The following is a 72,089-nucleotide window of genomic DNA, read 5'->3' on the forward strand; positions in this document are numbered from 1 at the left end:
TGGGGTAGGAGGCTCTTCATTGATGAACTCAGATTCATCCTCACTGCTGGATTCTCTGGCAGCCATGGTAATTCACAAAAGATCCAGGTGCAAAAAACAGGTCTTTCAGTCACAAAAGTGAAAGAAGAAGTGAAGGAAATGGGTGGGGATTTCATTCATTGTAAAAAAAACTGTTAGCAACCAATAAAAAGTGTTATTTTAGGGTCACATGACCCGACGCGTTTACGCTGCGCGCTCCGGAGCACTTCCGGGTGCGTTTACGCAGCGCGATCGTAGGCGCTTCCGGGGCGCAAACGTGGCGCGATCGTAGGCGCTTCTGCGTGCGTTTACGCGGCGTGAACGTAGGCGCTTCCGAGGGCACTTACGTTGCGCGCCGAAGTGACGTCATCAAACTTTTACAGAAATGCATAATCATTTTCCTTATAAAAAAAAACTAATTTTATTTGTATGGTACGAAATGTTTTGCATTATTATTAACTTTTCATTCATATTTTTTTTCACGAACGACAGTAGCGCTCTGGGTGCGCTTTCAGGTGAGCTCACCGAAAAGCTTACCGGAGAGCTTAGCTGAAAGCTTCCCGGAGCGCGCACCCAGAGCGCAAAAGAAAAAAATTATATAAAAAAATGAATACTTAAAAAAAAACAGCAAATTGTAAAAAAAAAAAAAGGTTAGAAACTCGATATACAAAGGAATTAGCATTTAAAAAAACCTATGAAATTCACTGAAAAAACCATAGGTTTCACACCAGTTATAGTTAGGAATTAGCATTTAAAAAACCTATCAAATTCACTGAAAAAACCATAGGTTTAACACCAGTTATAGTTAGCTGGAAATTTTACTGATATAAAACCATTGAAATTCCCACGTTATAGTTAGTTGGACTCACTATAACTTGCACGTGTAATGCACTGCTGATGACATCACATATTACATCACTCATGACATGGTCAGTGACATCACTCATGACATCACTGATGACAGAGAGACTGACCTACTTTCACTTGCTAATATATGTATTCACTAAGATACACTTAATAAGGCAGATATCCAATTATTTTTTTTTAAAAAAACATCCATTAAGACAATAATTTAAACAAATATTCTTCCATCAACCTTAACATACATATATAAAACATATTTATTTATCTGAAAGACACACATTCACTGGATGGTGTCATCAGTGCATTACACGTGCAAGTTATAGTGAGTCCAACTAACTATAACGTGGGAATTTCAATGGTTTTATATCAGTAAAATTTCCAGCTAACTATAACTGGTGTTAAACCTATGGTTTTTTCAGTGAATATATATATAAATAAAACTAATTTAAAGTACAAGAACACTTGAAAGCCGGAGTTTATTTAATGCATCATTAATCTACATATGCTACCTTTCTGTACGCATCTTTATACCTACCAAGTACTTATAGATCTATATTTTTATTACTTTTGGATCTATATATTTACTAATTTTTACTCCTTTATTACTTTTTCCTAATTCAGCATATCAAATGCACTGTCCTATTTTTCACCCTATACCACTCTCAATATATCCTCTATCTCAAGTTTGTGACTAATCTCAAACCCCTTTCTACTACTCTTTCCAATGCACTACCCTATTTCACACCCTATACCTCTATTATTTTATATCCATTACCTACACTCTCTCATTCATCCCAAACCCCATACCACTACTATGATACCCAAAATAACCATCTCAAGACTCTTCCCTACTCCACCCCTCATCTCATACCTCTTTTTACTATTCTGATCTGCCAAAACAAACCTTTCCAAACCATCCCTCTGACTCTTCCCCCCCAACTCCCTTTTACTCATTCAAAGCCTCCCTCTACAGCTCCAAAACAAACAAAAAAAACATCCCTACACTATCCTTTTCAATCCAAATAACAGACTAACATGTCCACCATTCAAAATAATTTCATATTTCACTCTAATAATTCACCACTAATCCTTATTTGCCGAAAAAGCAATTCAACACCTCATATAGGGTAGCATGCGCTACATAAATGCAAACCTTTTTACCTCCTCTAACCCTTTGCTATCCTTCTCAATCCAAATACTTGATGAACATATCCACCACTCAAATGACTTTCATATTTTCAGCATACTAATTTACCACTAATCCTGTATGGGTTCCAAAGTAGCGTGCTACTTGCTGAAAAAGCGCTTTGGTGCCCCGTCAGGGGTGGTAAGCGCTTTATAAATGCAATTACCTTTACGGTTGTACTGACTGGAGTGGGAATCATAAAATTTCCCCATCCGCTATCCAACACTTTCCTTACTGTTGCACTCATTGGGGTGGGAATAGTAAATTTTACCCCTCCGCAATCCAGCACTTTCCCTACTGTTGTACTGACTGGAGTGGGAATAGTACATTTTACCCCTCCGCTATCCAATGCTTTCCCTACTGTTACACTTATTAGGGTGGGAATAGTAAATTTTACCCCTCCGCAATCTAACACTTTCCCTACTGTTGTAGTGTTGTTTTGGGAATAGTAAATGTATCCCTTTGCACTCCAACAGTTTTGCTACTATCATGCTGGCTTGAATGTGTACAGTAAATATTACTTAACTGCAAACCAACACTTTTACTACTGTTGCATTTATTGGAGGGCGATTTATAAATTGTAACCAGTTTTATCATTTTAGCATTGTGTGATGTGGGAGTAGTTTTTTTATATATTAATTTGAAAAGTTTACTTGGTTTGGTATAAATTGTAGTGGGAACAATATTTATATTGGATCAAAAACAAAAGGAAGAGGGGGGAAGGGACACTACCCGGCCCGCGTGATAGAAAGAGCGCGTAACGTGTCAAGAATAACAATAGACAAGCTCTCCTGGAGACCAGAGAGAAAGAATCCAACCAAACCCTCACATGTGTTACCACCTTCACGCCCTTATCCAACAAAGTGAGAAAATCATCAGATGCAACTGGAGGACGTTCAACAGCGATACCCTGGAATTGGCACAACCGCTTTCAAAAGAACAGCTAATCTCCGGGACGCTCTGGTTCACACACACCCCGAGAGAAAGAAAAGACCAGAGGAGAGACAACACTTTAGAATTTACCCCCGGTATCGGGTCACTACCCCTGTGGTAACTGCCACGCTTGTTCAACCATGAAACAGACAAAAAACCTCAGTCTAGGGAGTTTCATATGGGAACAATGGAACCATACTAACTGTAATTAAAAAAACTGCATATATCTCATCACGTGTCCATGCAAACTCAGATATGTCGGCATGACATCACGCCTGGTCAAGACTCGCATTGGCGAGTACAAGAGTACCATCAGACGAGGGAGAATGGCAACCAAAGTCACTAACCATTCCCAGAATCCAATCATAAATGTGATGAGATGGTTTGGACCTTCCTAGAAGCAAGACCATGTTGGGACCAACGGGCACTGCTCCGCCAGGAACAACGATGGGTGTTCCGTCTCCAAACGTACATTCATGGCCTTAATGACGAGAAAAACGTCGGTGGAGCTTTGACCCTTATCCACCCTTAACTTTCCACCTCCTTTTTAGGCTTCCATGGCCTAATCACTGACACACAGGGCATGGGTGCCCCCTGGCACCCAACCGTGGTACTAGGGTACCAGATACCTACCAGCTGTCCTACCCCCTTGACACCCAGGGCAACATCTCAACCCTCTTGGCATGTACAATGCCGTAGCGTTGTGCCCCTCCGAGGCAATTTATTACATATACGTCAATGTACTCTTGCCCTGGGGTAACACTATTGCCTCCAACCCCTGCTGGGGTTGACTACGTGTTCTCGGGCAGTTTATTACATGTACTATAATGTGCAAGCCCTGGGTCAACACTATTGCCACCAACCCCGTGGGGTCCATTGCTTACGACCGCCCACCATAGGGCTACACTCACTTTTGCTCCTGAGAGCCGTCCGATCTTATATCTTAACAGTACACCCTTGTTTGATCCGGACACTTAGCCACACCCCCGTGATCACTGTAGCCTTCACGTCATGGCTCAAGAGTAAATAAGACACCGGTGCATGCGTAATAGTACATGCATTCACTCCTCACCGGCACATGCGCACTTGATAGGGCACTCTCCGCGCAGAGCCGGAAACAGGAAACTCCCTACTCGCTGCCCAGGAACTGGGGGTTTATAAACAGAGGCAGGCACTGCCGCCATTTCGAGGCAGCCACTGGAGTGGGTAGGTGCTGAGACTCGAGCACCCATCATAAACCGTGAGTAATCACCCCACTGTGGGCAGACGAACTGTGGCCTCCGCAATCTGTCAAATGACGCCCGCCACCCCGAGCAACCGGGGACGTCATGTTTGTAACTCTGCCTACGCATTATGTTTTTACCCTTAGTACCCCTGATGCGTGCACAACCAGCACAGCGTAGCCTAAAGACCCAGAACCTACATTGTGAGGGTAAGCATCGCCACTAACTGTGTCTGATAAGCTATCTGTGGGGTCTCGGGTTGCCAGTTTTCCCATCCTGGGACCTTGAAACGTACTAGTACTAACTTGGAGGGGGGCTTGGATTCCCTTGCGGCTCGGGCCATCTCGTCCCCCTGACACTGCACCACATGATTTGAGGTTTGCGGGACGGTTGGGGGTCCCGGGTTCCCGCATGGTTGTGGTTTCTCCTGCACCGCCATCATGCAAATGGTACGCATGTGCTCTTTTAAGGTTAGCCATCCACGTGGGGTTGGTCTCGGGACGCGGCATCCGCTACCGCTTCTCCTGTGTGGCACGCGGTTCCCGAAACCCCCCCCTTCAGTGTTTGGCTACCAACATTGGCCAAGTGTGATCATGTGTGATTTTCCACCAGTGTATACACCTCGTTTACCATACATATACAGCTTATGAGGCTTCATAAGTAACAATACCGACCATCTTTTAATTTGTCTACCTTTAATGCTACATGAATACTTGGCTGTGTTTACTTGGTCTGAATAGGTCAACCTCCTGGTCACCGCCACTGGAGGATCCCACGACCCACCAGATAATAATACCTGAGTGTTCTCCTCTCTTTTCTTCCCTTTTATCCCCACCTAGGCACCTCGTGGATAGACCGACTTACAGAGATCGCCAGCCTACCCTAGGGACTACTTACTAGGGTACACCATGAGCTTGAAAGGGTTATCACTGTGTAAACCTCTTCATTTTCCTTTCACTGACGTGCACTTTTCAAACTCCTTATTTCTGGGTCCTGAAGAAACGCGACTGATCAATAGGACTCATTTAGCGTGGAACATGTCAACCTTGTGATTAGTTACACTGGCACATTGAGACCCACATAACTCACTAACCTGTCCGTTTTTTAGCCTACCAAGGACACCACAAGAATAAATATTCCTACAGTGGATGCTCTTAGGTATTTTTAACTTTCCTTGCACGCACCATATTCACTACTCTTCACAGAATCCTTTCCCTTACCTGCCCCGCCCCCACACCTGCACGCACCATACGGCTTTTTCAATTTTAAAAGATCTCCACAAAAGAGACCCTTCGGGGGCCCGTCAGACATTGCAGCGCCGGTCTGACGAGGAGCACTAAAAGCCCGATGATGAAGCATGACATTTTTCTGGGTGTGTGAGGGCGAATAAGAGGCAAGACTTGGTCTTCCCCTTCTGAATTGGTTTCCTTGAAATTGGGGATATACTTCTGCCTCTTTTCCTCTTTTCTCACCTCTGCCTTTCTCTCACCTCTTCTCTACTCTACTCTCTCTCTCCCCTTCTATTTTGGGTGACATTCATGCGCAGTGTCCTCTTTGATTTAGCCATTAGTAGAGGAGCACGGACACTGGACCTTAACAAGCTCCTGGTCCCCCTTCTTCCTTTTGTTTTTGATCCAACAATATTTGTATTACATTTGATATTTCATAATGTATTTATTTATTTATTTTTTGATAATCAACTTTATTGGGTATTTAAAACAGCAGGAGAAATTCAATGGTTGCAGCTCATAAATCAGCACATACAGCGATTTAGAATCAATAGGTCGTATAGATCGGGTCCGACTTCTCCAGTTCATCCTTACATCCTATGACACATTGATATCAAAGCATAAAACAGGCAGTACATCACAAATCATGGTGGAATCATGTTGAACCATTTCCCCATACTTTATGGAACAGTTCTGTAGAGCCTCGGGCTTCAAACAGGGCCTCCTCTTGGGTACCGCACCAGTCAACCCCCCTCCTCCATCCCTTCACAGTAGGTGGAGCGGCACGAGACCAATATCTCACTATGTCTCTTTTGGCCACTGCTACCGCCGTCCCCAGCAGGCGCCTGTCCATCCTGGAGCCATCTAGACCATCAAAGACCCCCAGCAACATCCGCAGTGGTTCATGGGGAACTGCCCAGCCCAGACCCTGCGCTCCACCCCCCTCCAGAACCCCGCCACTTCCAGGCACAGCCACACCATGTGGTAAAAAACCACGGGGCCGAACCGCATCTCTGGCAGTCCGGGAAGGGTCGCAGGTGGGCGCAAAAGAGTCATTCTGGGGAGAGGTAGACCGCATGTAGGTAATAAATCTGCACCAGACATAGCTTTGCAGATGTGGTGAGGGTTCTGGGCGCCATAAGGGCATCTCCCCAGTCCGCCTCCTCCAGAGGGCCCACCCAGTCCTCCCAGCGAGCGCACAGTGTATCTAGGGACGCTGGGCTATTGTTTACCAGTGATCAGTAGATGTGGGACACTCCTGCCCTACCCAGGTTTCCCATCATTACCTGGGCTTCCAGTGGACTGAATTCCAAAGAGGGACCGGCAAGGGGAGATGTGCGTGGATGGCGTGGCGCAGCTGCAGATATCTAAAGCGTTGGGCATGTGAAAGAGCATGGCACTGCTGTAGGTCTGCAAAGGCCCGGATATGATCTCCAACCCAGACATCCCCCAAGACCGAGATGCCAATCAGATCCCATCGGCGGAATCCATTCAAGGCCGAAACCTCCCGGAGCCAGGTGCTGTGCCAGAGCGGTGTTTGCCTAGTGAGTTTACGGTTCCAACCCGTGTGGCGCAGAGCAGCCCGCCAAGCCAAGAAGACCGTTCTAGTAATTGGCGATATGGTCTACGGCACAGGGCTCAATGAAAGAATGCAGGCACCGGCCTGCAAGCAGCGTGCACTGTTCCCTGGAAAACTATATTCCACTTGGTAAATATCAAAAATTGATCAAATAATCTGCTTCACTGTATTAGCTTTTTACTTTTGTTTCAAAAAAACTATTTACGTAAGTCAAACAATTACATCATTGTTTATGCATATATAGTACATATTTGTAAACATACATATATTCTCACTAAATATATGTCCATATGAATTTATACATTTGTGTAGCTTGACATTATGACAAAAACATGTTTCCAATGATGCCAGAAATCACATATATACACGGAGTAAAATAGTCATGTGATTGTTAGTTTCATAGAATCCGGAGCCCAATGCATTTCGGGAATTGAATTTCCCTTCGTCAGGGGCGGTTTCCTGAACTCAATCTCCAATGACAAAATCCTCAAATGGCTGCGCAATATCAGCGTTGCTGCACAAAGCGTTGAATGCCTTGTTTTTGCTGTTCATCTGAATTCGCACGAAAACAATATGCAATTCTGCCAGTGGAATGTATAGACTGCGGTTCTCCTATTGTGCAAGTTCTACGCTTATTCACGCGTCCGTGCTACACTCATCATATATAGGAGCTGCCATATAGGAACTCTTGGATCCGTGAGAAGTCCATAGCCTCCAGTTCCACCCAGTATGCTGGGTCAGAATAGCCGCCCGCATACCAGTTGTGGATGATGATTAGCTTGGTGGCAAGGTAGTAGAGGTAGAGGTGGGTCACCCCCAATCCTCCATCATAGGGAGGGATGCGGGTGTGCGCCAGGGATATACGCGGGCGTCCACTCCCCCAGAGGAAGCGGGTCAGGAGTCCATCAAGTTCGCGGAACCAAGTGCGGGAAAGGAGGATAGAAGGGTTTTGTAAGATGTAGAGGAAGCGCGGGAGGACCATCATTTTAAAAAGGGCACTTCTCCCTAGGGGGTTGAGGGGAAGGGTTTGCCACTTTTTAAGATCAGCCTTCATTCGGACAACCAGGGGGGCGATATTCAGCGCCCACTCAAGCTCCAGCAGAAGGGTCATCCAGATTCCCAGGTATTTAGCAGAGTGATGTCTTAGAGGGATGGTCGACTGCCAGTCATAGCATTCCCTGGAGGGGTGCAGTGGAACCAATGTGGATTTGGCCGCATTGAGCCGGACTCCGTAGACTCTTTCGAAGGCCACGATAGTCTGTAAGCTCCTGGGGCCCAAAGTCGCTGGGTCCGCTAGGTATAGGACCACGTCGTCAGCATAGAGGGCTATTTTATCAACGTGACTCTCATTCCAGGCCCACCCTTGGACAAGGGAGTCCTGCCGAATAATCATCGCCAGGGGCTCCATCGCTAGCAATAAGAGGAGTGGTGAAAGGGGGCACCCCTGGTGCGTACCTCTACCGATCAGGAAGGCCTCAGAGAGCACCCCGGTAACCAGCACTCGGGCTTTCGGGTTGGCATATACCCTGATGAGGCAGCCGAACAGTGGTCCAAAGCCCATCGCCTCCAGCACATCCTGCAAATAATTCCAGTCCACCGCGTCAAAGGCCTTCTCAAAGTTGAGAAAGAGGAGGGCCAAATAAGGGGATAGGCGGGCACGGTGGGCCAGGGCCAAGTGGAGGCGCCGAATGCAATGGCGAGTGCCCCTGGCCGGCATGAATCCGCATTGGTCCGGGTGAACCAGATCCTGCAGGAGAGGCTTAAGCCTCTGGGCCAGTATGGTGGCATAGAGCTTGATCTCAGTGTTAATAAGCGAGATTGGGCGGTATTCCGCACGGCTCATGGAGGGCAGTTGGGTCTTGGGGATGACCACAATCATGGCCAGATTGGATTCGGGGGGGAAGGAGCCAGTTTCGGCCACGTGGCGGAAGAGAGCCAGTAGCCGGGGAGCCAGGATATCCCGGAAGGCAGCATAGTATTCTTGCAGGAACCCGTCGGGGCCAGGCGTCTTACCGGGGTGCAGGAGGGGGATGGCCTCCAGCACTTTGTCCAGGGTGAAGGGGTGGTCCAGGGCCTCCGTGGAGTCCCACGGCAGAGAGGGGAGTCGGGCACGCGTCTCGTCCAGCAGGGCGGTCAGGGAGTCTTCCGCCGGTCATGCCGCGTAAAGATTTGTGTAGAAGTGTGCAAAGGTTTCGGCTATGGCCGCGGAGGTCGCATGGAGGGTGCCATCGTGTGCCCGGACTTCTGGAATAATACAATGGACTTTGGGATACGAGACTAGGTTGTGAAGAAGTTTGCCATTTTTGCCTCCCCATCCATACACCCGCACCACCGATGATCTCCACAGCATCTGGGCCGAGTCCAGCGAAATCTGACAGATTTCTTCTCGAACCAATGCCAAATGCCGGGTGGGGTCCGCATGCCCAGTAAGTGTTTGCTCTGCCTCTAACCGCGCAGCTCGGGACTCCAGCTCCGCGAGTCGTGCCAGTTGATCTGCACGTTTGGCATGTACCAGCCCCCATGCCACCCTGCTAATCACAGCCTTGCCAGCCTCCCACAGGGTCCCCGGCGATGAGACCGACCCCTCGTTGGCAGAAAAATAGTGGCCCAGCTCCTGCTCCAGCGAGTCCACCAGTGTGGGGTCCTGTAGGAACCAGGAGTTGAGACACCACACTGCCCCTGGGCCCAACGTGGAAGAACCAAGTCGGAGTGGTCAAACAGTCCCCGAGGCAGACTAGCCACTCCAGAGACCAACTGACATTCAGTGGCCGGAAGCAGAAGAAGGGCAATACGGGAGTGGGTGTGGTGGGAGGCCGATGTGTGGGTATATTGCATCTTGCGGGGGTTCCAAACTCGCCATGTATCACAGAGCCCCAGAGTGGAGGCCCACCCTGACAAAGCAGCAGCTGAGGCAATCCGGGCCGCAGACGGAGTTCCGGTCGTGTCGCAATGAGGCTGCATAATGACATTAAAGTCACCTCCAACCACTGTGAGGCCCCGTGGGAGGGAGGAGAGGACCCGTGTGAGGCAGCAAAGTGTCAAAGGCAGGAGGGCGGGCGGGATGTAGAGAGTCAGGATGTTTAGAGGACATCCCTCCAGCGTGCCCGAGATCACCACGTAGCATCCTTGTGCGTCAGTCTCGGCACTGGTGAGGGTGAAAGGAAGGCCTCTTCTAAGCAGAATTGCTACCCCTCGCGACCCACGTGTAAACCCAGAGTGCCAAACCATCGCAAAACCATAGCGGACCTGGAAGTTGCATTGTGTGCCTAAGAGATGGGTCTCCTGGAGAAGAAGGACATCTGCCGCATGGCAGTGGGCTGCCCGGAGGATGGCCGTGCGTTTGATACGGTCCAAGAGACCATTAACATTCCAGGAAAGAATGTGAAGGGGTTTAGTCAGTGTGTATGCCATCGGGGGAGAGGAAGATGAGGGGGAACGGAGGATCGCCGGGGAGGACTCCCAGGGAGAGAGGACCAGCAGCGTCACGCGGAGTTAGCGGGAGCCGAACAGGGGAATTTATTTTATGCTGTTATAATATATATATTATAATGTTTTTTGTTAATTTCAAATTCTATTTTTATGTATTAATATTTTTCATGGGTTAAATCATTTTTGCTACATTTAAAGCATTTTAAGTTGATTCTTTTTTTATTTAATTATAACTGTTGTTTTTTGAAAATGTTATGTTAATATATATATATTTGTTTTAATATTATTTTTAAATTATAATATAAATTAAAGTTATTAGTTTAATAATTTTTTTGTAAGTTGATATATGTAAATATATTTTAATTATTATACACCTTTTTAAATTAAGTGTATTTGTTATATTTATTAAGATATATATTAAAACATATTTTTAAAATTAATGTTACTATTTAATATATTTAATATTTATTATTTTATTTTTTATGTAATTAAAAATCTATATTTTTTACAACATATTAATGACATTAATATGTATTTCTCAATATGTATGTACTTGCCATTATAAGTATAGAATGTTGATATTTTTTACATCTATATTTTGTTCAAAATATTTTTGTATGGGGATATTTGGAGTTTGAAAAGCCTGCTCCTGACTCCTGTTGGTACTTGGATTCTCGCTTGGGGGACGCCGCCACAAGCCACAGGGGATATTACTACTGCCACAAGCCCCCACAGGACTCACGAAAAAAAGCGTGCACTGCGACTACAACGGGGTAAATGCCTGCTTCTGACTCCTGTTGGTACCTGGATTCTCGCTTGGGGGAAGCCGCCACAAGCTGCTGGGGAGACTAGTACTCCCACAAGCACCTGCAGCACTCATACATAAAAGCACGCACCACACACAGGGATGCGCCTGGGCTAAGCCCGGGCCAAGGGCAGGCCTGCAAACGCCCGGAGGAGGCTGGGCTGGGTCACCCCCCTAATGGTCACCTCACAGGGGAATCCATTTTGATGATATTCATGGGAAGGAGTGTTTCCTATAGTGGGTAAGAGGAAGGCAACAAGTGAAGCTCAATAATGAACACACTTGATGCATTTTTGATAAAGGCTGGTAATGTCTTGTCGCAAGAAATATAGCTCACTGGGCACCAGCTGTCCTTGGAAGAAGGTAGAGGATGTACAGGCCCAACCTTATTACTATACAAGACTGGCCCTAAAATGTGTAATATAGCCCCCTTTGAGATTCAAGCCTGTGACGAAGTGCACCTGGCCACGGAACCTGTAGACAAACCAATTCCCATTGAAGAGCCCAACACTGGACCACCTGGTAAGCGGAAAGATGTGAGGCAAAAGTAAAAGCAAACCCAATCAACAACTTAAAATCAAAAAGACTTCCGATAATAAGTGAAGAAGAACCAAGCATGTACCACCCACCTCCCATTAATCCATGTTCTGTTGTGAATTGACGATGCAGGATGGAACAGACTCGCTAATATGGGGTCCCTTTTTTTGCAGCTGATAATTCTAAAGATAGGAGAGTGTATAGGCATGTTTGAGACAGTGGGTGTCCCAGGGGGAGGGATGGTAGTAAGATCGGGAAATCTTAAAAGTCCAATAGTTGGGGGAGCACAAGGAGAGGAAAGTATCCCCTTTGCGCCAGAGCTGCCTTCACTAACAGCACCCCTTGCTCCTATTTCTCACCTTGCGGGTCTTGAGCAAGTTTGTTGTGGGTCCATCAAGGGGCCAGCTGTAGGGGGGGGGGCACCATTACTAGAAAAAAATATCTTTTTATAAGGATGAGAGGGAGGGAATACATGAGGTGAGGGCCGTACTTTTGACTGAAGATGAGAGAATGATTAATGGGCAGCAGCACCACCAATCGTTAGAGCTCCCCCCTGCTGCCTTACCATTGGTGCTGGTCTTGGAAAATGTCCCAGCACTGAGGGAGGGCCAGAAAGAATCTACAGAGCAGCTGATGGATAAATCACTCTTTTGGCTGAGTAAGTATGGTGATATGGGGGCAGAAAGAAATGGTTGCCTAGCCCGCCATATTATAATGGCTGGAAGAGAGGGCTGGGTGGGTACCTCACATAAAAATTATAAAGGAGATTGTATCGTGATCAATTTTAACAATCGGCAAGAGGCGAGCCATTTGAAACACCAACTTTATGACGTAGCGCTCCCTGGCACTCAGATCTTGCCTCCTTCTCTGGACTTTTTTTACATCCCAGCTCCCTTGGGAAACTTGGGTCCTTACAGTTATGCATATGGAAGGCAAAGATGTCAACAAATGACCACAAACGCTCTGGGCACCTTGGGGAGCTCTTAGCGGGAAGTAGTAAACAGATTAGCTCATTTAGCAGGGCTTGATTCATGTGACTGACTTCCTCTGTGGACATACCCCAAGTTGGGTCGAAGCACCCCAAGGGAAAAACATGTGAGAAAGTATGTTCCCCAGGGGATACAAAAGGGGATGCTGGAAGCGGGATAAAACAAGCTTCTTGGAACGTTGCAGGCATTAAGGGGAAGGTGGGTAACACGCTGGCTAGCTGTTTGGCAAAAACACAATATCATTTGCTTACTGGAGACCTGGGCAACTGATCAAATCGCTATAGATGGGTACCGCTTCTTCCAGACAGAGGCAGTTCTTGTGCAATCAGGACATGCTGAGGGGTCTATTAATGCTTATATCCAATTTCCCTCCCAATAAGACTGAAGACATTTTTGAAGGTATCCCTGTATTTCCATCTTTTGTTAATAGGAGGCTTTGGAGCTAATATGCATTCAGTGGTGGCACAAATGGAAAATGAGTTTGACAAAATTGGGGGTGGATCCCTGGAGAACTTTAATATCATCTGGGTGGGTCACTTTAATGCACATTTGTTTAAATACTCCACATAGATGGTATGTGGTATTGTGGATGTGGAAGGGATCCCAGTAAACCATTTTACTCACCAAGAATATGGTCAGAGTCTGGAAGAATACTCACCATTAGAAATCTGGAGGTAAGAAACAGAATGGCTGAATCTTACGGGGAGTTCCTACAGACTTTTATACACCATGATCACAAGTCAACTATTTACTTCGTATTGACTATAGAAAATTGTGTGGGAAACTGACACAAGTGGAGTCAACATTTACAACCTTCAGTGACCACACCATTCTCTATTTTTCCATGGCAATGGGTCCCCCCAGGGATAGGCAATCAAAAGTCATAGAGATACCGGTTTTAGGAAGAAGCTACCAACTAAAATGGGATAGTGTAGATGAGGAAAAAACCAACTAACAAATAGTAATAGGGAACATGGACTATATACAACATTGTTTGGATGTAAACTTCCCCGATGAAGATCTCATTCTAGATTTTGTGAAATTACTAGAGGCAGTGAAAATGTACTGGCCTGCAATAGAACTACAAATAGGGCTCCAGTTAGGCGTTGGTTTGATCATTACTGCTCTCCACGTTAAAAGATCTGGATGAAGCCCTAAAGGAAGCACCCAGTGATCAAGGGAAGATAAAGTTATTGCACAAGGCATATAAAGAAACAAAGAGAAATGGCTCTAAAACAAGACGCCTGGGAACAACTAGAAAGGGCAACATTTACCAATAATAGGAGGGACTTCTGGAGGGTTTTCAATAATCCCTATTTTAATGATGCCGGGATCCAATTTTGGAATCTCATGTGGGAGAAGATGCTTGGGTGCCTCATTTTGAGATGATTTTTTGTCAAGGGAAAACTGTTTGATCAAGCAGCCTCCAGCCCTTTTGGTAAAATCAGACCCTCTTGTCTTTACTGTTGAAGAAATAATAAAGGGGTTGGAAAGGTGCAGCAAGTTCTGGTCCCGAATGGGGTCCAATAGACTTATTTTTGGAAGATCTCGTCTTATTGGCCCCCTTATTATGGAACATATTTAATGCTATAGCTAAGGCTGGCCCCTTGATTTCATGGGGCATAAGTGTTATTATTACGATTTTTCAAAAAGGAGCTAAAAATGACCAAGGCAACTATAGTCCCATGTCCTTGTTAGATAGCACCTCAAAATTAATTGGATGGTTACTATTACATAGGCTAAAAGAATGGGCCCTAGAGAGAAATGTATTGATTTTGTCCGAATATGGCTTCCAGAGGGGGAGGGGTACGAATGACCAATGCTTGAACATGAGTCTCATTATAGAGAAATATACCATGTCTAAAGGGGAATAAATCTACATGGTCTTCATGGATCTCACTGCAGCATTTGATTGCATGTCCCATTGCAAACTATGGGAGATACTAGAGACCATGGGGGTTGAGCCACCAATTCTCACTTTCATTCACCAGTTACATTCCCAGACCACCTCATCTGTTCAGTATGGCAAGGAAGGGGAATTCATCTGTTCATTTCGAATTTTAAGGGGGTGTTAGGCAAGTATGTGTCCTTGCCCCATTCCTGTTCTGATTATATACGAAAGGAGTTAAGGCAGCATTGGCAGGTACAATATTGGACGTTCCGAAATTTGGTTATCTTACCCTCCCACTGCTCACCTATGTTGATGATACTCTCCTAGTTGCCAGAACAGGTAGGGCCTTGCAATGTATTGTAACGGCCTGTGTCTCTTTTATGACTTACCTGGATTTGAGGGCCAACAAATCTAAATATTAATAGCAGACCCTACAGTTTGCGGGAAAGCTCCATTTGTTCATTAGGGGCCCACAGATTAGAGGTAGTTGACTCTTTCTCCTATCTGAGGGTCAAGTTCAACAATGGTCACACCTGGGCTAAAATGGTTAAAAATAGGGTGTTAGTGATGGAAAGTAGCATGACAGCTATCACTAAATTTGCCAAGAAATTGGGCCAAAACCTATAAAAGTCATAAAGAGTATATATAATGCCAAGATAATCTCAGCTACTATTTATGGAGCAGCGGTTTGGGGGATGTCTCAAATTAAGCAGGTACAGATCCTTGAGGATAAATTTCTGAAACGGCTGGTTTATCTCCCGTATCATGCCCCAATTTTAATTGTTACGTGTAATTGGATCTTCCCTATGTCGGCGACTTAGTAAGGTTTGCCCCAATAGCATTATGGCATTCAACTTGGAGGAGCGACAAGGTATTTTTAACACAATTCATTATAAAGGATTGCCTTAAATTAGACAATGTGTACAAAATAGAATGACAGCATCATGTAAGGTCAACTTTGAATTCTTTGGGCATGGAGGACTTGTTTAGAAACCCTAGCATATGCCTTCAATTATCTAAGAAGAATTTAAAGGAAAGATTTCTGTCAAAGGTGGTGCCTGAAAGAATGGAGATAAGTAAAAGCATGCCAACAGTAAGGATAAACCGTCACCTTCCGGCTTTAGAAGAGGGAGAATATTGTTACCTATAGGAAATGCAGAATTTACAGCATCGATATATCTTAGTAAGGTTTTGCATGAATTTGTTCCCTCTGATGGTGGGTTATCCTGCGGGAAAATTTCTGAACAATCAGAACTTCATATCATCCTATTTTGAGATTTATACGAAGTGGAAGGAGCAAGATACCTTTTACTAAGACATTAAAAATAAGGCTCCCTGTTTTCTGTCTTTAATGTGGATAAAAACGGAAATTGGGTGCTTTTTGAGTGATTCTAAATACACTTTGCCATGACTGCCAGGCCAATAACTGTGTGGATTGATAGGTAAGGTGGTGAAAAAAAAGGAATTTCAGTAAAGAGGCTTAAACAGCAGTAGATAGGCACAAGGCTGATACTGAAATGCGCATATTTTCATGTAAGGGCATTGATTTATCTTCAGCGCGTGTTCATATCACTGAAACTTGATAGGCATTCAAGCATGACTGCCTATTTATTGGTTAAATACATGTGGAAATATACCACTTTCAATTTCTTTTTTTCATAAAACCCATAATAAATATGGATAGATACAGGTAAAGTTGACAAAAAATAGATATGGATAAATACAGACGGAAATGTCCCAAAAATAAATACCATAAAACCGGGAGCCCTAATTATAATTTTAGACAATGTAGAGTGACTTTTAGATTTCTTAAGAAACTTAATACTCCAATCCATCTATTAGCTTTGTAATAGCTAGTTTCCTTTCCGCTTGTATAAGGAAAAAGAAAATTACTTTCCTAGTCGTTTTTAGTAAGATTATGATGAACTGGGATTTTTTGTATTTTAGGCTGCAAATTTTATGCTTTGTAATACTGATGTATTGTACTAATATGATCTTTCATTTTTAGGAACGAATAAAGTTTTGCGAACGAACGAGTGTCGATATTTGTCGGTGTACCTGTCAATTCTGGGGAAGAATAAGTCACTGCGCAATGGAGGCTTATTTGACATTTTATAGCTTGGAAATAGTTGCAGAAAATCAGATAAGTTTAATGTTCTACCCAGACCCCATGGACAGCCAATCAAAACACGTAAGGTCTGGCACCAAGCAATTGAACCCTTAGGAAATGCAGGTACTATAAATCTACAGTTGCAGTAATGTCTCACAAAGATTCAGGGTTTGACATTTGTGGGTAAAATACAGGCACCACAAACCAAAATGTGTGCTTCAGTTACTTCAGGTTTCTGAAATTATGATCCTGCACTGCACCCAATGTATCACTTATATTCATGCCAAACCCATTAATATCCAAAGAGGCTTGCTATCCCTATACTCAGAAGACCTATGCTGCCTAAACATTTGCAGGTATATATTCTTATGCTAAGTAGGGTAAAGGTAAATCTCTTTGTTTGGTTACAATGACAGAAAATATGTAAGCTATGTTCTGTGTAGTCTCCTGCCCAGGCATGCAGGGAGAGAGAGGTTACTCAGTGTCCGAAAATTAAGAAGTGCAAAGTTTAAAAATACATATATGTTGTATGTTTTCCAATAGCCATCTGAATGCTGACTCTCATTTTAAATTCATTCATACCTGGTACCCTAAGGTAGTGGGATAATGAAAATTATATGTTAACACTTTACTGAGAAGCAGGTTTCTATTTTAAGGAGCTGGAAGAGAAATGTCGGATTTTGTATGTCATAGAAAAAAGAAATATGAACATAGTAACAAAGTGCCACCTTCTTGACTGGCTCATTGACCACTAATAGATCTATTTGATTTTACAGAATTACAAATTATATAGCTTGTTTAGTTTTTTGGGTTAATATCTGTCATTATATGAACAAAACATCTTGAGCGGAGTTTGTGCCACAATATACTGGTATATTTTATTACATAGGTGAGTGTGACGACCACAGTCTCTTGAAAACCCCACAGAATATTGATGTGCAACACTTAGAAAATGGATGGCAAAATATCAGTACCTAGCTGTTAGAAACCGGATTATTAATTGGTGTGAGCAACTGACAACCTTGTCAGGGTGAACCCTCTAGGGGCCAGATGTAGGTGGCCAAATACCGGTCGGTAACGGCCGATTTCGGCCGTTATCGACCGGTATTTGGAGTTTTAGATGTAGGGGGCTTAAAAATTACCGATTCGGTAAATTTACTGATTCTGTAAATTACCGAATAAGTAAATTTACCAAATGGGTAATTAGAGATGTAGGTGGCACTAAAAACAGTGCCACAGGGCCTTAAGGATTCGTTATTTATCACCAACTATTAGTTGGTAAATAACGGATACCTGTGTACATGCAAATCTGTGCATGTACACCTGTGCCATGTGGCACACATACATGCCCTTAGGGCATGTATGTGTGTCACATGGCACACAAGCCTGAATCAGGGGTGTAACAGGGTTTCAAAGTGACACCCTGCCACCCTTGACTATTCGTTAATTTTACCTAATCTGTATTTACCGATTCGGTAATTGCCATTGATTCCTATGGGCCTTAAGGCCCATAGGAATCAATGGCAATTACCGAATCGGTAAATACAGATTCGGTAGTTACCGAATCTTAACGATTCGGTAGTTGTTACTGAATATTTACCTACATGGCATTTACCGATTTGTAAATACCGAATCGGTAAAATTCGGTATTTACGAATCGGTAAATGCCATTTACCAACATCTAGCCCTAGGTCACTAAATGAAACTGAGCTCACACCCAGGTAGTTATAGCAGGATTAACTTAGGGAAATGTGAAAGAAGTTATGCAGTACCAAAACTAAATTAAAGTCAGAATATCAAAAAATACTAATCGAATTAAAAAATAGAGTCAAATTTAATTTAAAGCATGCCAAAAACAACAAGGAGAACCAGAGATATGAATTGTTAACTTGCTAAGTCGAAATGGAACCAATGATGGCTGATAAGACATATTTTGTTTGTGTACACAGCAAAAAAAATATTGATGTGTTTGAACTAAGCAATCAATTTTTTGGGGAAAACAAATCTGGCACAGGAATGGCCAAACATCCGTTCAAACAATGGGGTAAGGAGAAGGAGACATAGAAGGCAATGGAATAATGAAAAAAGGGTATGACTGGAGAAATAAAGACATCACAGGAGCACCAAAGGGAAGGAGGGAGTGTAGGGTTAGAGGAAGCACAGAGCCACAACATAAGAAGCATGGCCTGGCATACTGAACATGTGGGAAGACATACAGAGAATTTATGCTATCCTGCGGTGACTGCTCAAACGGATAGACATTTGTAGAATTATAGACACATATGAAGTCCATTTGTAGACTGCTCACTGTCAGCCCTGCACCATGAGTCCATTCTTGCATGTGTAGACAAGAGATGGTAGGAATTAACTTGAGAGCCGTTCCCTTAGAAATACAAGCACAATGATGATAGTGCTGTCCCCTGGCGTGATTCATAGAACCTTACATTTATTCCAACACAAGGTTTACATGCTCAGACTGACACCAAAGAATATCTAGGAACACCTGATCCTAACATTAATTCCTCCAACAGCGCTGTGTAAGCCTGAGGAGCTCTGGCTTATATGGATATGCCAATGTTAGGCAGGGCCTGCAGACAGCAGATCCAAAGTAATGTGGCCTTCTGCTCACGCGCCGGCTTTCTTTTCGTCACATGCAAGAACCTAGTAGAACATTTCAGTATGTGCTGGATAATGTACACATTTTACATACTTTATGCAAGGACTGTAAGTTGTATTAAAACACTACATTGGTGAGCCTCCCATCACTAGGTTGCAGCATGTACTGCATTGGTGCAATTAGAGACACTACTGGAAGTTCTGTGAGTAAGTGGTAACTTGAAATACCAGGCAGCTCATGGAATCTAGGATAATTGTTTAAAACTTCTCGTCTAAAATACATTAACCCCTTAATGGCTGCCCCCTCCCCCGAAGTGCTTTTTTGTGTATTTGGGGGTGGTTCAAGCTTAGGGCTCCATAACTTGTTTCCACATAAGGTATCCCCACCAAATGTTTGTCCTTTTTTTCCAACTTCCTGGGGATTCTAAAAGTACTCAGTGATGGTGGAGTTCCCTGGAAGTGACTGAGTAAATAGGCAAAATATGTCTACAGTTTGAGGGCCAGATTCATAAATCTTTCATTCAGTGCAACGCAACAAGCCACCTTGCTGTGCAGCTTTGCTGAAAGGGAAAGGGCAGGAATACACTGTATTTACCATTATACAACACATTCCTGTCCTTTCTTAGCACTAGCGCACTATTGGCTGCCTAATGCCAACTTAGGCACCCTTGGTTCATGGTGCCAGGATGCCTGGTTTGTAGGCAGGACTGTTTTTGTGCAGGAAGGGACACCTTCCTTCACAAAAAGAATCCTGAGAGGCGTTTTCCTCTTTCTATGTGTGCTGCAGAATGCAGCACACATAGGAAGAGGAAAAAAACGAAGAGAACTAAAAGATATTTCTCCTCTGTATGCTTCACCTGGGAAGGAGTAGCATTTTCATGCATTCAAAGGTCTGCCACTAATGGTCAATTTGGGAATAGTCAAAATGCATGGGTGAATGCGTGAGAACACCCACGCTCCACCCATGGAATGGCTCTCTGCCACAGAGTAATGCACATCAGCAGCTCCCGTTGACCATGGTTTGTTCAGTTCCTGTTGCAGGCACTAGTCTCAGTCACCAAGTGGCACATTGTTTTTATTGGCACAAGGGGGTAGGGCTTTTGTGTATTCCTGCGGATTCCAAAGGTTTCCATCAAGAAATGGAAGGAAATTGTGTGATTTCTGGCATATTTTGAGGTTTGTTGGGAATTGTGGTTAAGAAAACATCATGGGATCCATGCATAACACACCACCCTGCAATCCCCTGCTTGTCTAGTTTTTAAAAAATTATTTGCTTCTTAGATTTCCATGGGTGGCGGTGGAGCATGGCCCCAAATCCGCTAGCCACCCCTACCACTGATCTCTCCACATAGCACTTTAGGGCCTTCTGTGTCGAGATCTCTTGGCCTACCCACACAAGTGAGGAACCATTGTTAACCAAAGACTCAGGGGAATGCTGTGTGATAGGAAATGTGTGGCTACCCACATACTCCAGAATATTTCCTTACAGACATGTAGGGAAAGTGTTTATTTTTAGTCAAAGTTTTCAGTTTTCAGGGCATTGTGGTCAAGAAATGGTTGTGGGATCCACATAAAGCACACCACCTGGACTCCCCTGGGTATCTAGTTCATAGAACTGTCTGAGTCTGGAAGGTTTTCCCAAGTGACAGCCTACCCAAGCTCAACAAGTGCAGCCATTCACCATTGCAGGTGGAATGATATTAAATGTTTGCTATACTCTACTGGCCCATATGTAAACACTTCACCCAAAGGAATCAAATGTCCTATTGTTTGCCATTGGAATGGGATATCTCAGTCTGCAGGCGAGCAGAAAGACTATTGAGGCTTTAGGGGTAAGATTTGGATGTATGTTAGGATAGACGAGATCCACCCAATTACTTTATTACAAAAATATATTCCTGCTATAAATTGGACTTTCTGCCCCCCAGGGGCAAATTGGGGTAAACCTCCTGTCTGCCCCAGGGGGAGGGTGGGGGGCAAAAAGACTGGTTTGTTCAGTTTTTGGGTGTAAGGATGTGGCCAATGCCAGAGTGAAACAGCTCCACCACACGTTGCCACAAAGGAAAATTCCCCGGTGTCAGGTGGACTTCTCAGTCACTACAGTGACAGTCTTTCTGCCCCCCAGGAGGGCAGATAGAGGTGATTACCTCCAATCTGCCCACCCCAGTGACAGAAAGCCCACTAGACACCAAGGAATTCTTTTTTTTAAATATAGGGGTGGGGACTGGTCACCATGCCCCCATCCCAACAAGAAGAGAGATGGTCTTTCTGCCCAGCCAGGGACGGATGGGTTAATTCCCCCCAATTCACCCTCCTGGGGGAGCAGAAAGCCCACTAGACACCAGGGTCGATTTGTAGAATAAATCCCTGGTGTCTAGTATATGGATCCCAGGTTGGGGGTCACTCTTCTATGGCAATCCATAAGCAGGGATTCACTGGGCAGAGATAATATTGGAATGGGGAGATTCTCCCCTTTCAACCAATATCTCCCCTCTCTCACTCCAATCAGTGCTCAGAGGTCCAAGATATACCCCTGAGCACCAATGCAGTTAAAGTAAAACGAGCCCTTCAGCTCCTTTTACTTTCACTTTAGTTTAATGACATCAGTGCACCACACTGATCGTCATTACAATAAAGTCAAAGAAGGCTCAGGCTGCTAGGGCAGCTGTTCCCGAGCAGCCCAAGGTAAAATGATTACAAAGGAATCACTCTGGTGCTGTTCACCAGAGGGGCCTTTGTTTACCTCCCCAGTTTTAGCGAATGCCCGACAGACACATTGGAGAGATAGTGCAGGTATTGGCCATGGCCGGGCACCTGAACTAATGGGGTTAAGGTTGAAAATGTACTGAAATAATTAGTCTGATATTAACTGTCTTTGTATTTTATGTTTTATTTTATTTAATTGTCAAACTAATTCTTAAAAGCTTAGCCCTTGTCATTACTTTAACATTGGCCTTGACTTGACATTTCTTCATTGCACAGATTCATTATTATACCCCCATTATACCTCCAATCTTAGTTAATTTGGGTGGAAGAGTTAATGTTCTGTAATGGTAAGTTGAAATAACAGTCAAAGGACCACTGTTAGAGTTTATCCGTCAGGGTCTTGTGACTCAAACATGGAAATGTACACTGTCTGCTGAACTGATGGTCCGCCCTCTCTATTTAAGGTGGGAGAATTGTCATGTTTTTGCCATCAGAGCCCTGCAGCCAACAGCATTAGAAGCCTTACACAGACAGCCCGGCGGACTTGTGGTCTTCAGTGAGCGCACCAAAGACAGTATGCCCAATGTCGAGTAGCAGTTCTGATCACTTTTTTTTACTGTTCTGGATTGCCAGGAAAAGCTTGTTGGTCCTTACACGGACCGGAGTGGAGAGCCATAGCGGTGTGGAGGACATAATTGACAGGGGCATATTACAGCCTAGAGTTCACATACGCTACACCTAGATTTGGAACTTAAAGGACATACTATAGCCCATCGACAGCAGACTGCTTGTGCCTCCACTTTGCGGATACAGACCCTTCAACAATATATTCTGATAGGATTAGTCCACAGCACATAACTACTGCTGTCTGTGCCCCAGGGCTAACAGCTTACAGGACGTAATCTTCTGCGCCGGAAGGGATTTTGCAGTTCTTGGCAAGCCGAGTTTTTGAATCTGACAGTTTGGTACTTATTTATCACGCTACTTTTGCCAAGAACTACATACTCAAGAGACCTCGACTATATGCTCTACCAATACATACCATTCCTCTGACAAATACACTGCGTCTGAAGGTTATTGACAGACTTTCTACGATACTACCAGCACATACAAGGACTTTCTGTTGTTACTGATTCACGGCACGGCGACAACACCACACTTGTCGAGTCTCCACGATTCTCAAAACAACCTTAAGGATCCATTTCTTCACTTCTTTAAGCCTTGAAAAAGTACAGATGTAACGAAACACGTATCGGCTGTTATGTTTCTCCAGCACCAGGCTGTTTTGTTTTTCCATAAACAAGAATTGGACCATCACTAGATGAAAAACATTTTATTGTTTAATATTACAACAAATATATGAGGACCATACTCTGAATTTATATCAAGCCCATGCATATATAAGTGCCAATTCAGAAACATTTTATATTCAAAATACTGTGTATTGAATAGATAACGCACAAACTATTAAATCCAAGACAATCCCAGTACAACTTAACCATTGTTGTTTCCGTTGATTTGAGCAACCTATAAAATATGTAGAATTTATGCTTTACACTGAATCAAAAATGCAGAGGTAAATATTAGGAGTGCCGGGGTACAATTGTTGTTTTACATTTTAGAATCTGTAGCAATTTGTTTTTCAAAGAAAACTTCAGATATCACCTGTCACACGGTGGTCCACTAGCTAAATCTCTAAATAAGGTCTAATGTATGAATGGAAAGCTTTTTTCCAAAATTTGGCCCTCAATACACCATTACCAGGAAAATCAGCGGTGTATTTCATAGTCAGGATAATACCAATATCAAGGGAATAGGTACTTTCTTGGAACAAAATTCCAGAGGTATGGTGGATTTTCACAATTTAGCTTCCAGAGAGCATACTCCTGGGGTCTTCTGTCACTGTTTTAAGTGAATATATAGGTAATTAGTTGTTCATTACCAACATATTTTCATTTTGTGTAGAATTACCGAGAATTAATAAAGTTTTTTTTTTTATTTCAAGTCGTTTTTATTGAAGTAGAAAACAAAAGGAAAGACAATACAATAACTCTTCCATCACAGAGATTACTTGATTCAGTTATTGATAGACATTTACGAAAAATGAAATGAAATATAAAGTAAATCAACTCTTGCTTGCATCATTGTAATACAGATACATATATAACACTCAGTGTGTGGAGAAATAATAAAGTTGATGGTAGGATAGAGCTCACACGTTTTACGATTTTAGGGAGGATATGTTTGACACAAAGCCATTTCTAGGAAACCCCTCCCTCGTCTTTGTGTGAGAGATTAGATAGGGAACAGAAAACAAGGCAGCAACACCATCGTGGATTTTGAAATTCACGCAAAGTTTTAGCGGTAGTTAGGAACAAAATTAGAAACAGATTGAACCTGACCCCGGACAACGTTTGGGATCCGCTGGACTATATCAAATGGCGACATCAGGGTTTAAATTTTTTAAAAAAATCTTTTTATCCTGGTGCTGCTCTACAAGGGCTTCATTTATATTTAATTGTAAACGTTCACCCTTTCAACGGGAATAACCCCAGGTGTAGGTGCTTTACCTCGTGAACCCCTCAAGATTTTCTAGTTTTCTCCACGCATATTTCGGCAGGTATTACCAGCCTAAATGTGTGCGATGAAGGAAAATCGGCTGTGCGTTTTTAAAGTGCATATTCCAACCCAAATGCAAATGGCCAAAATGTTTTCAAACTATCAGCTTAATTTAAATTTGAGCGGTCAGCTGGGGTAGTGGAAGCGTCTACCAACCCCTGCTGGCATGGCAAGCTTTCTCCCCAGAATTAGTGACTCCTGTCGACCAATTAGGTCCTTTGCATCCTGAATGCAACGACATCTGATGAAGAAGATGGGGCAGAAGGTAAATTATTGTGTCACAGGAAAAGATATAGCTACTTTGGCTGCAACATACGGAGCTGTATAAATATGACATTCAACAGTGGATTAAAAAAATGTTCAGTTGTACCCTATCAAAACACGTTTTAACGTTCTTTCCAAATTCATATTATATGTTGCCTGTGTTATATTAGCCTCTGTACATTAGGGAATATAAGCTACAGTACACATTTTCAGACTGACATAGAAATCTTTCAGAACGCTGCAATTTCCTTGTACTTTTTTGTACCACACAGATTCTAAAGATGTGCGGCTGGGGAAAACACCATTAATTGTAAGGGACCAATACACCATCTCACAGAAATATAATTGAATAGCAAAACACTTCACGGAAAGCATTCTACACAGCTTACTTTATTCCGAAGCAAATCCAATTATACCATGCTCTCAGTAAATAGCTTGTTCTTTGAATACATCTCGAGAAACCGCGAGTGCTTTGCCCATAAAATGGTTCAACACATTCAAAAGCCAGTGGTTTATGTTGTTCGAAATATAGTCTTAAACATAACCTTGTGTTTTTTTTTTCCTTTGCCAACAAGTCTTATCTGAGCCAACGGCTCTTTAGACTGTAAGGTGTGAATTGAAATCCGGGAACCAGAATTCCCTCAGACTGGCCTATTCAATGTGCCTGCTGGAATTAAATTCCCAATTGCCCTGCGAGTCTGGTAGTGAATGAACCGTAGATGAGATGAATCCTAAAACTCCAACTAAACCTCCAAGACTGGACTGAGAGATAGAAGCAGTCCTGGGAAGTGTTTTAATACCTGTGCAATATTGACCTAGCCCAGCCAAATCACTGTGTGTATTAATATGTAAAAAAAATAAAAGAGATGTAAAAAAAAAAAAAAAAAAAAAAAATTGTGCCAAGCCCCAATATTTTTCTCAGGAGGGTGACGCATCAACCAGTGTCAGCTTGATTATAACAACCTACTGCTAGTACTATATCTACCTGCAAGAGGTTCGTTATTGTTGCTGCGGGTGTTCGCGGGGATTTGCAAATGAAAATATAATTTGTGGCTGGTGCAAGCTGCGCCAACTTTTCTCGTCCTTATCCATCTAACTGTATTCTTCAAACCTGCACAGGAACCTCACTTCCCTCACGACATCCCACCTCATTCTCCTCTCGCCACTTGCACAGCTAATACTCTCCGTGCATGCAACAATTTCCTCTCTCCACCTGTCTTACTTGCTCTACTCATTTATGGAGCTCTGTTGCGCCTAGCCACGCCCAGCCTTGCCTTCCCAGAGGAGCAGCCAGGAGACGCAGGAGACGCAGCCTGTAGAATCGAGTAGGATCGTAGGAGCCGCGGATTAACGTGAAAGCACGAACACACAGAGCGGCACGGAGTAAAGGCACTGCAAGCCGTTCGGCAAGTTACCGGCCGCCTGGAGCCCCAATACTGCAAGGAAGCGTGCCGGTCAAAGGGGGAAATAATATCAGAGACGCAGCAGCTGTGCGTCCAAAATACCCCCGGAACCATTTTTCAGCCTTCCCTCACGCTGCAACCATCAGCCACGTGAAAAAAGCAGCGTGAGCACTACAAATTCAGAGTCAGGACTATTAAAAGATATACCAGAGGCACGCCGGTCAGTGGTTCAGCAGCGGCGGAGGGGGGGCCCTGCCCAGACCCCGGATGGTATAAATTGAACCTCTGATAGCAGGACTGCACCTAGTTAGTACCCAGGGCACCTGAGGTGCAAGGAGCCTAGGAGAAAAGGTGCAACAGCAGGAGAAATACCCCGGAGAGGAAAACAAGAGCGGCAAGGCAGGCTGGCAGACATAAGGCACAACAAAGGTAAGTGTAAGAATTGTGTATACCTAAGAGTCATACTTGAACAGAACTGCGAAATCATTTCTAGCAGCATCACAGTAAAAGACATTACAGCCACATAAGATGGCCCCGAAAAAAGGGCAAAAGTGCGCAAAGATGATAGCTTAGGGAAAAGTAAACTAATGGAGGACTCAATTTCACTGGAAGAGACCCAGGAAAGCCAGACCTCTGCTATGGACAACAGCAAGGGGCAACGTAAGAAAAGGAAAGTTAAAAGGGCAACCAAAAATGTACCGGAAGCCAAAAGGGACTGCACTAAAATAACCACTAAACGGAAAGATAATCTGGCAGCCTCCAGTTCCATAAAAGACTTTGTAGGGAAACACTACAAATCTATAGAGCCAATAAACTTGGAACAAGCAGAAGACGAGGAACTAAACGGCGTGAAGGACAGAGAAGAGACGGGGGCAGAAGATGTGAACCAAAGAAGGAAAGAAGTGGGAGAACTTCCCGATGAACAATCTATAGATATAGAGGAAGGAGGGGAGGACGCAATATTAATAAACCTTACCCTTCTGAGCCAAAACCTTCAAATAGCAGCGCCTCGGCTCTCTTCATCTCCAAGAATGTTCTCGCTGCAACCTACTGAAATAGAAATTCAAAAGGGAAATGAAACTCAGAGTCCGAGTTTGGTCTGGAGAGACGCAAGAGATCAACAATGGCAGGAAGTGAATCCCCAAAAAAACCACTCGGAGCAGGACATTGGAAGAACGGAAAATCAAGCAAATCCAGAAATAAGCAATCCACAGGACTCTATCCTTTCTGTAACCCCCACATCTTCCCTGTTGGAACTAATACTGATGCTACAGAAGACACTCCGAGAAATTCTAGAAGTATCATTATCAAATAATGGAGTGTTGAAAGCACAGAAACTGTTCCTAAAAAAGATTGGCGAAGAATTGGTGGGGATTAAGAGCCGACTGCCAAATATGACAGTCACTCCCCAGCCTATAGAAGAAAATATAGAGAGTGACCCCGCAGACGCAGCTGTGGCAAATTTAGTAGTCATACCCCAACCAATAGAACAAAGTATAGTAAATGAAGTGGCAGAGGCATCAAATAATGTATACATTTCTAGAAACCCAATGCTGATAAAAAGGCGAGGAATGTATGCAGTAGCTCCCACTAGAAAGAGGGATGGTAAGAAGCGGGCCCTGCCCCATTCGACAAAAAGACAAGGGAAGAGTCCAGAGGGGGAATCACAGCCAGGCTTAAATGCATTAGCCCCAATTTATGTACCGATTGAACCCCCGCAATCAGTATCCAAAATAACAACGACCCCGCTAGTATTTAGGAAAAATGGGAGAAGTAAGGGACTGAAGGATAAACCTCCAACAACTTATACTAAAAAACAGAAAGTAAGGATAGCTCCAGGACAACCCAAAAGTAGCCAAAGAGTAGTTAGCCCACACTCGCGAGAATTATTAGAAGTGGAAAGCCATGGGCCACCACCAGGGAGAATAAAGTGTAGACAGTTAAATTATGAAACGCCCAGGAAAATATTAGAGGAGGACAAGAACAAGTGGGTATACTTGGAAGAACTACAAGCTGTGAAAAAGGGAAATGCGGTTAGAAATACGAATCCCTTAAATAGGGCACAGATTCTGACCGCTTTCGCCAAATGCAGCAGCCTGAGGGAGATTAGTACAAGGGATCTAAGCCAAGTTGGCTTCGAAGAAAATAGAAACGGCAAAGAAATAACTAAAGTGTCACTGCACTCAGACCTGGTAAAAACGGCAATCTTAAAAGCCACCAGTGAGATAAACCAAATGGGTATAAGGGTAATACCAGAGAGGGAAGTGAAAGGCCCTCCGGGCAGTACCTTTCTAAAATACCACGCAGGTCTGGGGAGGAGACAAGTAAAGTTATGTAGAGAAAATCCAGAAAACCGGAGCCGTATGAATATAGTGATAAACAATGCAGGAAATGATGCCACATGGGACAACTGGTCTTTAAGTAGTAGTAATGTGGGAGATCTAAACGAGTATTATACGGAGGAAGGGGTAGAAGATGGAGGCCTAAGTGAGGTAGACTAGGATGGGGGGGTGCCGCAATGTCTAAGTCTCCTAACATGGACTATAAATGGCTTAGGCAATGAACTAAAGCGCGAATACATTAAAGAAGTAGTAAATAAAGTGGAAATTGCCTGCCTACAAGAGACTTGGACTTGCGACGAAACCCCAATCATCGAGGGTTATCTACAATTAAACTGCCCAGCCACGAGAAAAAGATTTGGTCGTCCGTCTGGGGGTCTAATGACACTAGTCTCAACAAATGTATTGAGAGAAGTAACTTCACTTAAAACGAAATGTAAATGGATCTTAGCTTGTAGACTAGAACTGTTGAACTTGGAAATGAATTACAAAATGTTGACTGTGATGAATGTATATATGCCGTGGGATAACACAGTAGAGTATGAGAGGGAGATGGGATATTTTAAGGAGGATATGGATCTATTTTTAGAAATATATGCTTCAGATACATTGATAATTATGGGAGACTTTAATCATAAGCTAATTCCAAAGAAGGTTGATCTTTGGAATAGAGAACTGTTAGAAGCGTATGGAATAAACCACGCCAGTTTCCCAGCAGATGAACCCACGAAAAAGGAATCAGAACTAATACATCTCCTAGGAGGTAGGGGTCTCCAATGTCTGAATGGCAGAATGAAGACAGACTGTCCAGCAGGGAAGACCTTTAAAATAGGCCTACAGAACTGCCCAATTGATTATATGTTTATGCCAGCCTGGAATTTCCATCTAGTACAGGATTTTAAAATAGAACAAAAAGAACTGAGTGACCATTATGCCTTGCTCCTAAGGATATCTGGGGGAAATAAGATGTCTAGAAGCAAAGTGATCCCACAGGAGGTCGAGTACCCTAAACGGGTAACGACACGACTTACCGAGGAATACCAAGAAAAACTGAAGGCAATGCAAGCAAAAGTGAAACTAGGACATTTGGAAGGTAAAAACCTGGAATGGTATATAGAGAAGTTAGATCAAGTAGTCCAGTGTCTAAAAATAGAATTAAAAAAGGACAAAAAGAACAACCCAAAACCCCCGGTCAGCCGAGTGAAATGGTTCTCGGCGGAGTGTCAATCTAAAAAAAGGGAGATACGAGCAGCACAAAGAAGACAAAAAAAGAACTTCACCTTTGAGAGACAGAAACGTATAAACAAGCTGAAAGCAGTTTTTAGAAAAATAGTAAGTGATGCAAAGAGGTCATATAAAGAAAAATGCTGGCTAAACTTGCTAGAAGCAACTGAGGAAAAAAACTTAAGGAAATTCTGGAAAATTGTAAAGGCAGCCTCTGGTCCGATAGACGGAGAAATGAAATGTGTGGTCAGTGAGGCAGCCTGGGAGGAGTACATAAAGGTATTGTATGGGGTACGAACTCCCCAAAACCATGTAGAGCCCCAAAAATGGCATGAAATATCTGAAGACCTCAAATCCGAGTTTAACGAGAAGCAAGTAGAACAGGTAATAAGAGAGCTTAAGTTAACTAGAGCGGCAGGTCCAGACAACCTGCCTGCAATAATAATAAAGTCAGAAGTAAAGTGGTGGGCAAAATTCTTTGCCCAGATGTTCCATATAATATTAACAGAGGGTAAAATGCCATCCAACTGGAAAGGCGCAGTAATTCGACCAATCCACAAGAAAGGGAGCATGGAGGCACCACAAAACTACAGACTGATTAACCTCCTAGATATAGGAGAGAAGGTTTTCTCAAAAATTGTGCTAAATAAACTTAACGCATGGGCCAAGGAGTTCCAAATCATACCAATAGAACAAGGTGGATTCAGGGAGGGGCACTCGACAATAGACCATGGAGTCGCACTGTGGGCAATGGCAAAGAAGTCAACGGAACAAAACGGCAAATTATGCTGTTGTTTCGTTGACTTCCGAGCCGCCTTCGACTCAGTAGATCGGGACTGCCTATGGGAAACACTAACGAAGGTAAAAATTCCCAAAGATCTCCTAACTATAATAAAGGAATTACATCAAGGAAACTGGGCTCAAGTAATTAGGGATACAGTGGGAACATTGACACAAAAAATACCCATTGATAATGGCCTAAGACAGGGTTGCGTTCTGGCACCACAGTTCTTCTCCATATTTCTGTCAGACCTACCGGCCCATCTAGAGGTAGAAGGGAGTGCAAGCCCAAGAATGGACGGAAAAAAGGTGCCCTGCCTACTTTATGCAGATGACCTTGTAATAGTAGACCAGACCGAGATAGGCCTCCAAAGAAAGTTGAACGCATTTAAGGCATACTGTGTGAGAAAATTCTTGACAGTAAACTTAGATAAAACAAAAACCTTATGCTTTTTAGAAAAAGACAAGTAAGTTCACCTGGTACCTAGGGGATCTTAAACTGGAGACGGTAAAAGAATATCGTTACCTAGGTATATGGTTCAATAAATTATTAAATTGGCGAACTCATTTGGAAGCACAAAGAGCAAAAGCTCATACATCAATTTGTGGTCTAAAAATGTTTAACCGGGACTACGGTGATATGTCGCACCGCCCACTTTTGAAAGTCTATAACGCAATGTTACCCGCACAGGTCTTATACGGAGCAGAAATCCTTTATTTGAGCGGTAAGGGAGCCTGGGACCTGACAGAAGGGAAATGCCTCAAAAATCTCTTATCTTTATCACAATCATCCATGGTCCAAGCCATAAGAATAGAGATAGGCACAATCTCTTGGGAGGTACAAATACAATCTGCGTTAATTAGACTCTGGAAACGTCTGGAAGAGACAGAAGGTCAAAAAATAGCACAATGGTGCAGGAAGGAAATCCAAAACAGCGACCTAAAATGGGCAAAAATTTGTAGAGAAAAAATGACACAGATCTGCAAAAGGTTAAAGTTGGAGGTAAACCAGGACATGTACCAACTAGTCTGTTCAAAGAGTGAGCTGAAATTGAATGGTAAGGAAGTCTCGAGGAAGACTGACATGGCCTACTTGGTAAAGAAAAAATCAGTAGAATTCATGTTGAACGCTTGGTCAAATGAGAATGGGTTTCCCTACCTTGACATCCTACCAAACCGCTGCTATAGGCAGGAGATATTAAGGTTGCGGATTGGGATCAATTCCTGGTTAATAAACAAAAACTTAAAATCAACAATGTTAGACCATAAAGGATGCTGCAGGTGTAACCTGGGCTCCAAAGGCAACCTTGTACATATTCTTCTTGACTGCCTAACTTTACTAGAGCAGCGGAAACTATGGCTGCGCCCAATATTTTTAAAACATAATATAAGAACAAGGGCGCAGGCGGCTATACTCTTAACTGAAATGCCCACAATCGATGTTGCAATTGCCATAGGTAAATACATAAAGGAGGTACAGAGCATAGTAAGAGGACAGGAGTAATCTGTAGGATCTTATGTTTCTCTTTTTTTTTTTTTTTAAATCTTTTTATTGGCAGATTTTTAGATATTTTTCCACCCTCTGGAGCCCAGAGGGGGCAAGGAACAAATGAAAGTATATATGAACAAAAAGACAATGATACATAATTAAAAAGAATGCCATGTCATATGACTCGTTATGACCTAAACAGAGAAATCCTTCTTCATATCTAAATATTTACACCGACCGGTCTAAACGGAATGAAGTCAATCTCCTTATACTTACATATTGAAATCAATTAAACACAATATACACAATATATACATTATACATTATATACAGATCATATACATAATATATACAATTCACACTTCTTCCTTCCATTTCGTTATTGGCTCCCATATTTCCAATCCTAATTTACTTGCATTTTTCCCTCTCCTTGAGTAAATCGCTCTTTCTAAATTATATATACTCAACCTAGCTAACCATTGCTGGAATGATGGTGCCATTTGGTCTAACCATGCTGAAGCAATACATAGTCTATAAACTGCCATGGCCACAAAAATAAAGTAGTTTCCTACCTCACTTTCGTTGCTTCCGTCTACCCCTAGCAGAATAGTCGAAGATGTTAAATTAATAGATAGTTTTAATGCCCTTTGTAAAAACATTTCTATCTCCTTCAGTATAGTCGCCAAGCATGGGCATGTTGCGAATATATGGATAGCATCTGCGTCTATACTCGTGCACCTAGGGCAGTTTATTCCGGTTGTTGCCCCCCATTGTGCTAGTTTCGCCGGGGTGTAGTATAGCCAATACAAGGTCTTATAGTGCTGGGCCTGTAAAGACGCCGAGCATAAAATATTCTTCCCTAATTCTAATGATATATTGAAGCATTCCTGTTCTATACCCAGCTTCGCACCAAGTTTCCCCCCCACTTAACCATATCATCTGTTCTTTGATCGTTTAGTTCAGCATAGAACCTTTTAATTGTGCAATCTACTCCAGTATGTATTATCTCTAATATGTTGTTTTTCTCAAATCCTCTTAGTCCCCCCGTTTTATTCTGTAGGAAGCTTCTTACTTGTAAATATTTGAAGAAGTGTCTTGTTGGCAAACTAAATTCTGTCTGTAAAGTTGAAAATTGTTTCACCCCTTGTGACACCATAAGGTCCCCCAATTTTGTTATCCCTTTTCGATGCCACTCTGTATATACTGAGTCGGAGAATATATCTCCCGAAAATAACATGTTCTCATATATCCTCGTATATCTATTAAACTTCCCCAGTCCAAATTTCTTCATAAAAGCCTTCCATAAATTATATGCGCCCAAAATAGTCTTAAAACGTGTTAGTTTAAAATAAGCCGTGTCAAAATTTTTCAAAAAAATATTTTTTGTTTCTTCTCCCATCAGTATGCCATATATCGCTAGTGATCCCAAATGGTCTTCTCCTTCCACTTCTGCGCCACCTATTAATCCCACCATATATTGCAGGGCTGCAGCCCATTAATAAAGCTTAAAGTCCGGTAATGCCCATCCTCCTCTTTCCCGTGGAAGTGCCATGAATCTTGCTGCTCTCCTAGTTTTGCCTTTACACCAGATAAATTTGTTAGTCATACGTTCAATCCTTTTAACCACAAATTATCAAACCATAGGGGAATTGTCCGAAAAAGGTATACAAATTTCGGCATTATTAACATTTTTACAATATTCACTCTTCCAACCAGTGTAAGATGGAGATTATTCAATCTGTCTAATTCTCCCCCTACTTTCGTACAATTGGATCAATATTTAATTCTACTATCTTTTCTAAATCTGAGGTTATCGTTATGCCCAAATAGGTTCCCGTCTGCACCACCCGTAAATCCTGACATATAGCGTTATTATTTTTTATAATTTGTGTTTTTCCAGTATTCAGAGAGTACCCAGACACCTTCCCAAATTCTATTGCCTCCTGTTCCACATATCTTATAGCCTCTGTGGGTGATGATGTTATAACCGCCACGTCATCAGCATAAGCCAAGATCTTACAGTCCCCCCTAAGTGTGGAAATTGGGGGAATGTCCATATTTGACTCCAATCTCCGAATTAACGGATCTAGATACACTGCAAACAGTAGCGGGGAGCATGGACAGCCCTGCCTGGTGCCCCTATTAATTTCTACTTTTTCCGTTGAAACCGCATTGATTCTGATTGTGGCAACTGGATCTCTATACAATGTCTTTATCGCTGTCAAAAAGCCATTCCCAAATCCCATTTTTCCCAGAACACTCCACAAATATACCCATGATACACGGTCAAAAGCTTTTTCAGCGTCCAACAGTAGTACCGCAAATGGATCCCCGCTAGCCTCAGTTTTGTCCATAAGAGTAATTAACTTCCTTACGTGGTGCGTAGTCCCCCGACCCGGTATAAAACCATGTTGGGTGGTGGTAACCAGAGGTGTTATTACGCTGGCGAATCTTATTGCCAATGCCTTAGAGTATACCTTTGTATCTGTGTTCATGAGAGTGATTGGTCTATATGACCCGGGATCTGTTGGTACTTTCCCTTTTTTAAGGATAACAACAATTTCAGCCCCAGACCAGGTGTTTGGTGTTGAGTATCCCTTCTGTGCCTGTTTCATAATATAAAGCATATCTCCTACTAGCTCCTCCCAGAACACCTTGTAGAACTCTAACGGGATCTTATCAGGACCGGCCGCTTTTCCTGAAGGTAGACTCTTCAAAGCTGCTTTTATTTCCTCCATATCTAATGGTTTGTCGATCCTCTGTTTCTCTATTTCCTCCAGCTGACTCCCTTCATAATGGTTCAGATATTCCATTATATCTTCAGGATCTTTTATATCGGTTTCCAGATATAGATTTGTATAAAAGCTCCTGAAGACTTCCCTAATTTGTTGTACATTAGTTACAATCCCCCTGAGCTGTCTTTTATTGCTTTTATCTCTCCAAATGATGCCTTCTGTCTCGTTCTGGCTGCTAACATTTTGCCAACTCTTTCACTCATCTCGTAACAATTCTCTCTATTAACCGTATATTGCTTAGCTGCCCTCTCTGCTATATATTCTTCTGCTTCCATTCGTAATTTTGCAAGTTTACTATATGCCGGGTCCATTACAGTTCCATTACTAGTTCGGTCTGCCCTATTGTTTAATTCCCCCTCCGCTAACAGTAATTCCCTTCTTACCCCATCACTTCTTTCTTTCTCCTGTTTCCTTTTCCTAGCCCCAAAACTAATAGTCTCTCCCCTCACACCAGCCTTAAAGCAGTCCCACACTATCCCCACCGGTGCTGTATGCCTATTTATATTCAAAAATTCAGTTATCCATCCCTTCATGTGTTGAATATATGCATCATCCACTAACAAAGCCTTTTCAAATGTCCACTCCGAAACCTTCCTTGCAGCTGTCATTCCCTTTAAAGTGGCAATAAGGGGATTATGATCCGATAAGATCCTTGGTAGTCTCTCAATATCTGCCCCATCAATGCCTTGACTGCTAATTAAAAAGTAGTCTAATCTTACACTTATTCTGTGGGGTGCTGAATAGTATGTGAAACCATCTTGGCCAGGCTTAAGGGTATCCCATACGTCAAGTAGTCCATTATTTCTAGCTAAATTATAAACTGCTTTGAAAACCCTTTTCTTCCTTCCCTTGTATTTGACTGGAGGTTCCAGCCCCAAACCCAATCCCCCTGCACCATTGATATTAAAATCACCTCCTATCAATATAAATGGAGCCCAGGTCGCCAACTCAATATCAATCTCTTCGAAAATTTCCGGATCATCTCCTGTGGATCCATAGATAGAACCAAGGGTAACCCATGTTTCCCCAACCAAGCATTCTACTAAAGCCCATCTACCCCAAGCATCCTCCCATTTTTTCCTAGTAGTAGTGTCTCTTTGCCTTGCCATTACAGCCACCCCCCTATTCCTGGCTCCCTGTCTAGAGTATGCTATGACAGTGAGGCCTAACTGGTCTAGCAGCCTAATTTCAGACGCCTGTATATGGGTCTCTTGGAGTATTAAGAAGTCTAGTCTTAGATTTTTGATCAGAAATGCCGCTTTCTGTCTTTTTAATTTATCATTAAGACCACACACATTCCACGTCATTATTCGGATACTCATCCTGGATTTTTAACAAATGTTCCCATAATTTTGCTCATTTCAAAAAAAGACATACTGCATATTGGGACCACAGCCTTATACGGCTCATTTATTTCTCCATTTTATATTTCATCTTGTTCCAGAATATTTCCTGCCTGCTATACTTCCAATTTTTTCCACGTTCCTTTTTTTCCCCGTGTTCCTCACCCACCCCGTGTCCCCCACCCTGCACCCCCACCCCGACTAGCCCACCCCCCTACAGGCAAATAGGTCCGTAGGACCTATGTGTGACAGCTGTGTCTGCCTGGGCCCCGCGCCCCTCCCCCCCCACTCCTGTTACCTTTCTACCTACCAACAAAAAAAAAAAAAAAAGAGTGCACACTTAGCTATACCCATTTACATAGCATTACAATACAATTCTCTGTTCTTGTGCTTCTTCTATAATTCCAGCGTCAACGTACATACTTTTATATCTTGCTACCTTTTGACACCAGAGCTACAGCTTGTTCCCTATCAGCCTGTGACTGAGAATGCGAATGATTCTGTGGGTTCCTTTCTTTTTTTTTTTTCAGAACAAAATTTTATTGCAAGTACTGACATTTCACAGAGCATAAGGACATCGTCCCGCATCACAACGCCGGACCAATGAGCATAAGCATTTAGAAAAAAGGGTATGCATTCAGTACAAGCATTATTGCATTATACACCCAACCCCCCAACTCCCAATTCCCTAACTCCCCTGACCCAACCCCGCCCCCCACCCAGTGTCTGCTAATCTCAAGGCATAGAGTATAATAAGAGCCAGTGTGCGTACTCCCTGTCGCCCAGGGTACAGCAGTTAAAGGTCTTCCCCAGGGTCCTGGGCCATCGGTGGTTCCAGCCACAGTCCCCTGTAGTCCGCCCATCTTTTCCATATCTTAAAATGCTTCCGGGGGCATCCCCTGGCCTCAAAGATCGGGCGCTCAAGTCCCATGCAAAAGTCCAATCCCCGTCTCCAAACCTCCAACAAAGGGGCCCTGGGGTCCTTCCAGGCCCTGGCTATATCCCGCTTGGCTACAGTGAGGCCTAGGACCAGTAAGTGACGCTTGTATATGTTGCCTCCCACCCGTTCCATAACGTGAAGCAAGCCTAGTTGCGGTGATCGGGGAAGGTCCCAGCCCAGAACCTCAGCCAAGCAGTCCCAGACCCCCACCCAGTACCTGGCCAAATTCGCACACGACCACACAGTATGGACAAACGTTCCAACCTCCCGGCCACATCTCAAGCATTCGGGGGAGGCAATCAAACCTGCCTTCCACAACCGCTCTCTGGTAAAGTAGGCCCGATGTAAGTATTTAAACTGAATAAAGCGGAGGCGCATCGCAATGGCCGCCCCCTTAGGGGCCTCCAGGGCCTCTCTCCAGTCCTCTTCTTCGAACGCACCAAGATCTCTCTCCCATGCAGTACGCAATCCATCAAGAGAGGAGGAACAGTGCGTGACCAGAGTTTGGTATATATTGGAGATCTTTTTCTCCTCTAGTTCCCCCATGAACACCTTGGCCTCCAGGGGGCTAAACTCGGGCAGAGATTCCAAGCCCACCAGAGAGGGAGTTAGTGCATGACGTAGTTGTAAATATTTAAAGAATTGAGTTTTGGGCATGTCATATTCCTCCCTCAACATCTGGAAAGACTTAAGGGTGGTGCCCCTCACGACACAGCCGAGCGTGGAGATACCGATATCATCCCAGCCCCTGAATCCCTGTAGGGACGCCAGCGCCGGGAGACGGCCGTTCTGCCACAGCGGGGTCTCCCTCGTCAATCTGTTCCACCATCCCATACGGCGCAAGGCGGCGCGCCACACCCGGAAGACCACCTGAGTGACCATGGGGAGTCGTTTCCTGATAGCCGCCGAATATAGAATGGTGTGGATCGTGTCTGGGTCCATCAGGTACCGCTCCAGGGCATAAGTCGGGTCACCCCGATCCCCATACCACCAGTCGTTGAGCACCAGCAAGTGCGCCGCCTGATAGTAAGATAAAATGTCTGAGGTGGCCAGGCCCCCGCAGTACGTAGAAAGAAAGCAGGTGCGGAGAGCCACTCTCGCCACTCCCCCAGCCCAAAGGAACTGACTTAGAGCGGCGTTCACTTGGCGAAACCACTGCGGTGCAATGGGGTATGGGTGGTTCTGCAAATGATATAGAAGGCGCGGCAGGGCCACCATTTTAAAGATCGCCGACCGGCCATATATGTTCAACGGCATTCTGGACCAGGTTTTTATGTCCGAACGCACCCTGTCCCACACAGGCCCCACATTGCGCTCCCATGCCAAGTCCGGAGCATCTGTAAGAAAGATACCAAGGTACTTGAGGCCATCCGTCGCGCTCTGCAGTGTCAAGGCCCAATCACCCGGCCCCTCCCCGCCGCCCAGAACCCACAGCTTGGACTTCCGCACATTCAGATGCAATCCTGAAATCTCCCCGAAGATTTCCATTATCTCCAGGACCCTGGGTCCAGACCTACTGAGGTCCGTGAGGAAGAACAGGACATCGTCAGCGTAGAGCGCAATATGGTCAGAGGGGCCCATGTCCCATTCCAGTCCCCGGAGTTGCGCATCCATTCTCACCCACGCCGCCAGAGGCTCCATGGCCAGGGCGAAGAGGTAGGGGGAGAGAGGGCATCCCTGCCTGGTGCCCCGTCCGATGGGGAAGGACTCGGACGCCGCTCCCGCCACCCGCACCGACGCGGTCAGGTCCGTATAGAGCAAGCTCAAGTACGAGAGGAAGACCGGCCCGAGATTGAGGCGGGACAGAAGGGCCCTAAGGTACACCCAGCTGAGAGAGTCAAAGGCTCGGTCGATATCAGCCAGGAGGAGCGCCGTTGGGATCCCGGCTGCCCGGGCTGTCTCCACCACCACCTGCGCCCGGCGAATGTTGTGCCGAGTTGCTCTATGGGGCATGAACCCCGCCTGATCAGGGTGTACTAAGTCAGTGATGTATGGGAGAAGGTGGTTGGCCAAGGCCTTGGCCAATATTTTCGCCTCGAAATTTAAGAGGGAAATCGGCCTGTATGAAGAATGCTGTTCCGGGGGCCTCCCTGGCTTACAGAAAACAACAATTTCGGCGTGTCGCCAATCCGCCGGTAGGTGTCCACTCTCCCTGGCCGCCTCCAGTGCCAACTGGTAGCGCCCCTCCAGCTGGATGTGAAAGGTCTTCATAAACTCGCATGGAAATCCGTTCGGTCCCGGGGCTTTGCCGGTGTTCAATTCCCCAAGGGCCGTGCCCAGTTCCTCCAAAGAAAGGGGAAGGTCCAGCCGATCCCTGGCCTCCTCTGGGAGTGCGGGCGGCGGGATATCCGTCAAAGATTTGTCTATATCCTCCGCAGGGAGGACCTCACGGGGGGCATAAAGATCGGCATAATACCTCGCGAAGCTGGCAGCTATGGCTTCAGGGGCCGCCAACTGGACACCCTGGTCATCCCAAATGCCCGGCAGAGCCTGGGGCCGGAAGGTGTGCTGGCAAAGTCTATACAGCATGGTACAGGATTTATCTCCCCATTGATAGATCCTGCTCTGAGTGGCCAGCCAAAGCTGGCGCGCCTCATTGTGTAGCAGGGAAGAGTACAACTGCTGTGCCTGCAGGAGCGGCCCCACCGCCTCGTCCGTGTCACTCACGGCACAGTCCCTCTCCAGGTCCCGAACCCGCCCCGCCGCCTCATCCACCTCGCGCCGATGGGTCCTTCGGGCCTCGGCACACCAGGCAATGTCTACCCCCCTGAGCACCGACTTCATCGCCTCCCACTGGGTGACGGCGTCGACCTCTGGCCCGCCATTCTCTGTCCAATAATCGGAGATAGACTCGCGCAAACGTGTGCGGTATCCATCCTGCTGTAGGTGCCACGCGGATTGGCGCCAGCGAAAGGGCTGTCGCCTCCTGTCCAGCAGCAGGTCAAGGGACACGGGGGAGTGGTCCGAGACGCCACGGGGGAGTACGGCCGTGGCAGCGATCCTCGTTAGCCAAGGAGTCGGTACGAACAGGTAGTCAAGCCTAGAGAAGGACTTGTGCACAGCCGACACATAGGAGTATTCTCGGCTCAAGGGATGCTGGTAGCGCCATGTATCGGTCCAACCCATGCCCTGTGCCAGGCCATGAAGCCTTGTCGGCGCCGCTATCTGGGGTTCCCTACCGGGCCTGTAGCGATCCATCCGCCTATCCATCACATCATTCCAGTCTCCTCCCACAATCGCCAAAACATCCGGGATATCGATCCACACTTCGAACAACTTCTCGATAAGGGCATCTTGCAGTGGGGGCGGGGCATACACACTACCAAAGACCATTGGCTCATTCCCAATCATTCCTTTAACAAACACGTACCTACCGTGTGCATCGACCCAATGTGTTTCGTGTACATATGAGAGCCTTCGGTGTATCAGGACCGCCACCCCCCGGGACCCCCTTGCAAACCCGGCATGAAACACCTGTTGATATCCATATCTCTGTAAACTGAGGGTGCCCTGAAGGTGCGTCTCCTGGAGGAGGAGTACATCCGCCCCCTCCCTCTTCCCCAGCTGCAGCACCGCCCCTCGCTTAATTTTATCCAGCATCCCCCGGACATTCCAGCTCACCACTCGCAATTTTGCCCTTGGTAGGCCTGACCGTTGGTGATCAACCATAGTCAATGGGGAGGAGATGTAAGGACCCGGGCTCTCGGAGCCACACACACACACAAGCAAGTAGCCTAAGTAATGCAGACACTGTGCCACCCTCCCCTACCCCCCCACTACCCCAACCCCAACCCCAACCTGTCTCCCAGCCAATCTCCCCAACTGCCCCCCTCCCCCCCCCATACCTCACCAAACATTGAAGTACCTGTCGCGATATGGGCGGCTTCGGGCCCAAAACAGAGCGCCCAAAGCCTACCATACCAATGGATCCCAAACACCCCCTTACTCTAAAGCTTCCCCCCTCCCCCTATCTGCTCCCAACTATGCAGGAGGCTAGCAGCCCCTGTATCGGAGCACCCCGAACCCATCCCAAAGTCTGAACCTGTTGTGGGACAGTTAGAAAACGTAGCAGTTAGCACATGATGCAGTCCTCAGGAATGCAAGGCACCGGTGGAGCCACTTCCACCGCTGGAGCGGTTGGTATCTGCAGGCGGTCAGGACCACCCATTGCACCTCATCCACTGCCCCCCGAATTGTCCGGATCAACTGGCTCAGCGGTGCTGCGCCCAGTGTTGGAGGCGTTGCGGCGCCTGGACCTGGACTTCCTACTCTTCCGGCTACGGTCCCGGTGGTCACTCTGGGTTTGTGATGAATCACTCGTGTGGCCTGGATCGAGGCCCGGTTGGGGATGCGGCCTGACCCTCACTGTCTCATCTGTCCACCTGAAAACATCTTCCGGCGTCTCAAAGAAGTGAGTTTTAGACTGGAAGATCACCCGCAAGCGGGCCGGATAGAGTAAGGAGTACTGTATCTTTAGGCCCCGAAGCTTAGCCTTGGCGGCTAGGAAGGAGTGTCTCTCTTGCTGCACCATCTTGGTGTAGTCGGGGAAGATCATGATCTTGTGGGATTCAAATGAAAGAGAGTCCTTGGCCCTCGCCTCTCGTAATATAACGTCTCGATCGTGAAAGTTCAGAATCCTGGCGATCACCGGCCTGGGTCGTTCACCTGCCGGCGGTTTCTGCATCAGGGCCCGGTGCGCGCGTTCGACCACAAAACATCTGGACAGGGTATCCGGAGGGAGCCAGCTCTCCAGCCATCGAGAAAGGAAGCGTCCCATGTCCCCCTTCTCACAATCCTCCGGAAAACCCACAAAGCGAAGGTTGTTCCTGCGCGCCCGCCCTTCGGCGTCCTCCACCCTAAGTGCTAGACCCTTCTGGATACTCTCCATCGCCGCCATTTTCTTCTTCAGGGTCCCAACATCATCCTCCACTACTGAGACCCTGGACTCTGCCTCCGTTATGCGCGCCACTGCGTTGCGCAGGTCCTGCCTTAGGAGTGTCACATCGGCCCCAACAGCCCCAATCTTAGCATCAAGCATGTCTCTCGACTGGGTGATAGCTGCCATCAGCGCCGCGTTGTCCGGCCCCGGTCCCTGGCCTCCCTGCGCTCCGGGGCCGCCATGTGGCTCCGTGAATTTGTCGATGGGCCCCTGCCTAGCGGGCCCACCACCCCCTCTGGTCATGGCTAAGGCTGAGCCCGGCTAAGCTGTCCCCAAAAGCGCCGGCGGCTGCTGACGGCGGGGCAACCCTCACTCCAACAGTTATCAAGGGCAGGGCACCCTCACAAGCGATGGCCTCCTCATGCCCCCGGCTGCCGTATACTCCAGGTGATAAAAAAGGGGGGGGGGGGGTTGTTCCCCAGGCTCGACTCCGCCGACCCCCGCAGGCCAGGTCCCAGCGCGTGTAAACCTCTCCCGGGGCACCTCCCCCTCTATGCCTGCTTGCTTCGGTGTACCTCGTGTGTCACAGCGGCTGCCAGGGAATCCCCCAGGTCCGGCAGTCTGGGCCAGGCCCCCAATGACCCCCCCGGGCACAGCGTCTCTCAGCAGTCACCCCAGCACCATATGTGGGTGGGGGGGGGGCCAACACTCACGGTTCGTCGGGTCTTACTGAGGGTCGGCACCAGGTCCACGCCGGGCACCCCCAATGCGGCACGGGCCACTGCAGTCCAGGCCCCCGGGCTCCACAGCTCCGGCGATCCCCGGGTTGGGGAAGACAGCCGACCAGGTAAGGCTCGCCACTGGCCCCTCGGTCCCCGGGGCTCCCAGGCGCCTGCACCTCCGGGTCAAGGATCTGTGTAGGCGATTCCGGACAGGGGCCGCCAAACTCGAGGCCCCGGCTCCTTCAAGGCCAGGTAGGCCGCAGCGTCGCCGAGGCACTCCTCAGCACCAGTTCTCCTCGCTTGCTCTGTGTGGAAGGGCAGGGGAGCCCGTGATGGCCCGCCCGCTGCAGGCTGCGCCGGATCGTGGCAGGAAAAGCGGCGCCGCGGACCCCAGGACGAGCTCTCCGATCCGGGTGCGCCAAAATCGAGGACCCAGCTTTGCTGACCGGCACTAGGCCGCCCGCCGCTCCAGCTCACTACACCACCAGGAAGGGTCACGGCTCGCCAGTCCCGGCACCGGAATGCACCCTGAGTCGTCCGCTACCTGTGCCCCACCTTTGATATGCTTTTCGGGTCCGGGGGCCAGGACAATTGGTAGGATAATCGTCGGGCCGGCGGGAGCTCTAAGAAGCCACGTCCGCCATGATCGCCCGCTAAGCCACGCCCGGGTTCCTTTCTTTTAGCCATGCCAAAAATTCAGCCGCTTTAATTTCAGAGTGGAAGATCTTAAATTGGCCATCTCTTACCACCTTCAATCTACTGGGGAACAGTAAGTATGCCTCACAGCCAATTCTTTGAAACGGTGCTATTAGTTCCCTCAGTCTCCACCTACGCTCTACCGTTGTGTGGCAAAAGTCTGGTCTAGCAAAAAACTCCACATCCTTGTATCTACACTTTGCCTGTGGCCTTGCTTTGGCCATAACCTCCTCTCTCAATAAATAGTTACCCACATAGATTAATATTGCTCTAGGCTTATTTGAGACATCCCCCTTCCTCTGTGTAAATGGGAATCTATGGGCACGCTGAATCTCTGACTCCCAGTCCCAGCCTTTTAGATCAGGGAGTGCGCCCTTAAGAAGTTCTATAACGTAAGCTCTGGCATCCTGTCCTTCCCTTCCTTCCGGAATACCTAAAAGCCTAATGTTGTTTCTCCGCTGCCTATTCTCAAAATCTTCCAGCTTCCATAACACATCACTATTGAGCTTCTCTTGATCTTGTCTAAATTCTTTCCAGCCCTTCATTTCATCTTCCAGGACCCCAGTTCTTTCTTCAATCTCCGTAACTCTCCCTGCCAGGTCTGTACATGCTTTGTTTACTTTTCGAAGGGAGCTTTGTATTTTTTTGCTTTCCTGTCTGGCTCTACGGCTCTCCACCCTTGCCTCAGTTTGTATTTGTTTTAGCATTGAGAACATCATTTCAAATCCCATTGGTGAATTATGACCTTGTGGTTGACCCTGGCTATGGATCTGGTTTTCAGACTGGCCTTGGCTAGATCTCTGCTCATTGATCCGCAGAGAACCCAGGGTTTCATCTAAACCACCAACACCCTCTTTATACATCTGTGATGTAGCTGCGTAGTCCCAGTCAAGTTTCTTTGCAACATTAATAATTGCAGGACTTATGGATCCTTTTGTTTTCCTCCTTTTTTTAGTCAAAACTTTAGATTTACGTTTTGTGAATAGCTCTTGGTCAGAAATCTCTCCAGAACCTGATGTAGCTACTGATCCTGTTGCCAAACCTGACAGTGTCTGATCGCTCTCCTGTTCCTCGGCGATAGAGGAGTCCTCTGACTCACTCCCCCCACCCCCGACCGCCCCCACATCTACGCCCTCCTCCTCACCCTCATTTACAGAAAAAAACATTTGTCAGTCAGGGAGCCAGTTATAGTTGTCAGAGCAGTAAGACCAATATTATTAATACTGCTGTTGCCATTTACATTTCTCCCCAGCTCAATCTGGTTACCCATACTAGGCTCGTTACTGTCCCCCCTGTAACAACAACCAAATTAGAAATGGTAACTTCGCGCCTAATAGCATTGGTTTGCTCCTCCCTTATCACCTCTGTTAATGCTTCTGACAAATCCGAAATATCTGACATCAGGTTTAGAGATAAAGTAATTTCTTCAGACTGCTGTAGAACGCTACCATTATCCGCATTGACAACATCAGCATCAGAATTGCTTAAAACACTATTAACATTACTAACGTCGCCAGTATCAATTGTCATTTCAGTCCCATTTCCATGCCTCTCTTTAACCTGCCCAGTAAAGTTCTTCTCTTTCTCCTGTATCATACCTCCTTGTGGAGGTTCAACACCCATACACGTCTTCTCACTGAGATTCCCCAAGTTGATAGTTACTGCTGAAGAGCGAGATGCCAGCAAACTGCTGTCTAGTTCCTTCGTATGAGAGTCACGATCAGGGTCTGAGTCTACGACATCCACCGAGTCTGGCAGGGGTGCAGTGATGGCAGACATATGAAAGTTAACTGCAGGAGCAGGGACAGGGAAGAAAGCCTCCGAAACTAGTGGTTGTCTCAGATTCCCCTGTTCTGCCGCTTTTCCTTTACTTCCTTTATTTATCAAAGCTGCCTTGCTTTTTTCTTTTTTTCTGGGTTTCTCCCCCACGCTGCTGCCAGCCTCCTTACTTCGTATTGTATTCCTTCCTTGCTCAGCAACGCGCGGGTCCTCGCGCTCCTCCTGGTTCCGCGTCAATTTCTTTGCACGGAGGTTGGCCGCCGGAGCATCTGACTCGCTCCAGGCAGCTTTCTCCTCCCTCAGGGCTCTTGAAATCTTCGGCGCCATTGAGCGCCACGCTGTCGACGGAGCAGCTGCTGAACTCCGCTGCCGATAACGCTGTTGCCGATACTGTTGTCTCCAGCTACTGGCCTTCACCATCAGCTGATGCGTGTTATCCAACGCCCACGCCAGCACAGCTTTCAATTTCAAAGAGGTTAGTGTCTCCGTAAAAAACATAAGCGCTGCTGGGGCTATTGCGGACTATACCTCTCTTTTACTCTTCACCAAACAAGAAACCCTGACACAGAGAACAGATGCCAGTATTCCGCCGTCCTTATGCCGTCATTTTCTTCACTTTCCGATTACAGTTCAAGAGCAGGGGAGCAGAGGGAAACGCGTCTTCCCACTACAGACTGCCAGCGGCCATCTTGCCCCGTATTGACAAATTCCTAAGCATGGGCGATTTCTTCTAGGGGGGGTCAAACAATGAACCAAATCAAGCCAGCTGACTAGAGAACACGGATGTTTCAGAGCGTGTTTTTTTCTTTCTGACAAGCACACCAACCGGCATCAAGCAACAGACTTTTTAAATTCGTAATTTAGTGCGTTTGTACACGCCGCAGTCCTTCAGAGTGGGGTTTGTTTTTTATAATTTAACAGACGATCTCTTCCAAGAGTAATGAAACAGTGGAGCATATTAAGCACACTAAGCAGCCTGGGTGGAGCAAATTAAACGAGATAAGAAAACCAGTTAGAGATCACAGATATTTCAGCGCATGTATTAACAATCAAGCCAGCCAGCACTGAACAAAAGTTCTTTAAGTTCGTAATTTAGCGTTGTACCAACCACTATCCCTCCAAGTATGGTTTATACTTTGAAGTTTTTAAAGTCTTTAACGGGGTCAAATGCTCTCCCTCCGGTATCCAGCAGTGCAAAGTCAATAAATCCAGCACAGACTCGGCTTTACACTTCTGATCTTTATCAGCGCAACAATGTTGCCATAGCGTCTCAAGTAAATGACTGAAGTCTTACCCGGGCCAATCTGCCGATTTTCGGCTCTCGGCTCTTATTAAACTTTACAGCAGGCTTCACGCTTCACGCTGCTATTCCCTTCACCTTTCCGCTTTCGGTTCTCGCACGCCACTCGCTGCGCCACAGCTAGGAAGTCTCAGGCCAACGCCTTCCAGGCGTGTCCAAGGTGACCGTTAGCCGATAGCTAGAACCGGACCAGATCTCCGTGTCACCGTATACCGTATCAACCCGTTCTTCACTTCTTTCGCTTTCGCTTCTACTCAGCGTCACCCAGCAGCGGTATACCATGCAACATTTCACTTATCAGCCAGCGTTTCTTTCTTTGTTAGTCGGTCCGTAAGTCCATAGGTCCGGAGGAACAGGAGTGAGGAGAGGAGCTGCCTACACAGCCCACGCCTCGGCCGCCATCTTGCCCACTCGGCTGACGGATCTTATGTTTCTCAAATAATGAAATATATACTTGATGTAAGGAAATGAGACTATTTTAAAGGAGATAATTTATTTTATCTTTTAAATTTATATGGATGTTATGAAATGTATGAGGGTGGGTAAGAGTCTTTAATCAATACTGGAGCATCTGTTTAATGATTTTATCAATTTTTATGTGGATATTTTAAACTCATAATACTGTTTTTTACACTTGTTTAAAGATTATGATCTTAATAAACATAACCTTTGACTGACTGACATTTATCACCTGCACAACTAACCTCACTTTCCTCCTTCTAGGTTATGTGGTTCATGCAAGACAGCATCATTATGCACCCCATTCACTATTTCGCCATCGTAACTGCTCTGTGCTTATCTATCCCCATTCACCAGACGCCATTCAACCCCAAATATTTCTCTCCAGCCCTACTCCAGTGGTCTCCCCGAAAACAACATCCTTATTGATATTGCTAGGATCTGGGTCCTCCAGACTGTGATCTCTGACTTGAGAAATACTGGTGCTTTAAAAGTACTAAGGCATGTCAGAAACTGTTACTGAGTATTGTCAGCCAGCTGCTTCCCAGCAAAGCACACTTCACTCTTATAAGTCACCCAAGACTCTAAGATCCGCTGGGAAAACCTGTTGATAGTCCTTGGTGTGGAGAGAAATGTAGAACCTTCATAGGATATGCTTTTATCTGTGAAATAGGCTATCACTACCAGTGAAATACACAATGCCTGTCTTTTCTTTTATAAAGGTTTGAAACCCTGGCTTTCTAAAAAAAAAAAAAACTAAGCATACCCTTCTTATCTTTTGTGTTTGACTAGTTGCCCTGGTCACATCCTAATCGGTATTTAGTCACAAAAATCCTCCTCCTTCCAATGGAAAAGCATAAAAATAATTTAAACATTAAGGGCCTCATTTATGAGGCCCTATCGGCACTTCTGCACCACCGGAATGTCACTTTTTTAACGTTCTGGTGGTGCAACGTGCCACTGCCATATTTATATGGCCACATCTGCCCCTTTCATGCAGAAAACTTCATGAAAGGAGTGTTCCATGGGTGTTGCTGGTGGCGTTCCCAGCAACATCCATGCTTTCTGACACTGCCCCGGATTTACCAGAAATCATAAGTCTGAGGCAGCGCCAGAAACAACGAGGAGAAATGTCTTTATTTTGCCTCGTTTTTCCACTTTCTATCGGTGCTGCATTCAGCAGAACACATAGAAAGAAAAAAGCCTCTTATGACTGTTTTTGTGTACCCGAAGGTTTCCCTTCCTGCACAAAAAGAATCCTTCCTGCAACGCAGGCATCCTTTCACCATGGTGCAAAGGTGCCTGTGTTGACCCACAGCAGCCCATTGTGCACCAGCCTCAGGGGTAAAGGACAGGAATGCGCCATATCTAATAGATATGGCACATTCCTGCCCTTTTCTTTTCCTGTAGGGCAGTGCAGCAGCAAAGCCTGCTGTGCTTCCCTAAGGCACAAAACCCATAACTGAGGCCCTGAGAGTCTATACATGTATAGGTGATTGGGTTCCTGAAGAAAGTGAAGGATTTCGTGATACACCCACTTATGTGGGTGTTCAACGTTTCTTTAGTAGATAAGGGAGGTCTGTATTCAAGAAAATGATTCCCATATTTAGCAATGGCAATTATCATCTCTTTTACGCAAGAAACTGGTGTGGGAGCACACTGCTTCACCTCCCAGCAGAGTCGCCCCTAGGCATCATGGTAGATGCAGTTCAGTTCGCAGAGCGGGTATACTTGCAAAGTCTCTTGAGTGTGTCACCAGGTGGGTGCAGATTAGTGCTGGCCACCTCTGGACACGTGTTTCTGGATTATTATCCATCATCAGCAGAGATTAGGCAAAATTATTTGGAGTTGCTGAGCAGGCTGCCGTATTCTTGGATCGCAGTATCTCTACAGGCGCGCAGGTGCCTCTCCACGAGCTCGTCAGCTCAAAGCAGCTCGAGCGAGCCTTTAAAAAAGAAACTGGTGTGGGAGCACACTGCTTCACCTCCCAGCAGAGTCGCCCCTAGGCATCATGGTAGATGCAGTTCAGTTCGCCAAGCGAGTACACTTGGAAAGTCTTTTGAGTGTTTCATCAGGTGGGTGAAGATTAGTGCTGGCCATCTCTGGACACGTGTTTCTGGATTCTTATCCGTCATCAGCAGAGATTAGGCAAAATGATTTGGGGTTGCTGAGCAGGCTGCCGTATTCTTGGATCGCAGTATCTCTCCAGGCGCGCAGGTGCCTCTCCACGAGCTCGCCAGCTCAAAGCAGCTCGAGGGAGCCTTTAAACAAGAAACTGGTGTGGGAGCACACTGCTTCACCTCCCAGCAGAGTCGCCCCTAGGCATCACGATAGATGCAGTTCAGTTCGCCAAGCGAGTACACTTGGAAAGTCTCTTGAGTGTTTCACCAGGTGGGTGCAGATTTGTGCTGGCCATCTCTGGACACGTGTTTCTGGATTATTAGCCGTCATCAGCAGAGATTAGGCATAATTATTTGGGGTTGCTGAGCAGGCTGCCATATTCTTGGATCGCAGTATCTCTCCAGGAGTGCAGGTGCCTCTCCACGAGCTTGTCAGCTCTGTTAAGCAGATTTTTTTTTTTTAGGGGCAGATTGATTGTTTGGTGGAGAGGATACTGTTTCGCAATTCACTCACAACTAGTGGCAAGTTTGATTATGTTATGGGATGGGAGGTCTTTAAAACAAAATTACCTAATTGACAATTTGGAATTCCAATGGTCTAGGCAACCACTCTTCAATATCCCCAGAATCAATAGATTTGGGGGCCTTGAAGGAGTGACTTGACTTGAACATAAGGGGTTTGGGTTGAAGGGGCACAACCACCTGGAAGAGTTAGAGGGGAATATTGTCCAAGCAGAGGAGACAGTAGACCAGCATATCATACTAGAAGAGGGTGAGACTAGTGGGAGGTCGAGAGAGATAGTAAGGTACTAAGGCAGAATCCAAAGGGGTTAAAACTAACAGCCAATCCTGTATTTTCATTAGCGAGATTTCTCAGAAGTCAGGCTTATGTACTGGCGGGATTTGGCACCCCCGTCCCCAGAACTTGCTGCCAAAGATAGTCGGCCGGATCTATTGAGGTTGCGATTTATATCATGGAACGTAGCCGACCTTGCCTCCAAGATGGATAATCCTGATTGGGGGAGCTTTAGTGAGCAATATGAAATGTGTATGTTTCGAGAAACATGGGCAAGGGGGGATATCCCCAAACTAGGCTATGTCACATATACCATAGCAGCATCATCAGGGGGAAAGGGGTGGCCGTCAGGGGGGCTGTGCATCTGGGTGTGGACTAATTTTGGTTGGACATACAGACAGCTAGAAACATCTTCAAATGACATTCTGTGTGTCCTCCTTAATTTCCCTTTAAGGATTACAGTTGCTTTAATAATTGTCTACTCAAGACCAGTTAGAGGTAGTCAAGAGTCAAAGACTCTTGATGAGCTAACAACATTCCTTGCTACTTTCCCTGATAACTATCTGTTGACTGTAGGTGGGGACCTCAATTGCCAGTATGAGCCCCCAGAAGTATGAACAGGGACAACCTGTGTGAAGAAGATTTACATTGGGCTGTACCGCTGTACCAGAAACAACATGTTCGTTAGTAAGAGTCTGGACTCCTATGGTACTCCAGATGAATTCTCTTGTATTAAAATGCTCATTGAGGGCATGTAATGGCAGAGCTACGTCTGAAACCCCTGATAAGCACACTTTTAATAGAATTGGCCAAGGCTCCTTAATTTATTATATTTTGGTTAGTATAACATCATTGCATAGGGTAGTAGACTTTAACCATAGTGACCATAATGCCCTAGTTTGAAAATTGCTCACATTTAACCCTGAGCGTACCATAGATTTGGCTACACCGGCTGATGTCAGATTGACTCTCACTACTTGTAGGAAGAGATTCCGATGGGCGGTATTAAGTCAATCTAAAGAAAAGTTAAGCGCCTTGTGCCAAACTGTTATTCCGATTCTCATGAATTCTATTCAATCTGTCTCGACTGACAGTACCCAAATTGAATTACTGAAGGTCGCCCTAAATCATACTCGGTTAACGGCCACTATGGCAGATTTTTTCTTCCCAATCAAAAATGTTAGTAATAACTGGACACCCTACCATCCTTGGTACAACGAAAAATGTCGAAAGGCTAAAATAGCTCTGATTTCTGCCATTAAGGCTAATGATAGACCCCTGATTAAAACCTATAGAGCGGCCTATCAAACTAGTATTGAGGAGGCAAAAAAGGGTGGGAGAGTGACAAGTGGGGAACTCTTAGAAGCACCCTGGGCACCCGCGACATGAAGACATTCTGGAATGTGGTTAACACAGGTAGCTCTGAAGGAAAACCGGCAATAGAACCAAACCTAGGGGCAAATGTGTGGAAGGACCATTTTGAGTCCCTCTACTCGAGGGCAAAGCCAGAGGTCAATGTAGTGACAAACGCATGTTACTCCCCGCAGGCCGATCGCTCATATGTAACTATGATCACCCCTAGAGCGGTGGATGATACCCCGATGATAACTCTCACAGAGGTAACCAGTGCTCTAAGCCAAATCGCTCCTGGTAAGGCACCAGGGTTAGACAAGATACCCGGGGATTTGTTCCATAGTGTACCAACTATTTAGGCTACATATTTCTGGATTTTATTTAATGCCGTCATGCAAGGCATGGCAATCCCTACTAGTTGGGCAGGGGCTGAAATAATACCAGTTTATAAAAAGGGATCCACGATGTTGCCCACAAATTATAGGCCCATAAGCCTTATTGACATTAGGCAAAAAAAAATTGGATGTGTGTTGTTATAGCGCCTGCAGAGCTAGATGGAGGAGTATAAAGTTCTTAGCCCGCTCCAAGCAGGGTTTAGAGAAAAAATTTCCACATTGGACCAGATATGCAGGCTACAATGATTACACTGGAAGACCATGTGTATAGAGGGTGGCAGCCTTTATCTAATTTTTGTAGACCTAAAATCTGCATTCGATCTGGTCCCAAGAGATAAGTTGTGGACAGTCCTGCTAGAGAATGGGGATTCCATTATATTTGTGTCAAATTATAAAGCGGCTATACAAAGGAAATTATGCCCAAAAAAGATTTGGCAAGTACGGGGAACTCACCACACCCATCCCTGTAGGTAGAGGAGTATGCCAGGGTTGCGTTCTTGCCTCGACCCTTTTTAGTCTTTTTATTAATGGGTTAATTGACTTTTTAAATACTGAGAAGGATTTAGATGCACCCAAGATGGCAGCACGTAATATCCCGGCTATGAGGTTTGCCAACGATATTTGCTACTGTCAAAATCCCCAAAGGGTATACAGAGGGTCCTAAATAAATGTGATGCCTTCTGTAAGTTAAGGGGGCTTGATATTAATCTTCAAAAAACAAAATTCATGGTATTTAACTCAGCCCAAAGTACCCAATCAAACCCATGTTTAGATGGTAGACCCCTAGGGAGGGTATCTGTCTTATCTCAGCATCACAATCACTGAAAAAATGGACTGGGTGGACAAATTGAAAAAAACAGCCTGAAGTTAGTGCTAACAACAGGGGGTCTGTCCAAGGTGTTCCAAAACTCTAGACATAAACCGGTGGGTCCAGTATTAGAAATATATAAGGTCCAAGCTAGAGGTGCTGCTCTATATCGAACTGAAACGTTTGGCCACGGTCGCATTGATAGCCTAACACAAATGGAAAACTCTTTTGTTAGACAATTGTTTGGTCTCCCCATAGTACCCCACTCATACCGCTATGATTAGATCTGGGGGTCAGGTCTATTGAGGAAGAAGTTTCTCATTGACCCCTTTTATACTGGAGACATTTGTGGGTTACTCCAGAATTGCTTGAGCACAGAGAACTAAGAGAGGTGATGAATCTACCTGGGTCGAGGAGACTACCATGGCTTACCTATGTTAGGAGCACCCTCACACTAATGGGTCTGGGTAATCTGTGGGATGATCCTGAAATGACATGTCCCAAAATCCCAAGGAAAGAGTTAAAGGTTTGCTACTGGGAGTATAAACTAGCCCAGCTACATGGGAACCACTTAATGGGAAGACTCACTGTAGCCTCATGGAAATTAAAGAGCAGTACACACTAGAGCCGGCACTTAATGACATCAAGCCGTCTGCCGCAAGGAAGTTTTACAATTTAGGCACAGGGAAATGCTGCTGCATGCTTTTACGAATAAATGGGCGGGCCTTCAAACCTTGGGTTGCCCGGCCTGCAATGGCACAGAAGAATCTGAATACCATGTGTTCTTTTTCTGTACTGGTTGCAAGAAAGCAAGAAAACGAGTGCTGGTCCAGATATGCAGAAATTTGGGAACTAGGCAATGTTCAGAGGCTTTCAGGTTGCTGAAATATGATGCTAGTCTCCCCATAGCTTTCTTGGTCGCAGGCTTCTTGTTTCCATGTGGTGTACCTGTAGAGTTTTCCTAAAAACGTCCCCCAAAGATGGTGATTAAATCTGTGTAAATCCTTTTTTTAACTGGAGGAATTTGATGTGAATTGTATGTGTATTTTAGTATTATATGTATTATTATCATGGTGTACATTATTTCGGCGAGCAGGATTATTAAGAAGTAGAATTGATGTCTAAGGGTCTACAACAATGTTTTTAGCCTTCTCTTTGATTGAAGTACATTGTTTAATATATTAATTTTTCAGCAACTAATTAAGGCATTGTAATCTGCTTATTATATATTGCACAAGCACTTTAATGTAACTAGTTATGATGCTAACAATCCCCTTATTGACTGATACAAGCACTTTATACAAACACACATATTTTTGTTTGAATAGTCGATCTGAGAGATAGAGCAAGAGTGGAAAACTAGCCTGGTATTGTAAATTGAACGTATGCACTGCACATGCAATTAATTGCAGATTGTGATTTCAGGATTGATTGCAATATAGATTTACGCAGGCTACATTTCATTTAGCATAAAATGCCACATGATGTTTTTAAATTTTTTTAATCTGTTTTAATATAATTGAAATGTTAGATCCTGTTTAAATGCTTTTATGGTCATATTGACCGAAATAAAGTTTTACAAAGTAAAAAAGTAAGATTATGTTCATACTAGTCTACTGAAACTTACTGTACTTAAGGCTGATCGAGTCCTCGCTTCTACAGATGATAAGAATACAAAACCTGGTGGCACGGCTGTGTGTGGATTAGAATGACAAGCAGCGTGCCACAGGTACAAATGGCAGTGCATTGATTGACAGTAAAACAGAGGGTAGTATTCAAGATGTAATGCTTACTGCATAACGGATTCTCGGTTATGAAGAAATCACCTTGTATTTATCAATTTAAGCTTAACAAGCCAGCAAGTGATCTACGCTGAGACACACTGCTTATCTTTTCAACTCCTCATGCTAGCAAATCTTTTCTAGGCAGTAAATATCTCTCCTTACATGGACCACAATTGTTGCATGGCCTCAATTTAAGGATCAAATATATTACTGGACATGCTGATCCTAGGAAAGTGCTCAAAGCAAATATTTTGTGTTAATTGATCCAGGTCTTTCTGGGTCTTTCTTTATGTGCTGTTAAAAAGTACCAAAATACCTTGTAGGTGAACATTGTGCTTAATTTGTTCCATTTCATTGTATTTCATTTACATCCGTGCCATTTTAAGGAAATGTTCATTCACTTTATTGTAGGTAGTTACAAATGGCAAATCTAGTCCCAGGACAGTTGAGTACTGTACAGAGAAGGAGGATAAAAAGCCCAGATGTGAGGATCCAGAAAGATTCACAAGTAGAACTTGGGATACTAAGGGCCCCATTAGGATGGCAGGCGGAAAACCACCCCGACCACCACAGACGCGGGAAATAACCGCCCGCCGGGACCGTGGATAAACGAGCGGTCAAATTAGGATAACTCGCCAAAAAAGACAGACTGCAGCGGTAGCGGGTGAATTAAAACCGCCCGACATGGGCGGTGACGATTTAAAAGCGATCGCGGTGGTCGGAAATGCAGCGGAAAAGCAACAACCTAGCATAGCAGAGACACCGCACGGGAAATTAGGAAATCCCCGATGGTCCAGCGGTACGATCCTATGTTTCCGACTGCCGCAGTCGCACACTGGAGTGAATGGGAGAGCCAGTGCAAGAGCTGCAGCAGAGCCACCTCAGCGGCTGATCCTCACAAACATGGCCGACGATGCAAAAACACCACAACAAAGGCAAACATTACAGGTAGGTATACATCTTGCCTGGGAAGCTGTGTGGGGGAGGGAGGCCTGTAGCACTACTCCCACCATGCCCCCTGTTCCACCCCTAAGCAGGATGTAGCACACCACACCAACCCCGAGGCACTTGGAAGCCATTGCATTGTTCACCTTCACCTCACAGGTAGGTAGCCATCTTGCCTGGGAGGTCTGTGTGGGGGAGGAAGGCCTGTACCACTACTCCCACCATGCTCCCTGTCCCATCCCTAAGCAGGATGTAGCACACCACACCAACCCAGAAGCACTTGGAAGCCATTGCATTGTTCACCTTCACCTCACAGGGAGGTAGCCATCTTGCCTGGGAGGTGTGTGTGGGGGAGGGAGGCATGCACCACTACTCCCACCATGCCCCCTGTCCCACCACTAAGCAGGATATAGCACACCACCACCAACCCAGAAGCGGTTTGCAGCCATTGCATTGTTCATCTTCACCTAACAGGTATGTAGCAATCTTGCCTGGGAGGTCTGTGTGGGGAGGGAGGCCTTTACCACTACTCCCACAGCGCCCCTTGTCCCACGCCCCAGCAGGATGGATCACTCCCTCACCCAGAAGCACTTGGAAGCCATTGCAGTACACCAAAGAAACTTACAGGTTTGTAACCATCTTCACAGGCAGGGTGTTTGTGGGTGGGAGGCCTGTACCACTACTCCCACCATGCCCCCTGTCCCATACCTCAGAAGGATGGATCACCCCCTCCCACCCACAAGCATGTGGCAGTCATTGCATTGTTCTGATTCACCTAACAGATAGGCAGCATGTACGTGCAGCCACACATCTGTCACCAATGAAATGGTGCCATGTGCCAACACCAGCCCTTTCCATGCACAAATATGCACACCAACTCCGCTTAACATACACAGTGTGCACACAGGTAAGCAAAGGGAACGGTCACACATAACAAAGAGTCACACACCAATGGACATGCACAAGGAAGACTGTGCACAACCATGCACAGCACACACTGATGAGTGCATTGCCATGTGGCCCAATCAGCAAGGAGCATGTAAAATCACAGGAAGCATGTGTGGGCTCATAAATACAAATATATACATTACAGGTCAAAGTCATGTAGTACAATACAATGGCCACTCCATGGCCAGATGTGACGTCAGCCAGGGCATACCAATCAACATTGAGAGAACCATAAAACTTATTTGTGCTGGTCCCTACATGGCAACTGGTCAATATCTGAATACATGTCATGAGGCACAGTATTGCACATAGCAAAAGATGTGAAGATCAGTCAATTGTGTAGTATAGACACTAGATGACAAACAGCTAACAGAATTCTTGCTGAGTGCACAACACTGACCATTCCCCATCTAATTCACAGGTGACCAAGAACTCACTGCTGAGGACAACATCAATAACCAGCAGAGCCAGTCTCCACCCCCGATGCATGGACTCTCGGATGTAGACTCCCAGGAATTACAGGATGATGAGCTTGAGGCCGGCCCATCCGGTGTGCCAAGGAGCACCAGGTCCCAGTACCCCATCCTCCCCACCACCACGTCTGATGCAACAACAACAGAACAGCAGAGCCCTGCTGTTATGGCCTGTGCGTCCACTGCCACCACCACCACCAGTGCCACCTGCAATACCCTCCCTATCCCAGGGGATGACCAGCCCACACTAACAACTGTGGATGGCAGGTAGAGTGTGTGTGGACCCACAGTGGCGAGGCAACAGGTCCATGGCAGCAGAGCAGGTGGGAGGGCCAGGATTACCCCTAGACAACAGGAGGTTGGGACCCCATCCCTGGACCACTTCACCAGAGTCATTGGGGCCTACGAACAGGTCCAGGGACAAAGTGGCTGGTCTGACGAACTCTTACGTGAGCTCATCCTGCTGATGAGGTTCATCGACACCCGCATTGGTCAAATGGTGAACCTCATGGGCCAGCAAGTAGTGTTACTGAGGGACAGGTCTGCGTCCCAACGAACACCTCCACCCCCTCTGGTGTGCTGCAGGATGACAGTTCACCATCTACCCCTGCGGCCACTGAGAGGGGTGAGTCCTCAGGACGCCGCTGGCACCACAGCAGGCCCCCCCCCCAGCAAAACAAACAAGGGGCCATCCAAAGAAGAGCCTGGGAGTCTCTGGAGGCAAAGCACCAGCCAAAGGCCAGTCACGGAGCCAGCCCTGATGGCAACCCTCTTCCCCACTGCATTGACTGTTTGGACTGTCGTTCCCCACACTGCCTTGGGAATGGCACCTGTCTGTTGGACTGGATCACCACATCGATGTGGTTTACACTCATTCCTCTCATTTACCATGACTGTCACCTCACTGCTTTATCACCACCTTCATGGTTATCTGCCCGCCCCCTCACATGTCAACTTTGTAAATAAAATACCTTACACACCTTCATTGTGTCAGCTTTGTCGTTAGTGCAAGATATACAGTCTTCAAGATGTCCATAATGTATCAGAAAGATGTACTGTATGTAGGAATGGATAAATCTGAGGCACCTAAGGAAACACAACAGAACAACATTCACTGGTGTGAGTGTGGCATCAGAGACATTACACTACGGAAATCAGCTACATAACCCAACATGCAGATGACACAATGGGCCACAAGTGTCAACAAACATGTCCTGTATACGGTCACAGATTACATGTCACTGTCGCACATCAACACACAGGCGACTTTACATCTGGCTGTCTGTACCATTTGCACATAGGCCTTCACGACAACAGCAATCACACCCAGACAATGTACATGTTGCACTTTGTCACCCACCTTCAAGTGAAGTAGCGGGTGATGAGCTGTTGACACATGTCACCTCTTCCTCCTCTCCACTATCCTCATCACTGGACTTAGGGTTCTTGTGCAGGCGGGGGCCTTGGGTCCTCATCAGGAGCAGGGGAATCTGCTTGCGAGGTTGTGGAGCATGCATCATGCCACTACGATCTTACACACCTTCCCAGGCGAGTATGACAGTGCACCTCCAGTTTTGTCAAGGCAACAGAAACGTGACTTGAGCAGGCTAAGAGTACGCTCAACCACACAATGTGTCCTGCCATGGACCTCATTGCTTCTGATATCAGCCGGTGTGAGTGTTTGATTGATTCAAATGCTCCGTCCATCACCAGCCCCTTTTGTACCGCTTTTGGCCGCCATAAGTGTGGCAGGGTATGCTCAGACGTGAGTCCCTTGCTCACTTTGCCACTGGATTCAAGCATGCCGGGCTGAAGACGGCTGGAATGCCAGAAACTGGTCCTCATAAGCTTGTTTCCGGTCCAGGGAAGACATGGCTTGGCAGTTCGGGCTGGACTGTTCCCATGAGGCACAGGCTCAGACTTATTTGCATATAGCCATGTCTGAACTGGGGTGGCAGAGTGGGCTAAAGAACGGTGATGGATTAAACCCAGATCTTTTGACTGGGTGTGAGTGTTTGATTGATTCAGATGCTCTGTCCATCACCACCCCCTTTTGTACCGCTTTTGGCCGCCATAAGTGTGGCAGGGTATGCTCAGACGTGAGTCCCTTGCTCACTTTGCCACTGGATTCAAGCAAGCCGGGCTGAAGACGGCTGGAATGCCAGAAACTGGTCCTCATAAGCTTGTTTCCGGTCCAGGGAAGACATGGCTTGGCAGTCTGGGCTGGACTGTTGCCATGAGGCACAGGGTCAGACTGATTTGCATATAGCCATGTCTGAACTGGGGTGGCAGAGTGGGCTAAAGAACGGTGATGAATTAAACCCAGATCTTTTGACTGGGTGTGAGTGTTTGATTGATTCAGATGCTCCGTCCATCACCCCCCCCCCTTTTGTACAACTTTTGGCTGCCATAAGTGTGGCAGGGTATGCTCAGACATGAGTCCCTTGCTCACTTTGCCACTGGATTCAAGCAAGCCAGGCTGAAGAAGGCTGGAATGCCAGAAACTGGTCCTCATAAGCTTGTTTCCGGTCCAGGGAAGACATGGCTTGGCAGTTCGGGCTGGACTGTTCCCATGAGGCACAGGCTCAGACTTATTTGCATATACCCATGTCTGAACTGGGGTGGCAGAGTGGGCTAAAGAACGGTGATGGATTAAACCCAGATCTTTTGACTGGGTGTGAGTGTTTGATTGATTCAGATGCTCTGTCCATCACCACCCCCTTTTGTACCGCTTTTGACCGCCATAAGTGTGGCAGGGTATGCTCAGACGTAAGTCCCTTGCTCACTTTGCCACTGGATTCAAGCAAGCCGGGCTGAAGACGGCTGGAATGTCAGAAACTGGTCCTCGGAAGCTTGTTTCCGGTCCAGGGAGGACATGGCTTGGCAGTTCGGGCTGGACTGTTCCCATGAGGCACAGGGTCAGACTGATTTGCATATAGCCATGTCTGAACTGGGGTGGCAGAGTGGGCTAAAGGACGGTGATGGTTTAAACCCAGATCTTTTGACTAGGTGTGAGTGTTTGATTGATTCAGATGCTCCGTCCATCACCACTGCCCTTTGTACCGCTTTTGGTCCCCATAAGTGTGGCAGGGTATGCTCAGACGTGAGTCCCTTGCTCACTTTGCCACTGGATTCAAGCAAGCTGGGCTGAAGAAGGCTGGAATGCCAGAAACTGGTCCTCGGAAGCTTGTTTCCGGTCCAGGGAAGACATGGCTTGGCAGTTCGGGCTGGACTGTTCCCATGAGGCACAGGCTCAGAATTATTTGCATATAGCCATGTCTGAACTGGGGTGGCAGAGTGGGCTAAAGAACGGTGATGGATTAATCCCAGATCTTTTGACTGGGTGTGAGTGTTTGATTGATTCAGATGCTCCGTCCATCACCACCCCCTTTTGTACCGCTTTTGGCTGCCATAAGTGTGGCAGGGTATGCTCAGACGTGAGTCCCTTGCTCGCTTTGCCACTGGATTCAAGCAAGCCGGGCTGAAGACGGCTGGAATGCCAGAAACCGGTTCTCGGAAGCTTGTTTCCGGTCCAGGGAAGACATGGCTTGGCAGTTCGGGCTGGACTGTTCCCATGAGATACAGGGTCAGACTGATTTGCATATACCCATGTCTGAACTGGGGTGGCAGAGTGGGCTAAAGAACGGTGATGGATTAAACCCAGATCTTTTGACTGGGTGTGAGTGTTTGATTGATTCAGATGCTCTGTCCATCACCACCCCCTTTTGTACCGCTTTTGACCGCCATAAGTGTGGCAGGGTATGCTCAGACGTAAGTCCCTTGCTCACTTTGCCACTGGATTCAAGCAAGCCGGGCTGAAGACGGCTGGAATGTCAGAAACTGGTCCTCGGAAGCTTGTTTCCGGTCCAGGGAGGACATGGCTTGGCAGTTCGGGCTGGACTGTTCCCATGAGGCACAGGGTCAGACTGATTTGCATATAGCCATGTCTGAACTGGGGTGGCAGAGTGGGCTAAAGGACGGTGATGGTTTAAACCCAGATCTTTTGACTAGGTGTGAGTGTTTGATTGATTCAGATGCTCCGTCCATCACCACTGCCCTTTGTACCGCTTTTGGTCCCCATAAGTGTGGCAGGGTATGCTCAGACGTGAGTCCCTTGCTCACTTTGCCACTGGATTCAAGCAAGCTGGGCTGAAGAAGGCTGGAATGCCAGAAACTGGTCCTCGGAAGCTTGTTTCCGGTCCAGGGAAGACATGGCTTGGCAGTTCGGGCTGGACTGTTCCCATGAGGCACAGGCTCAGACTTATTTGCATATAGCCATGTCTGAACTGGGGTGGCAGAGTGGGCTAAAGAACGGTGATGGATTAATCCCAGATCTTTTGACTGGGTGTGAGTGTTTGATTGATTCAGATGCTCCGTCCATCACCACCCCCTTTTGTACCGCTTTTGGCTGCCATAAGTGTGGCAGGGTATGCTCAGACGTGAGTCCCTTGCTCGCTTTGCCACTGGATTCAAGCAAGCCGGGCTGAAGACGGCTGGAATGCCAGAAACCGGTTCTCGGAAGCTTGTTTCCGGTCCAGGGAAGACATGGCTTGGCAGTTCGGGCTGGACTGTTCCCATGAGATACAGGGTCAGACTGATTTGCATATAGCCATATCTGAACTGGGGTGGCAGAGTAGGCTAAAGAACGGTGATGGATTAAACCCAGATATTTTGACTGGGTGTGAGTGTTTGATTGATTCAGATGCTCCGTCCATCACCACTGCCTTTTGTACCACTTCACCATGTGGCCACTATGCACTGTTGAAGTGTTACCGATGGACATTGACATTGTATGTGCCACAAATTGCGGTCGCTACCGCCTGCCCCGGCGGTGTGTCACCAGCACCACCCCTTACACGAGTGCGGTTGTCATTGGCATGGAGTCATGCCCAGATGGTGCAGGGTATGCTCCGCCACCCAAATCACGGTAGCTACCGCCTGGCCCCGGCTGTGTGTCACCAGCACCCCCCATTCACACAAGTGTGGAAGTCATAGCCATATCCACATGCCAAGGTGGTGGTGGGCATGCTCTACCACCCAAATCGCGGTAGCTACTGCCTGGCCCCTGCGGTGTGTCACCAGCACCCCCCATTCACACAAGTGCGGTAGTCATAGCCATATACACATTCCAAGATGGCGGTGGGCATGCTTCACCGCCCAAATTGCGGTAGCTACTGCCTGGCCCTGGCGGTGTGTCACCAGCACCACCCCTTACACCAGTGCAGTTGTCATTGAGACATGCCCAGATGGCGGTGGGCATGCTCTGACAACCAAATCACGGTAGCAACCGCCTGGCCCCTGCAGTGTGTTACCAGCACCCCCATTCACACATGTGCCATAGTCATAGCCATACACACATGCCAGGATGACGGTGGGCATGCTCTGCCACCTAAATCAGGGTAGCTACTGCCTTGCCCAGGCGGTGTGTCACCAGCACCACCCCTTACACGAGTGTGGTAGTCATAGCCATATAAACATGCCAAGATGGCAGTGGGCATGCTCCGTCACCCAAATCGCAGTAGCTACCGCCTGTCCCCGGCGGTGTGTCACCAGCAGCACCCCTTACAAGAGTGCGGTTGTCATTGGCATGGAGACATGCCCAGATGGGGGTGGGTATGCTCCGCCACCTAAATCACGGTAGCTACCACCTGGCCCCGGCAGTGTGTCACCAGCAACCCCATTCACACAAGTGAGGTAGTCATAGCCATATACACATGCCAAGATGGCGTTGGGCATGCTCCGCCACCCAAATCGCGGTAGCTACCGCCTGGTCCCAGCGGTGTGTCACCAGCACCACCACTTACACGAGAGCGGTTGTCATTGCCATGGAGATATGCCCAAATGGCAGTGGGCATACTCCGCCACCCTACTCGCGGTAGCTACCACCTGGCCCCGGCGGTGTGTCACCGCCATGGGGTATTGCCTACAGCCAATGGGAGCAATAATTGCGGTGGCATGATGCAATTTTGAAGATTGCGGTTAGGCGTGCTCTGCCACTGTGGAGGTGGACATTGGATGCTTTTGAAAGATGCACCATCGTGGTAGCGCACCCTGGGCCCCTGCGGTACATCACCGCCATAGAGCATTGCCTACAGCCAATGGGAGCGAGGATTGCGGTAGCATGAGGCAATTTTGAAGACCGCGGTAGGCATGCTCCGCCACCGCAGAGGCGGTCATTGGATGCTTTTGAAAGAGGCAGACCTGAACAACCAATAGTTGCAGCTTGTCACCTTAGAAAAGACCTCAGGGGCTATAAATGTGTGGGAGTGAGCCTCACGTATCCACTGCTCACAGAGCCTGCTGCCTGGGACCCTCACCTGCTGCTGCCTCCAGAGCCTGCTGCCTGGGACCCTCACCTGCTGCTGCCTCCAGAGCCTGCTGCCAGAGACCCTCATCTGCTGCTGCATCCCGAGCCTGCTGCCAGAGACCCTCATCTACTGCTGCCTCCAAAGCCTACTGCCTGGGACCCTCATCTGCTGCTGCCTCCAGAGCCTGCTGCCTAGGGCCCTCATCTGCTGCTGCCTCCAGAGCCTGCTGCCAGAGACCCTCATCTGCTGCTGCCTCCAGAGCCTGCTGTCAGAGACCCGCATCTGCTGCTGCCTCCAAAGCCTGCTGCCTGGGACCCCTCACCACCCAATTCCACCTCAGGTGTTCCATTTCCACAGGGATGGCAAGGACAGAGAAGAGCTGTGCCAGTCCATTCACAAGCGAGGAGCTGGAGGTCCTGGTGGACGAGGTGCTCGCACAGTACCCAAGGCTGTATGGTGCCCCAAATATCGTGATAAGTCATCGTAAAAGGAGGTGTAGGGCGGGGGGCCGACATGTAGTTGGACTGCTGCAGTAAATGCCTGAGGGTGTGGGGTTGTGTCATACACTGACAAACATGCTGTCTCCAGGGGGAAGGAGTGTGTGTTCCAATGTCATGGTTTTCCCTGCCTGCAGTTGTATGTCTGAGTGGAGTGTGTTACATTGTCAGCCATACAGAGCCACAGGATGTTGGACATGCAGGTGCCAGGACAGTAATTGCTTAGCTGATTGTCTCTGTCTGCCCCTGTTGTCCGATTCAGTGTGAACCCAGATGCTCTGTACAGTGCCCGCCCACCAAGACGAGATGACATCACTGCGCTTACTGTGTCCTTACTCTTGTTCATTCACACTGAAATCCAAATAGGCCCTGTATAATTGCACACAACCACACTTGTGTAGATGTATATTTTGTTGGTGAATGCATGTACCCCGATGCCACACACATGACATACAGATATGTTCACAGGACATGCTCATTGAATGCTGCCCAGTCATGCACACAGTAAGTCTACACACAGACACAGGTGGATATGTGATGTATGTAGTGGCCAGACATGCATAGGACTGGAGATTAGTGCAAGCCACAGAGGGGGTTCAGTGCAGTCCTCCTGCATGTGTGTGAGAATATCAGTTACCCTGTATGCCCTCATGCATGGAATCACATTCGCTTGGCCCATGCAGAGTGCCCTTGTGAGGTGTACCCCAGGGTTGAATGAACAGAGATTACATTTGGTAATGAGTCTGTGTCTTGCTACTGTACTGATAGATGTTGGTACATGACACTGTGTCACTGATCATTTCCCCCTCTGTTCTCCCATGCCTGCAGCTGAAGGTACACCAGCGTAAGGCTACATATGGATCTGCAATCTGGGGTTATACACCCCAAGATAGGATTCAAGTTGTTGAAAATACATTTTTAAGATTGCTTTTATCAGTGCCACAGTCCACCCCTACCTTTTCAATTCACACTGAGCTGGGGTTGGGTTAAGTTACAGACCTATTGAATTTTGCCCCACTGACCTGCTGGCTAAAGACCTGGTTTAACCAGGAAATTTCACTGAATCACTTGATCCTAAAGGATTGTTTAGCCTTGGATAGAGCCAGTAAGATCCCTTGGTTGGCCTACATTAAAACAATGTTTATAAGACTAGGGCGCCCTGAGCTTTATTCCTCCCCTGTTTGTATCAAGAGAGAGGACGTGAGCTGAACAAAAATTGTTCTTTTAAATATGTTTGTATTAGAAAGGGAGAAGCAGGAATTGAAAAAACCCTTTGTAAAAGCTAACTATGTATTAGTAACCTCTCCCACACTCGACCCCTATCTAAAATTAGTAACTAGATCCTTCCATCAGCATCTCTTGACTAGATTTTGTTTTAATCTAATTCATTTAACATTGGGCTTTTTTCTGACATGGGGTAAACCAGAAAATTCTAACCCCTGCAAGTGTGATAATTTTTCTGCACAAGACACTTTACATTTTATTATGTTCTGCGAGCACTACTCAAAGATTAAGAAAAAAATGTTGTTGCGTATTCTGAGGGAGGCGGGATTCACACAGGTTAGGCTTGCCCTCTTTTATCTGCAAATGCTAAGTAGTGCCCGTGATATATTCCATGTTGCAAGTTGTTTAGTGGCTGCGGTGCGGATTAAGACGAAGAGTTTATGTGCCCCGAATATCCCTGTCTGATTTTAATCATATTAGAGGGTGAACATATGAATAACTTGATGATCTGTTCCCCTGTCTCAGATTAATTTTGATGCATTTTAAAGTTTTTAATGTTAAATGTCTTTTGCATTTTTGATATGAATTGTTTGTACCTGTGTCTTTTTATGATTTTAAATAATCGAATAAAAGTGTTTTGACTGACTGACTATTCTTAATAAACTCCAAGAATTTCTCTCTTATTAGATCGTTGTCCACCTCCATATACTCTTCCTTCTGCTCCTTATGAGACAGATGAAGACTGTCCTACAGACCAGGACAAAGCTAGAGAAACTCGCTCGATGTTATCTGCTGAACGTGCGTCTCAGATTAGATCTGCTGCGCGTAAAGCCGTTCGTAGTACTGCCACTGCTTCTGAACTCTTAGATAGTATAAAAGATTGGCAGGAAAGGGAGCAAATATATTTTACTGATACATTTGCCGCAGAGGTTATCGAACGGTTTAGAATATATTCGGTATAAATAGAGCTCGATGATGTAGCAGCTGATTGTAAAAAACGACGTGATGGTCTTTATGTCTTCTCCCAGGTGGATGACAAGATTAGACTCTTGGTTAAACTGCGTGTTGAAGCAGCCTGTTTTCGAGAGGAGAAAAAGGCAGCAGATGCAGCTGCACAAACATCCCACATCAGCATGGCACGAACTTCTACTCCTGAAACAGATACGAACGTTGTAATTAATGTGAAACCCATGCGGGAAGCCGCGCCTTTATATGTTCCTCCTAAGGGAACGGGTACAAATGATGATAAGACTTCTGTAGATGCTAAAGGGTATTTTATTTATAATTGGGTTTACACTCCTTGGAATAGAGCAGATGTTATGGCCCTTAAAAATGCATTGCCTGATCCGCGAAAGAATCCAGCAGCCTTTTATGAGGAAGTTGAGGGTGCAATTAGTTCTTGTACTATGACTTTGCCTGATATTGATTTGTTTTTTGGATAAATATTACCGCCTGATATGTGGAGAACTGTGCGTAAAGTTGATGATAGTGTGACATTTGGAGCAATATGGAAAGATTTAGAGCAGTTAGTTGAAAATAGAGAACCTGCACAGAAACCGTGTCAGTTAATTTTAAATCTTCCGGCAGCTATATTAGTTAAGTTAAAGACGATTATTCCCCCTAAAAAGATAGATTGGACAGTGTTAGTGTCTTGTAAGCAAAAGGTAGATGAATCAGTTTCTGACTTCTTCACACGCTTTGAAGAAGCATTCCACGATTTTAGTGGCCAGTCATTGACAGATGACACGGCTAGACATCTGTTTGTCGATAAATATGTCGCAAACCTTTTGCCAGGAATAGCTAGTCGCCTGAAGGCCAGTGAGAGTTCAAGAAATACCTCTTCTCCGGTTTCTCTCTTAACCATGGCTCAGTATTATGAGCGACACGAATTAGAAGCTAAAAGTAATGAGGATAAAAAGTCTAAAGAGTTGAAAACAAAGGATATGTTAGCTAAAGCTTATGGCCCACCTTCTAGAGGTAATGATAGAGGCGGACATGGATCTTATGGTTTGTCTTTTCCTTCTTATACTCGTTTGAATGTGTCTGTTGATCAGTGTGCGTACTGCAAGAAATTTGGACATTGGCTTTCCGATTGTCCAGTACTGCGTGCTCAGCAGTGTCCACTTGGTTGGCGACAAATGAGAAATCGCTCAGATTATTCAGGGCCTAGAGGAAGCACGAATGATCACCCTAGGTTTGATGCAAATACACGTGGGCAGGATGGGTTTAACACTTTTGATAGACGAAACCAATAACAAACATCCGACTATGTGCCGTCAAGATTCTGCTTATGCATAGGATTGCCTAGGATGGGTAAGGAATCAGTTGAAGTTCCAGTAGATCAGAGGGGTCCCTATGTTACAGCACATGTTTTGGGTTCTACTGATCAGTTTCTGGTTGATACAGGAGCTATTCATAGCACCTTGTCTAAACAATTGGATCCAAGGGCTCCCCTGTCTGGCTTAACCATTACATCAATAGGTTTAGATGGAACACCTTCCTTTAGCCCATTGTCACAACCACTTGCATTCCATGTTGATAAGTTTATTGCTCCATGTCCGTTTTTGCTCTCTCCAAACACACCAGATAAAATTGTGGGTCTAGATATGCTTAAATATTTCAGGGCTATGATACGATGTTCTCCGAAAGGAGTTCGGGTTATTTTGAATGACAACTACCCTGTGATTGAGAGATCTTGTATTGTTAAAGAGGACATTGCACTAACCTCACTCCCTAGTACTTTGTGGGCTACTTCAGACACCGATGTAGGGCACATGGTTATTCCGCCAGTGCATATTAGTGTCTAGGAGGGTGCTTCATTGCCAAGACTGCCTCAGTATAAGATTTCTCGAGAAGGGGAAGAAGCACTCAAATGCATTGTACAAGACTTGATCAAAGTAGGGGTCGTGGAAGAATTTCCTTACAATGTTTGCAATAGTCCGATTCTTCCCATTTTGAAAAAAGATACTGACACCAGGATTTATAGATTTGTCATTGACTTGAGAGAAGTAAACAAGATTGTAGTACCGCAGTACCCTGTGGTTTCTGACATAACAACACTACTTACTTTGGTTTCTCCGACAGCAACTACATTCTCTGTTATAGACTTGAAAAACACTTTTTTTTCGATCCCTATTCACCCTGAAAGTCGATATTTGTTCGGTTTCACTTTGAATAACCGATCGTATAGATTTTGTAGAGTTCCTCAAGGCTATACTGAGAGTCCTAGTATTTATAGTCAAGCATTAAAGAGACCGCTTGATTCCTTTACTTTGCCTGAAGGAGTGGCTCTCATACAATATGTCGATGACATCTTGTTGGCAGCTGATATGCCTGAGCAGTGTGAAAAATGTACTTTGTCTATGCTTTCTTTTCTTGCTACACACCATCATAAAGTATCACAAAAGAAATTGCAATATTGTAGACCAAAGGTAACCTACTTAGGTCACCTTCTGTCTAAGGAGGGCCTTGCAATGACACCAGATTGCATTCAAGCAATTTTTGACACCCCAGTACCTTCCACACAGAAAGATGTCCGTGCATTCATTAGTTTGACTTCGTTTTGTAGGCAATGGATATTGGGCTTTTCACACATTGTTAAACCCCTGCTAGCGCTTTTGACTAAAAAACACTCCGATACCCCTTCCATGGTCAGATAAATGCCAAAATGCTTTTCATCAGTTAAGACAAGCTCATTATTCTGCACCAGTGTTAGGCACACCAGATTACACGAAGGCTTTTACACTCTATGTACACGAGAAAGATGGGTGTGCATTGTCAGGTTTAGTACAGACACATGGTGATAAGCAGCGCCCTTCTGCATATCTTTCTGCAGTTCTTGATCCTGTGGCTCGTGCGTTGCCTGGATGCTTCTGTTCAGTTGCAGCGACAGCTGTGTCCATACATCAGAGTGAAGGGATAGTTTTGTCATGCAAACTGTTGGTGCTAGTACCTCATGCAGTAGATGCCCTTTTGAATCAGACCAAGACACAACACTTAACTAGTGCTCGCCTGACAGGATACAAATTGACACTGTTAGCACCTCATATTACCTTGAAAAGGTGTGCGACACTGAACCCAGCCACTTTGTTGCCATATCCTGTGACTCAGTCCCAGTCAAAGGAACCTCACGATTGTATATTCCTTACTGAGGAACAGACAAAGGGTCGTATCGATTTGCAAGATACGCCCCTTCCAGATGTAGATGGGGAACTGTGGGTTGATGGGTCCTGTCTGAAGTTACCAGATGGCACAACTTCAGCTGCTTATGCTATCACCACGCTTGAGACAGTAGTGGAAACAGCTTGCATACCTCAGAAGTCGGCTCAAGCAGCTGAACTAATAGCTTTGACACAAGCGTGTGAACTTAGGACTGACTTGTGTGTGAACATTTACACGGATAGCCCCTATGCTTTTGGAATCGTTCATGATTTTGGCCTATTCTGGAAGGAAAGAGGCTTTCTTACATCCCACGGGATGCAGATAATGCATAGAGAATTAGTTCATAATCTCTTGACTGCACTTACATACCCAAAGAGAGTTGCTATTGTGAAGTTTAGCACACACAAGAAAATCATTGACAAAATAGGACAAGGCAATGCCTTTGCAGATCGTGTAGCTCGTGAGACTGCGATTCAGCGAAGCACTACATCCATGTACGTAGTGAAATCACTAGCTGAGCGTTGGCATGATGCTAGAGAGGAAGTATTGGATATACAGAGATCTGCCTCAGTGGAAGTGCTTGAGCAATGGTCTAAAGAAGGAATGTTAGACGATGAGGGTTGTTGGCGTAACAAAGAAATGAATAAGTGGAAATTGCCTGCAGCCTATTTACAACCTATGGTTCATATGGCACATGGGCTGGCACATGTTGGAGCTCTAGCAATAACTAAATTGCTTACGCAAGTTTGGGAGCATCCTGAAATTGCCAGCACAGCTGAAGGAGTAGTACAGTCCTGTTTGATCTGTTGGCAGTATAATCCTGGAAAATGGACACGGACTCCTACAGGAGGGATTGCTACACCAACTGCACCTTTTGAAGTCTTGCAGATGGATTACATCCAACTTGAACGCTGCAATATTCTGAAATATGTCCTAGCGGTGGTATGTGCTTTCAGTAAATGGATAGAGGCATACCCTACAAAGGATAATACAGCTCTTACTACAGCTAAGGTGCTTCTAAAGGAGTTTTCCCTAGATATGGTCTTTGTAAGATTTTGTGGAGTGACAACGGACCTCATTTTGTTGGGCTAGTTGTTGAGCATGTCCTTAAAGGATTAGGGATCAAACAGAAATTCCATACAGTCGTCCGTCCACAATCAGCAGGATTAGTGGAAACATAAAATACTACTTTAAAATTTAAGTTGGCGAAAATACTGCCTTCTACGTGTTTAAAGTGGCCAGATGCATTACCCTTGGAATTGTTGTCCATAAGATCGGTGCCACATTCACGATCTGGTCTCACCCTGTACGAAGTGGTCTTTGGGAGACCGATGAATATTTGGGGAGTTCCTAAGCCACACCCTATACATGATGTTCCTAGTGTTCTGATGAATAATTATTTGGCACAGCTAACCAACAGTTTGATCTCCATTCATCAACAGGTTAGTGAAGCGCTTCCTGACAGACCTACAGCGCCATGAAACCGACTAGTGACCGTGCGCGGTAGAAATAATTTTAACATAACATAACATACAGGTGAGGCCCACAAACTCCGTCCTGCCGACTATGTGACGGTCAAGGTCTTCGACAGATCGAACAGCCTGGAACCGAGGTGGTGAGGTCCGGAGCAGGTGCTCCTGACTATAAGGACAGCAGTTCGAGTGACGAATAAGAAGAACTGGGTCCACAGCACATACTGTAAGCGTGTGTTGCCTGCCCTGGTGGAACCTGCTGTGCTGACCGACCATCGATAGATTCTGGAGACGGAGAAAGGTCACGCAATCTCGCCTGACGAATCTGCAGAAGTCTTCCCGGACCACACGATTCCTAAAGGATCGCGAAATCACTTGGGACCGAGGAAATAATCTGCAGTGTTGAAAAAGACTGGTTGAGCTACCGCCCTGGGTTAGTGAAAAGGAGAGCCGATGTGGCAAGGGGGGGGATCAGCCCTGCGTTAGTGTAGTGACACCAGTCTTGGCCCTTGGTGAAGAAATCAGCGGCTGCCCAAGGGATAAGAGCTCCAACGATTGTTTTCAACAAGTTTTTAGGAAGATCAATTATCACTGTTGCTGAAATGCATAACAAAAGAATCATTTGTGCGGTAGGGTTTGTTGTTGCTCTGTTGGTTATGGCGATAATCACCTGGTTTGTTGAGAAAGTGGCTCCTGCTCCACAGCTTCTTGTTGCCACTACTCCAGCTTCAGTGGAACATAACTATTTTACACTTCCCTATCACGAGCAGAAGCATCAACAATCCTATTTAAATAACACATTCATCCAGATGTTGCATCATACACACAATGCTACGAATGCTACCAATTGTTGGGTGTGTGGAATGATACCTGCACACCAAAAGAAAGGAGGAACACCTTTTATTCCTCCACCGTTTTCCCACAATGGTTCATGTCAAGCTTGGTATGCCCTTTTGTTTGCTTTCGGAAAGCCCTCAGTAGGTGGAATCATCTTTCGGTTGAATCAAGTATGCTACCAAGATGAAGATGGTTATCCTCAAGCTAAAGGGACTAAATGGGAATGGGAAGAGTACCAACCGGACAATATTTCGACACCATATGTCTTCACAAATATAAGGAACATAAAAGACAATGGACCTTTTGTAATTTCTGTGACCGGAGCTAAAGCAGAACTGTAAATAAGTAGTGTTGGGAGAACTCCAGTAGGACGGAGTGAATTTATTTTGACATTGATTATTGAAGGAGCTAACAACAGTAGTTTTACGTCTTCATAAAATACTTATTTTGTATGTGGTAATAAAGGATACTATCAATTACCTGTTGGGTGGTCCGGGGTATGTTACATGTCATTTTTGTTACCACCTGTGTTCTTGGCCCCTCCATCCTATCACCTGAATATAAAGTTGTATAATGACATTTCCAAGAACAGATATAAACGAACAATAAGTGCAGATGAAGTTGACCAGACACATACCACTTTGCAACAATATGTCGATTTCTATTTTGGGCTTGTTCTTCTTTGTGTGTGCTGCATTGAATAGCAGAAAGATAAGGCGATTAACTTGTATTGTGGAAGCTGTCACCAATCAAACGGCTTTGGCACTTGGGAACATTACAGAGGAGCTACAAATTGCGGGGATTGTAGCACTCCAAAATAGG

The sequence above is a fragment of the Lissotriton vulgaris genome, chromosome 6 (genome assembly GCF_964263255.1).
Source record: "Lissotriton vulgaris chromosome 6, aLisVul1.2, whole genome shotgun sequence".
NCBI lineage: Eukaryota > Metazoa > Chordata > Amphibia > Caudata > Salamandridae > Lissotriton > Lissotriton vulgaris.